Source organism: Coptis chinensis, chromosome 3 (genome assembly GCF_015680905.1).
Source record: "Coptis chinensis isolate HL-2020 chromosome 3, ASM1568090v1, whole genome shotgun sequence".
Classification (NCBI taxonomy): Eukaryota; Viridiplantae; Streptophyta; class Magnoliopsida; order Ranunculales; family Ranunculaceae; genus Coptis; species Coptis chinensis.
In genome coordinates, this window is record NC_141458.1 from 33218391 (window position 1) to 33290479 (window position 72089).

General features: G+C 37.2%; 3 protein-coding genes and 2 pseudogenes across 3 annotated transcripts; 1 reads left to right on the forward strand and 4 right to left on the reverse strand.

Annotated features, from left to right (window-relative positions):
* The first annotated feature begins 364 nt into the window (after positions 1-364).
* Positions 365-3687, forward strand: LOC147509246 (uncharacterized; annotated as a pseudogene).
* Positions 3688-21980: 18293 nt separating this feature from the next.
* LOC147509247 (uncharacterized) lies at positions 21981-23706 on the reverse strand. Its single transcript, XM_086597748.1, has 5 exons — positions 23301-23706; positions 22971-23195; positions 22744-22881; positions 22138-22347; positions 21981-22036 (listed from the first exon to the last, which is right to left on the reverse strand). Exons 1-5 carry the CDS (start codon positions 23704-23706, stop codon positions 21981-21983), a joined length of 1035 nt encoding a protein of 344 aa, XP_086453874.1.
* An 18-nt stretch (positions 23707-23724) lies between these two features.
* Positions 23725-24363, reverse strand: LOC147509248 (uncharacterized). The gene has a single exon (XM_086597749.1). The coding sequence runs from the start codon at positions 24361-24363 to the stop codon at positions 23725-23727; it is 639 nt and encodes a 212-aa protein (XP_086453875.1).
* Positions 24364-47071: 22708 nt separating this feature from the next.
* On the reverse strand, positions 47072-47413 carry LOC147509249 (chalcone synthase-like). Its single transcript, XM_086597750.1, has one exon. It carries the CDS (start codon positions 47411-47413, stop codon positions 47072-47074), a length of 342 nt encoding a protein of 113 aa, XP_086453876.1.
* Positions 47414-54811: 7398 nt separating this feature from the next.
* On the reverse strand, positions 54812-54905 carry LOC147509250 (small nucleolar RNA R71; annotated as a pseudogene).
* Between the last annotated feature and the right edge of the window lie 17184 nt (positions 54906-72089).

Consider the following 72089-nt stretch of genomic DNA (forward strand, 5'->3'; position numbering starts at 1 on the left):
GATCTATCAATACCGAAAAGGAGTTGTAAAAAATGTGATTGTCAAGGTTAATGATTTTTACTACCTTGTTGATTTTATCATCCTCGACATTGAAGTAGCTCATGATGCCATACCCATCATTCTAAGGTACCCATTCTTGGCAACTGCCAACGCCCTCATAAATTGCCATAATGGATCTATGACCATATCTTTCGGGAACCTTTCAGTAGAAGTCAATGTTTTCAAGATGATGTAACAACAAATGGAAGAAGAGTTGGATGACGAAGTTACTATGATAGACAGTGTAGTGCAAGAGTACTATGACCGAACTTTCCCAGAAAATGAGGTGCATCAGTTCTTATCCTTCAGAGATTAAGAGTTTGATATGGATCAGTATAAAGAAGATACCTCGATAACTTTGGAATCAGTTCCCTTATGCACTTCAGATTTTGAGTTACTTGAACATAAAGAGACATCACCAGCGCAGGTGTTTTCAATGGAAGAACAGAATCCTGTAGAGACATTGTTACCCATAACACCTACACCTACTCCTGCTCTTAAGCCTCTCCCTCCTAACTTAAAATATATCTATCTTGATACCGATGGTACACATCCTATCATCATTTCATCCCAGTTGTCAAAAGAGGAAGAAGAGCACTTAATTAGAGTGATTTAAGAACACCGTTCTGCCATTGGTTGGTCTCTTGATGATATAAAAGGAATTGATCCAAAGATTTGCACCCATCGGATTCACATGGAAGAGAATGTCAATACCTCTAGAGGGCCACAACGCCGGTTAAATCCAGCTATGAAAAAGGTAGTAAGGGCGGAGATCCTGAGATTACTGGATGCTGGGATCATTTACCCTATATCTGACAGCGAATGGGTCAGCCCTATTCATGTAGTGCCAAAGAAATCTGGGATTATAATAGCCCATAATGAGGAAGGAGAGCTGATACCAGCACACGTTCCCATCATGTGGAGGATTTGTATTGATTACCGAAAGCTAAATGTCGTCACAAGGAAAGATAATTTCCCCCTGCCATTTGTAGATCAGATGCTTGAACGCTTAGCAGGACATGCTTATTACTGTTTCTTGGATGGGTATTCAGGGTACTTTCAGATTTTAATTGATGACATAGATCAAGAAAAGACTACCTTCACTTGCCCTTTTGGAATATATGCTTATGCATGTATGCCCTTTCGTCTCTGCAATGCACCTGGCACATTTCAACGTTGCATGCTACGTATTTTTAGTGATATGGTGGAGAGATTCATGGAAGTGTTTAAGGATGATTTTTCCCTCTATGGAGATTCTTTCGATGATTGCTTATCCAACCTGTCCAAAGTATTGGTGCGTTGTCAGGAAAAGAATCTGGTCCTTAATTGGGAAAAGTGTCACTTCATGGTAAAAAATGGTATAGTGTTAGGTCACATTGTGTCTAAAAATGTTATAAAAGTTGATAAAGGTAAAATATACAAAATTTCTACTCTACCTATTCCACGGAACATCTGTGACATACGAACCTTCCTAGGCCATGCTGGATTTTATCGAAGATTTATCCAAAATTGCTAAACCTTTAACTAATCTTCTTATAAAAGATGCACCCTTTGAGTTTAACTCGGAATGCATGCATGCTTTTGAAAAGTTGAAAGTCGCCTTAATAATTGCACCTATAATTCAACCTCCTGATTGGTCAAAACCGTTTGAGCTCATGTGTGACGCCAGCGACTACGTTGTTGGCTCTGTTCTAGGTCAAAAAATGGGAAGGGACCTATAGTTTTTTACTATGCAAGTAAAACACTAAATGAGGCTCAGCGGAATTATACGACCACTGAAAAAGAATTCTTAGCCATTGTCTATGCTTTAGACAAATTTCATCCCTATTTAATAGGTTCAAAAACCTTAATATACACTGATCATGCAGTACTTAGGTACCTTCTAGCAAAAAAAGATGCTAAGTAGAGGTTGATCTGATGAATTCTCTTCCTGCAAGAATTCACCTTGGAGATAAAAGATAAAAAAGGAGTTGAAATCGCAGTGGCTGACCACCTATCTAGGTTAACTGATGATAGTGATAGTGATTCCGAGGCCATTTTAGATTTTTTTTCCTAATGAGCATCTTTACGTGATCCTCTCTGCACCCTGGTATACTGATATTGTGAATTATCTGGTGACTGAAGAGACTCCGCCATTGTGGAATAGAAATCAGAGGAAGAAGTTCTTGGCTCAAGTAATGTACTATCATTGGGATGGCCCATATCTTTTCAAATACTGCCCATACCAGATCATTCGATGTTGCATTCCAGAATGGGAACAATCTGCTGTTCTTTCCTTTTCCCATGAGAAGGCTTGTGGAGGGCATTTTAGTGCCAATAAAACCACTGCTAAGGTCTTACAATGTGGATTCTGCTGGTCAACACTCTTTCACGATGCATTTCTTCATTGCAAAGCATGTGCTCGTTGCCAACATCTCGGTCGTATTTCTGCACGTAACATGATGCCCTTAAATCCCATTCTCATAGTGAAGATTTTCGACGTCTGGGGCATCGATTTCATGGGACCTTTCCCAACTTCTAATGGTTTCATCTACATCCTATTAGCCGTAGACTATGTATCTAAATGGATTGAGGCCATGCCATGTCGTAACAATGATAACAAAACAGTCATCAGGTTCATAAAAAAAAAATTTTTTCAAGATTCTGTGTTCCAAAAGCTATCATAAGTGATGGTGGATCACATTTTTGCAATCGAATTTTTGAACATATTGATCAGCTCCCAAATGTGCATTTTATTACCCTTATATTGCTGCATTACAGTCCCTCTTACGCTTAACGAAAAGACAACTCATAGCTTTTACTGCCTTTTTCAGGTTAAGGAGTATTTCATACCACTTATCATAAAAGCTGCGTCTTAGCACCAAAAAGAGCATTAATCACGCTTATTATGAAGACCAGTAGCTGCTATGTAAAAGTGCTGAAAAAGTCAAGTCAATTGGTCAAACTTAACGGTCAAAGTCAACAATCAAAAGACTCAATTCAGAAGACCAAAGATGGAGGCCCTTATTTCAAATTATGAAAACTTATCCCTAAACCTACCTTGGTCAAGAAGACACCCATAAAGCAAAAACAAAAGCAAAAGTGAAAGGGGTGAGGTGTCTAGTTTATAATGGATGAGGGCAAATCTATAAATGGCAAAAGGAGGGGTATATAAACAAAAAGCAAAGGAGAGAGAACTCATCCATTGTCTTAGGATCCAAACTATTTGGTTTGTTTATTTTCTTGTCTTGTTTTTCAATTCATGTTTTTAATTTCTTGTTATTTCAATCAACTTGTTAGTTCATTTCCTTTATTTCAATCAAACTTGTTATTTGTTCTTTGTTTCAATCTTCATCTTGTTTGCTTGTTTCATTTCAATGTTTTAATCAATCTTCATTTCATGCTTTCAAGTCATTTTAATCAACAATCAAAGCTTTCAAGTTTATTAACTTAGAACCATTCTAATATTCAAGAGTCTACCTTTCTTCTTCTATCTCCCTCACTCAAACTCTAAACAATTTAGGATAAACCTCAACTTCTAAACTCTTTTGAAGTATACTTCCACCAATACTAAAGCTTCACATATCATGAAAAAAATATGGAGTAACCCACAAGGTTGCAACTCTATACCATCCTCAAACAAGTGGTCAAATAGAAGTCTCTAATTGAGAGATTAAACGTATCTTGGAGAAAACAGTTAATCCAAATAGAAAAGACTGGTCTCTCCGACTGAACGATGCACCATGGGAATACATAACTACTTTTAAAACACTTATAGGGATGTCCCCCCTATAGGTTTGTCTTTGGAAAACCTTGTCATCTACCAGTTGAACTAGAGCATCATGCCTTGTGGGGCAATAAAAACCCTTAATTATAATCTCGATGTGGCAAGTGAAAACTATAAACTACAAATAAACGAGCTCGAAGAGATTCGAAATGATGCTTATGACCTTTCAAAAGATTACAAAACCAACATGAAAAGGATTCATGACAAGCATATTTGATGATAACAATTCGAAGTTGGTGAAAACATTTTGCTTTATAACTCTAGCTTGCATCTTTTTCCAGAAAAACTGAATACTTGATGGACTAGTCCTTTTAATATAACTGAAGTCACCCTTTATGGGACTATTACTTTAAATAACCATAATGACAACAGTACCTTTAAAGTCAATGGTCAGCGCCACAAATATTTTCTTGAGGTATGGTCTATGGATGTCGAAGAAATCCTTCTTCAAGATCCCATCTACGAGGACTGACTCCTCTTTTCCGATGTATTCCTTTCCCATTCCATTCCATCGTTTGCTTTAAGGGGATACACCAATAAGATAACCGGACCTCTCCACTTGGAAGGTGTGGTTGTAAGTGCCGAAGCCTTATGTCCACAGTATATCTTACGCATTCCACGTTAGCACTTTTATTCGTCGTTTGAGTAGTGTACCCCTATGGAGCAAGTATACAATTTTTCTTTTCTTTATTTTACACTTCTTTTTAGAATAGCTTTTCTATTCCTGTCATTTACAATTCCTGTCTTTATTTTCATTTCCCTGCTTTCTATTTTTACATTTTCTATTTTTACATAAGCATTTTTCTTTCAATCTCATCTTTGACGCTGAGTAGTCCTTCCTCTATAAAGAAGAGATGTGAAACAAAGCAGAGGGCAATGGAGATTGAGTAAAGGTGTCTTACGGTTGTCTCTCATAGTTGTTTAGCATGTCTCATCTTCCATAGGAATGCCATACCGTGGTCGTGGGATGGTTAGCAGGTGGAGCCCTTGATTTCAAAAACTTTTTCCTTCTATGGGTGATTTCTAATTGTTTTGAGCTTCATCTTTATCTCTAGTTGGAATGGCATTAACTAGGGCTAACTAGAGAGTAGGAGAGGAGAGACTAGATTATCTAGAAATAGAGCTAGTCCTCTTCACTAGATTTTTCTACTTGCAAAACAAGAGGTGGAAGATCTAGGGAGGCCAAACCATGGGATGGTTTGCAATTAGAATCACTTAATTTCAAGCACCTTCTATTGGGAGGACCACTTTCGTTATAGTGATTTTTCTTTGTAGTTTTATAGTTTATATTTTTCTGTCATAGCAATTTAGGAACATAAAAACCAAAAAATCAAATACAAATGTTTCTTTCTTTCTTTAATAAAATTATTTGTTTTCACCGCACTTGTAATAGATGATTCTCGATACATCAATAGTTAAGTGATTTTTCAAAATGGGCAATGGATTTTACACAGACCAACCCCTAGAACAATGCAATCTAGGGGCAGTTTGAGATCAGCTTTGCTTACTAAGGATCGCCTATATCACCAAGCTATTCGCCCTGGTCAGGACATTCAATGTCTTGCACAGTAAATCCCCCAACTCGTGTAGCTGAAGCTCTGTCTGTCTAGATTGGGTTTGCTACAGAGCCGACACGAAAGTTGCCTAAGATTATCTGTTATGATTTGTTTCAAGTAGTAACATCTAGAATCACAGCTTTTGAGTACGAGTTTCTTAAAACATCTCTCTATAGTTTTCAAAACCAGAGGATATAAAAATGAAAGTTATACGCCCGGAGTAACCAAAATGATACCGGATTAATGTATAATTTTATCTTCTTGGCAAAACCTCTATATGGATAGAGATATATTTTGAATGAGAAAACCAACTAAAAAAAAAAAAACGGTTGCCTTCCAAACGAGAATTAAACAAATAGAGTAACCCAATGTGATACTATTCTCTGTTTAATTCTATCTTTTGTCTCCACCTGTCTATTTTGTCTCGAGAATCTGATGTTAAAAGACTCAATTTTTTTTCAAATTTTCAAAATTTTCCTTTCTTAAAAATCTTTCCCCTATCGTTTAAATCTTTTCTCCTTCTAAATCTCTCTCGTTTCTAAAAAACTTTTCAAAAATGTCTTCTGTAGCAAACAAAAACCCTCAACCTAGCAAGACTAGACGGATCAATTTCAATGATCGTGTGCAAGCACTTCCTAGAGAACTGCAACTTAAGATATGGACACATATACCGAAAATCATTCCTAGTTTAGGTAAGAGTTCATACACACGTAAGAGACGAGCTATGAGAGAAGGCTGGTGCTCGAACTGTTAAACACCAACATACCCCGGTCTTCAACCTCATAATAATTCTATTTATAAAGTCTACATGTGTTATCCCCCAGTGCATTACGCTAGGTCTAAGAGAGTAATCCAGCCATCTATATTTCATCCACCGTTGGATGTGAGTGTACCCTATACTATTACGATGCATTTTCGATGCTAATCGTTTTAGTACCTCATGGGTCAAGATCGGACAAGTAACGAAGTGTGGATTGGCTCTTGAAGTTGGCAAGGCAATGAGGACAAGATCAGAATTTCCTGATTTCATTTGGGCTTGGGCCAAAATTTCAAATTCATTAAAGAGGCATGTGCAAGGCACGTGCCATCAAACTATTTAGCCGACGTGGAAGCCCACATTCCATCTTCTCCATCACAAAAATTCCCAACCCTAGCCACCCACACCAGCTCATGATCACCCTTATCCAACTCACGACCGCGACCTCACCTCAACACACCTCCACCCAATTATTTTACATCCTGCTCTATTTTCAACCCCCATTCCAACTAAAAACCCCAATTTTATCAATCCCTACTCTAAATGGATCGAGTTCTTAAAATCGTGTCGGAGCAAAATTTTCAAGACCTCTTCTATTTCGATCTGTTTGAAGTGCACTTCAAGGCTGAGATTAGAAGAAGAGGATGGGAACCTTTGGTTTTGTTGGAAGGTGCGGCTTATTCTCCCTCTCTTCCTCTTTCATTTTATAACTGCATGCTTAGAGGGAAGGATGACTGCATCGCAGTTGTCAAGGATGGAGGCTCGCTAGAGCTCACTAAGGAGGTGGTGAGTGGAGTTCTAGGGATTCCTATGAAGGCTTATGTTTAGGCGGAACAGTCCCTATATGGTAAGACCATTGACGTGATGATGGTAGAGACACTTCTCGAAGGGTTTAAAAACCCCAAGTCTAACTGCGTGTTTCAGAGTTCGCTACAAAAGAACCAGCTGGCAGTATCTCAGTGGACAGCCTACAACCTGCTAGGCTCAACCAAGCCTATGGATATAAGTAATGCGATGCTTCATCTTTTATGGATTCTTCAAGACCAGAAGAACAGCTTTTTCATCGTCTCCTTTATCTTTGAGCAACTCTACAAACCGAAGAAGTTAACTGCCCCTCTACCAGTGCTGGTCACCAGGATCATGCAGTACTGGGGGTTTCAAGTCACAGACGCCCTAGTGGAGGTGAAGGACGCTACCACATGTCCTATCTATGCCCACTATGTCTAGAAGTTATGGCTTCCACCTGAAGCTAGAGCCGCTGAGCAAGCACGACCGACCCAGAAGGTGGATTATGATAAGAGCCCAAAACTGTAGTTTTAACCCCTTAATAATCATACTGTTAGACCAATTATGTGAATAATAAGTAAGAGTTAATACTGATTACGTGTTTTTATACATTTCAGGCTTCAAAGTCCATTATGTGCAGAAATGTGCCACTTTAGCGAGATAAAGGAGCAAAAGTCATTAGAACTTCCGAATGCCATATCTTTGGACTCAGACCTCGGAATTGGGCCTACCTTATGTCAAAACGACCGGCTCGAAAAGAGCTTTCCAATGGTTGAAGCCTTGGCCCAATCAGAGGAGCAGAAGTGGATAAACCATCTGTCGAAGCCAACTGCAGCTGAAGAGCCCATTTTGGACTAAAGAAATTGGGTTTTGGGCCCGATTTTCCGGCCCAAAATATGGCTCCAAGCCCATGCACGATTTTTGGATCTGGAAGTATAAAAACAAAAGCTTGACTCTTTGTTAATGGCAGTTAGGTTAGGAAGCTAATGTTAATGGAGTTTAGGGTTAGAAAAAGATAGATCTAGATTAGTTTTTAGATCTAGATCTAGTTTTGAATCTCCATTTTTATTAGTTTTCATTTCCTTTGTTTTAATTTAAAGTATTAAAATATTGTTAATGCTTCATTAGATAAATCAAGTAGTTTATTATTGATCAAATTCGATTTTGTCATTTATCTATTGCTTAGATCTAATTTCATTTCTTGGTTGTTAGTCATTTCGTAGTTATTGATGTTAGATTTTAATTATTGTTTGTTAAATTTCATAAAGTTAGAATCTTTAGATTTAGTTGTCTTAAATTTATAATTAGTTTTAGTTTAAACACCAAACACATCACTCTCACCATTGTTCCTTGTGTTGGATCAATTGAATTTGTTTAAGTCTTGAGAATTAAGAGTGGAACGAATTCCTTACTCATTATATTGCATGATTATGTTTTGAGAGTAAGAGATTTTGATTTAAACGTAAGAACGGTAGGATTTCGTATTAGTGTTCTTGTAGCATTAATATTTAGGATTTTACTGTTTTTTCGTGTTATCAAATTGTGCCGCTGCCATCTTAATCTCGTTCAAGACAAGAATTCAATTGCTTGAATCCAAGGGGCAATCCCCCATTCTCTACCCACCCACCCTTTTAATTTTTCATTCTTGTTTCTTGAATTTTCGAACTGCTTCAATGTTTTCGGGCATAGGGGCTGCGGATTCACAGAGAAAAACACTGCGGTGAAGGTATTTCTAAATTTTCGAAAATTCTGAAAATTTTCATACATATTATTTAATGTGTTGTTGATTTACTGGAATATTTTCAGATTTTTCAAAGTTGTTTTACCTTGTGAAAAAAATACGATCTTTACAGTGCTGCATTTCAGTTTTCACACCGTATGTTCTTGAAAAACAGACGAGTAAGGTTACTTAGGGAGTTCTAAAAATTCTATAATTTTTACAGGAGTATATATCCTAAGTCATGAGTTTGTAATAAAAATTTGATGAGTTTTGGATTTGTTTTGACCTCCTAAATAGTAGAGTGTTTCCAGTGTGTTTCTGCAGTGTTGCAAACACTTAATATCTGGAACACCAGCCAATAAGGAGAGGTTGTAGAACTCCAATTGCTCTAAATTTTTTACAGGAACAATTAGGATCTGTCAGGAGTCTCCAGTAAAACTTTGGCAATTTTTGGATTTGTTTTGATGGGTTAACCATTCGGTTGTTTGTATTGTGTCCGAAAACCGTTTCACAAACTTTGAAGGGCTGTAGAGGGACTTTCACAGCTCCGATTGATCTGAAATTTTACAGGCTACTTGATAGACGTCTTAGAAAATTACTGTAAAAATTTCAAATTTTTTGGAGTACGATAAAAGGCCTAAAACTTGAAAACCCTGGAGCGCGACTCGCGCCCAAACTGAGCGCGACCGCGCCCAAAACACTGGACATCCGAAAACTGGTCCGCAAACTTTGCAGGGCAGTAGAGGGACTTTTACAGCTCCAATTGATCTGAAAATTTACAGGCTACTTGATAGACGTCTTAGAAAATTACTGTAAAAATTTCAGATTTTTTGGAGTAGAATAAAAGGCCTAAAACTTAAAAACTCTGGAGCGCGACCCGCGCCCAAAACACTGGACATTCGAAAACCTTGAGCGCGCCCGCGCCCAAACCGAGCGCGACCCGCACTCAAACACTGGACATTCATAAAAACCTTGAGCGCGACCTCGCCCAAAGAGAGCACACCAGCGCCCTCAGCTGAATTTGCCGGATTTTCACAGTTTCGATTCAAATTTTCAATTTTCAAGTTTTTCAGTGTTATAACTTGTTAAATACACTGAACACGCGTATACAAGACGCTATTCAAACGCGTAGCAAGGAGGCATTCAGGTACTCCTTCTTCCACTCCTCGCCTCTTCTGTTAGAGGAGTTTTAATTCTAGTATAATCAGGCTTGTTTTTCATAGAAATAAATACAACACGCCTATCTAGAATTTCACACACTACACTTGCATCAATGGCTAAAGAACAAGAGACTCCTCTCTCGATTTTTATAAAGCCCTAAACGATGGCCCTAAGTCGCATCGTTCTTGCAGACCTAGTGGGGATTTTCAATCCCCCTAATATATTTAACTTGTTACCGGTTTTCATGGTTTAGACCACGAGAAAGCCTTTACCAAAGACACGCGTAGGATAGACCAAGTTCTCACTACATTCCATCATCCTAAGCGTAAGTCCGGATCAAGTTAAACTTAGGGTGTTTCCTTTCACCCTAGCCGACAAAGCGGCGCCTTTGTTAACGCCCAAACGCCAAACTCGTGGACTCATGGGCTCAACTTGTTCAATTGTTCATGGAACAATTTTATCCACCACTAAAGACATTGATGAAATGCTTCACAAGATTCATTTCTTCAGCCAAATCCTCATGAATCCTTTTCAGAGGCCTGGAATCGTTTCAATCGATCTTCTCATTGAATGCCCAAGATCATAATCTTGCGAAAGACACGCTTTGTTCGCTTTCTTCAAGCGGGCTTTCACATTATCATAAGGAGGTTCTAGATATCATGTCCGGGGGTAGTTTTCTTAGTAAAGGAGCCTTGGAGGCTTATACATTCTTAGAAGATCAATCTAAGAGGAACAACAATTGGGGAGGTAACGATTCCTCCCGCCTCCTCCTCCTTCTTCTCGTGAGGTTAAACATGATCTCGAGCTTAAAACTCTTATCGATGCCCTCACTAAAAAGTAGATGCCATCCCCTGCTCAACAACAACCCACTCCAGTCATGAACATTAACTCTACTCGTTGTAATGTCTGTTGTAGTCTTGAGCATTCCGACTTCTATTGTCCTCTTGTCTATGCACAAACACCACCACAACCATCACACTTCAACCAGTTAACTCAACATCAAGGACAAGGGAACTTAGGTGACCCGAGAATAGAGCTTTTGTACCCATAACCCGGAACTATCAACATCAAGACATGAACGCTCAACAAGCTTTAATTCCAATACAACCATCTACAGACAAAGTAGTAGTGACCTTGTTGGAGAAACAAAATCAAATTATGCAACAAAACTCCAACTTAATGAAAGATCAGCATGATCAAAACTCTAATATGATGAAACAAACAATGCAAATGATGCGTCTTTGTGCCAAAAGATTATTGACATGTCTTCTAACCAAAATAATAACCAAACCCGGTGTTTCCAAGTCAAGCAATGCCTAATCCTAAGTCAACAAACACCGCCTTCGAAATAAAAAGTATTCATTAATAATGGTAATATAAACCCGAGGGGGACTCCATGCAAATCACTACCCTTTCGCTCAGGCAAGTAGTTGATAACCAAGTGACTATGCCTAAAGATTACCCACAAACTAAAAATGATACCATACCACATACTATAATAGAAACCAAGACCCTACAACCGTAGAAGTACCGGTTAAACCACAACCAAAAGGGAAAACATTACAAGATCCAATAATAGAAAGTGAAGACCACACCTGTAGGGGTTCCAATATGGATACCTAGATGGAAAACGGATAGAGATAAAGCAAAGCCTAATAATACTTTTATCCCTTCAAGTAAAATAGCGATAAAAGCACCATATCCCCAAAGACTAGTTGTGTTTTTAAAAATGACGAGAATTTTGATGAGATTAGGGAAGTGTTTAAAAATTTGACTATAAACCTACCTTTTCTAGAAGCTATAAAAAGTCTACCCGGACACGCTAAGTTTCTAAAAGAGTTGTGCACCAAGAAGAGGAAACCAACATACCCCATGAAGCATTCTTAACTGAACAATATCCCTCTTTATCCTGAACATAACGGAATTGTTAAGTACAAGGACCCCCGGTCGCCCCATCAGACAATGCACCTTAGGTGATACCTTCATAACAACCGCTTTATTAGACACGGGGCTTAGTGTTAACTTACTCCCTTTTTATTTATATAAACAATTAGGTCTAACAAAACTTTAACCAACCAAAATGACTTTGCAGTTAGCCGATCGTTCTATTAAGTATCCCAAGGGTGTAGTTGAAAATATTCTCGTTAAAGTTCAGGATTTTTACTATCCAAAATTTACTTTGTTATTCTTGACACAGAAGTTGCTCATGATTTCATTCCCATCATCTTAGGGCGTCCTTTCTTGGCAACCGCCAATGCCCAAATCAATTGTCGGGATGGCTCAATGACTCTTTCTTTTGGAAATCTTTCTGTAGAAGTTAACATGTTTAGACAAAAACAGGGACAACTAGGTTTGCCTATAGAAGGAGAAGTGAAGTCCATTGAGAGTTTTGTACCTCACATTAGTAGCGGTGACACTTTAGTCCCCACACTAGTAGATACCCTCTTATGGAAGAAGACAAGGATCACAATTTCTACTCCCTAGACGTAGATAACATCAAGGAGGATTTCCTTCGACTCTTTTTTGCAACCCTTCTTTGTCACTCATGAAGTTCTCTCCTATTGACATCCATTCATCTCTTGACGCCATGACGGAAGAAGAATTTTTTGCCCTTTATCCCAGTGATTCTTCTTACCCACCTATTGAGGAATGTCTTGCATATCTCAAGGCCTCTGATGATATAGACCTAAGAACACTAGTTGAACACCATTCACCCACCTCACATCCTCATGTCACTCATTCACCTTCCATCACGAATGTTCCTCGCCCTCTACCTTTTCAAAGAACCATTGAGTTTGTACTTGACCTTGGTGTTTCTCCTATGCTTCATAACTATCTAAAACCAACTAGTGAAGAAGTAACACCCAAGGACAAGCCACCGGACACTTTTTCATTTTTTCCATTTTTCCCTTCTCAAAATTATCCACATCCTACGTATCTTCCACAACCATCAATTTTCTCATGTTCATTTACTTGGCATTCCCTTCGTAGGAGGACAAAGAAGAAACTGTATGCTCGATTAGGTTTTAGATCTATAAGGCTTTACTCTCATTCCACTAAGCTACATCATAGGAAATCTTGGTGCTTAATTCTGTTTGATGGTGCATTCCATGTTAATTATTTGTGGAAAGACCCACAACTTTTTAGATTATTGATATATGGGAAACTGCATGTAAATACATATATATCACTTTAAGTCTAGGGAATCTGACTTTAAAAGACCCACGTTTTAAAACAAATTTTTACAAACCTGTTTTCAAAAATTTGTTTGGGGGTGGGGTGTTTGGTTTTTCCATTCTTGATCACTCAAATTCCTATTCTTACCCCCACCTCACTCCCTTGAAGAGTAGTTAGATTTCTTCTTGTTTGTCGTTTTGATGTTGTTTTTTATTATTTTTAGTAGATAGGATGTTACGTTGTTAAATTCCGTAGTTAACTTTGAATTTGGTAGTTAAATGTTGTTTGAATTTCAATTTTAATATAATGTGGTTCTTTTCAAATTGTGCATAGATTTTATTGTTAATCCTACCTTTTCGAATTGTTTGGGGGTGGTATTATTTATTCTATCATGATTTGTAGAAGATCCTCCATTTTAGAGTTTGTTTTGGAGTGAAGGTTGAGAATATTGTCGTAATTGGCATACCTATAATTAGATGTGGTGGTAGGATGAAATATAAGAGAGTTTAGAAGTTACTAGTCTAAATCCAAAGATAAAAAAGATACTAGGGTTGTTTTAGAATCAAGAATATGAGTTGTTTCCGTTTTCGGGTTTGGAAATTTTATTGTTTCCTGAAATTGCCTTAAAACTTTTTGGCAACTTACCGATTCGTTTTAACAATTAAAAACCTATAAAAACTCCCTTCTTTCTACACTAACAAACCACAATATATTCCACCATCATCCCGCACCATCCACTCCAAGTTTTAATTTCTTTTTCATCTAAACTCCGGTTTCAAATTTCTTCAGAGCGCTCACGCTTCATCGAGCGCTGCGCCTTTCACATTTTTGGAAAATTTATTCAGAGCGACCGCCCTCATACCGAAGCGACCATCTCATCTATCGACCTAGAGCTACCAAGCCCAAGCTTTGAAGCGAAACACCAGCTCAAACACCGGAATTCTAAAACTTCGAGAGCCATTCATGCTCTATCGAGAGCTTATTTCGCTCTGACTTCCGTGGACCAAAAAAATTCCAGTTTTCTACGGGTAGTTTCCGGATCATTCACAGCTATTCCAGAGCGTAATTTTGAGATGACATCTCCTACATTGATACCGAATAATCTTTCAAGATTTGTTTCAAAGCACTACTTATGGTGCTTGGTTTCATTTGAGGTGATCACACACGTAGTCGGGACTGCTTATGGTTCTTGCAAGCATTTGTTCTTGGACTTGCCATGCCCGCTGAAATACAAGACCCATGATGCTATTGGGTAGATAATATGCATGTCTACACTTATGACTTTTGCATGAGGCTTATGGGTCCGGCATTTTCCGTGTAGAGGACCAAGGGACATATAACGTAGCCCTTGGTAGCTTGTCCCTTAATGTGATACGGTAATGTTCTTTATCATGCTAAACATATTAGGGGAGTGGCATTTTTCTTCTCCGCGAATGATGCCACTTGCGATGTTTTCCTTTGCTTTAGCTGAGGAACGCTGCTATATGACCTTCCTAAGACCTTAATGTCTAGTTTAGCACGAGCCCATAGCATGAGGCATAAGTATCTTCTTATGCCTATATTAGTTTCCCCGTATTATGCTATGTTTCTTTCCTGTTTTTTTGTGCCCGCTTCACGGATTGGGTTGGGGCGACATTTGTGAGACCCACCAATTATATTATCGATCTTTCCGTGCAATGACTTGGCAAGGATGGAGGATACAACCTCATCAGTTGCACCTTACACCCCATCCCACCAAGTGGCTTTTACAAAGGTTAGCATCCGTAGATGATAAATGGCGGCAAGCTTGGCAAATTATAATGGCATGGCAGAGATCGCGAAGGAACCTCACTTCTTTATAGAAGAGGAGGATGACGAAAACGCTGGAGTGGAGGTAAGTTTTTAGTTTCAGTTAGTGTCCGCTTATGTCCCAAGCAATTTAATTCCTTAACCCCATAATGGGTGGAACTCTTATAGAGTTAAGTTCGTCGGTTTTTATTTCCTATATTAGTATATTCTAACCTTGTTTTGCAGATGTTCCAGAATTTCACGCATTTCCATGGTATTTTTCTACCCTCTTTATTTAAATGCTTTGAGGACAAAGCATGTTTCTTGTTTGGGGGGCATAGAAACACGTGTAATTAAGGCATCTGTTAGGATATAGATATGTATAATATGCATTTGTTTTCAAGTTAAAAATTTCAAAAATATAAATAAATAAGTTTATGCTATACACTTAGGAATATTAGTATTGTTTTTTTCTCTATGCTCTTAACAATCTAGAAGTCTCACACGTAGCTTTTGCATCGAAATAATTGTTAGAAACTTAGGTTAATATGTAGGTAATAATCTTTGCATCTATCTATAAATATATTACATGAGTATCTATGATTGTTAGTAGTAAGTTTCTGAAATCTAGGCTAGAGTACTTATTCTACAAATCCTGTGAGAATATAGCCTAAAGCCTTATATGAGAGAAAATATTTGAGAAATGACACAAGGGGAGAAGTAAAATCCGGATAGAGAAATCACACGTCCACTTGCTTGATCACTATGCCATATCCTAAAAAGTAGAATTTAGGCCCTCTTTGGATCGATATAGCCAAAAATTCAAACCTATGAATTATTTTCCGCTAGTCTCCCTCCGAGCCTTTCTTTAGCCTTCCATAAACCACAATTCCTTTACCCCGTTACAAAAACAAAACAAAATAAAAAATTCAACTTACCCAATCTAGAATAAGTCCGAGAATAGAATGAGTGAAGAAAGAAGAAGAGAAAACCTCGTAAAACAAAAAATTAGTCAGTTTCTTCCTTAAAAAAGAAAAGAAGTTTCCATCCAAAGAAAAGAAAAGAAAAAGAAAAATAGAAATAAATAAAAACTCCAAAAATAGAATAAAAGGGAGTCAAAAGCCAAAGAAAAGAAAAAGAAAAAAATATGGCTAATGATGGAAACAAAGTATAGAAGCAAAAAGAAAATAACAAGGTTTTCTCTAATTTATATAATATGAAGACTCTATTATCTCGGACTTGTCCGCTTGTATATCCATTTCCTTCCTTCTTAAACCATCTCCTAATCCCCGCAACACCTAATAAAGACCTCTAGCTCAATTAGGAATAGGTTAGTGTGATAGTAAGTGGCAGTTGTGTTTGATCGACTCCGGCTTCCTTGTGTGTCATTGAGATTGTAAGGTAAAGTGTGCCCACTGCACAATGGAGTAGCGAAACTTGAGCGGAAAAATCGAGTGATTTTTGTCTTGACTTTTATGTGAGGACCTACTTAAGGACGCTTATTCGAAGTTTTCGTAAACGGACCTGCTAAGCATTTCATAGCATTACTCATTGTATATATGTTTATTCGTAGATGATTGATTATTATGCATATATTAGCTTAGGTTTCGACATGATTATTCTATATTCAATTGCTAGTGAGATGTATAGATAGTTGAGACATGAATGAGAAAACAATAGTTTTATTTCTTAGTCGTTGTAGTATAGATGAAGTTTGTGAGTACCTTCACTAGAAAACTCTCACGAGGCTATAACTCGTCCACTAGGGAATTCCTAGTGGTTTAAGGCCTTGTTGCATATGGTCAATGCAATCGCACTCAGCGAAACGAGAGTAGTTAGAACTCCATTTTTGGTCACTTATTCTAATTTCTCATCTTTGCTTGAGGACAAGCAAAATGCTGTTTGGGGGTGGTTTGATAAGAGCCCAAAACTGTAGTTTTAACCCCTTAATAATCATACTGTTAGACCAATTATGTGAATAATAAGTAAGAGTTAATACTGATTACGTGTTTTTATACATTTCAGGCTTCAAAGTCCATTATGTGCAGAAATGTGCCACTTTAGCGAGATAAAGGAGCAAAAGTCAGCAGAACTTCCGAATGCCATATCTTTGGACTCAGACCTCGGAATTGGGCCTACCTTATGTCAAAACGACCGGCTCGAAAAGAGCTTTCCAATGGTTGAAGCCTTGGCCCAATCAGAGGAGCAGAAGTGGACGAAACATCTGTCGAAGCCAACTGCAGCTGAAGAGCCCATTTTGGACTAAAGAAATTGGGTTTTGGGCCCGATTTTCCGGCCCAAAATATGGCTCCAAGCCCATGCACGATTTTGGATCTGGAAGTATAAAAAAAAAGCTTGACTCTTTGTTAATGGCAGTTAGGTTAGGAAGCTAATGTTAATGGAGTTTAGGGTTAGAAAAAGATAGATCTAGATTAGTTTTTAGATCTAGATCTAGTTTTGAATCTCCATTTTTATTAGTTTTCATTTCCCTTGTTTTAATTTAAAGTATTAAAATATTGTTAATGCTTCATTAGATAAATCAAGTAGTTTATTATTGATCAAATTCGATTTTGTCATTTATCTATTGCTTAGATCTAATTTCATTTCTTGGTTGTTAGTCATTTCGTAGTTATTGATGTTAGATTTTAATTATTGTTTGTTAAATTTCATAAAGTTAGAATCTTTAGATTTAGTTGTCTTAAATTTATAATTAGTTTTAGTTTAAACACCAAACACATCACTCTCACCATTGTTCCTTGTGTTGGATCAATTGAATTTGTTTAAGTCTTGAGAATTAAGAGTGGAACGAATTCCTTACTCATTATATTGCATGATTATGTTTTGAGAGTAAGAGATTTTGATTTAAACGTAAGAACGGTAAGATTTCGTATTAGTGTTCTTGTAGCATTAATATTTAGGATTCTATTATTTTTACGATTATCAGATTACTTCGCTGAAGATGCCACTCGATAGTTCACTCAGCCCATGGATGGAATTCACTTCCTCCATGGAGGCCAGAGGATTCTGCATTCGTATCTCCACCAACTCAGGGAAACTCAAGGAAACAGCACAGTGTCACTAGAACACTGTAGAGCATCAGAGACGTGCTCCTGCGTATTGATAGACATGCTAGGTTCCGACGTCCGCAAGGAGAAGGATCTTCTAGACGTCGAGACGAGTCATGCACGGATTCTGACTAGGATTCTCCCTAGTGTCCGTATAGTTGGATTTATTTATTTTTAATTTTCTTTCTTACGTGTATGATGTAGTATAAGTTAAATTATATGCTTAATATTATATGCTTGTTTTATTTTGCTTTTCTTGTGGAATTTGGTATATGAGTAGAAGGTAAAACAGATACATCATGCCAAAATTTTCCATTTTTCTTTCATGCATGTTTTCAAAAATACAAAAACTCAAAAATATTTTATAGTAGAATAAATATCCCTAGTATAATAAACCATGTATTTCTCGTTCTATATCAAACAAGCCACGCCCCGAACTTATTTGGGGGTGGCGTATTTTCATCATGAAGAACATAATACAGGTGTATCGCCGTTTTTGCTCATCTTTCTATGGTAATCTCTTTCCTTATCTCTTCATACTTTGAGGACGAAGCATAGTTCTATTTGGGGGTGGTATAGTAACATTTTGCAAAAAATAGGTATTTTCTATATAATAGATATAACAGTATATTTCTTCCATTCTAATTTTTTTTTTCGAAAAAGACCAAAAATATTTTTCCGTTTAGTATTAAAAAGCCTTATTTCCTTTTTCTATGATGAATAAAAAGTTTAGAAGTCTCATTATAGCAATAGAGTAAGGATTCGTTCTTCATACTTAGACTAATATACGTATAATAGTTATTTTCTATATAATAGATATAACAGTATATTTCTTCCCTTCTAATTTTTTTTTTCGAAAAAGACCAAAAATATTTTTCCGTTTAGTATTAAAAAGCCTTATTTCCTTTTTCTATGATGAATAAAAAGTTTAGAAGTCTCATTATAGCAATAGAGTAAGGATTCGTTCTTCATACTTAGACTAATATACGTATAATAGTTTCTGCATCTTTTCATGAATGATGACATATATCAGCATTTGTTTGTATATAACAGTGAGTTTCCGAAGCCAATGTTAGAACAACTAAGTTCCACATCTTATGAGAATCTAGCCAAAAGCCTCATCTGAATGATTATTAAGTGATAACACAAAAGATGTCTGGATAGAAAGACCACACGTCCACTTGCTTGATCACCACGCCATATCCTAATAGAGAATTTAGGCCCTTTTTGGATCGATATAGCCCAATAAACATTAAAAACCCAAAAAAATAGTTTTTCTCTAGTTACCCCTCTTGAGCCTTCACTTTTTTCTAAAAGCCTTTTTATTCTTCACCAAAAATTCATAATATGTTACAACACACAATAAATAGCTTACCCAGCTGACAAATTGAGAACTGGATGGATATCAGAAAAAGAGAAGAGAAGACCTTGTACCAAAACATAACAGTTACTTGCTTTGAAAAGAAAAGAAAGACCCATCAAAAACCAAAACTCCAAAAATATCAAAGGAGTCAAAAAAATTGAATCTCCTAAAAGTTTAAAATCAAAAGGAGATGATATCAGAAACAAAAAGAAACAAAAGCAAAGTCAGAACTCTCAAAAATTCAAAATCATATGGAGTCACAAAGCCAAAGGGCTAAAATAATATATCACAATTCGGAAGCAAAAGAACAAAACAAGTTTATTCTCAGGTTACAAGTATCTTGAAGACCCAGTTTCTTGACTTATCAGATTTTGTTTTTCCATTCCGTTTTTCTTTCTAAACTATCACCCTAGCCCCGTAACTCCTAATAAAAAAACCTCTAGCTCGATTAGGAATAGGATGGTGTGATAGTAACTGGCAAGCATGATCAATCGACCCCGGTTTCTTTGGACGTCATTTGAGTATGCGAGGAATATAAGGGTCCACTGCACTTGAGATAATGAACATTGAGTGAATCTATCAAAGAGTTGTGATTGCAACATACCTCTGTGAGAACCCACCCTAAGGAAGCTCTCCAAAAGCTTCAGAAACGACTCTGCTTTTGCATTTCATTGCTCATGTTTTGCACATTTATCTTTAGATGATTAAATTACTGTATATATGTTATTCTAAGTTCAAAGGAGCTTGTCCTTATTCACCGCTAATAAGATGTATGAATTTCTGAGAATAAATAAGGAAACAAGACCTTTTGTACTAAATAGAAGAAGTTTGTGAGTACCTTCACTAGAAAACTCTCACGAGGCTTAAAGCTCGTCCACTAGGGAATTCCTAGTGGTTTAAGGCCTTGTTGCGTATGGTAAATGCAATCACACTCTGCGAAATGAGATTAGTATAACTTACAATAAATCACTCATTTGTGATTTTAGTTTTTTCTCTCATCCTTGCTTGAGTACAAGCAAGATGCTATTTGGGGGTGGTGATCAGCTCCCAAATGTGCATTTTATTACCCGTATATTGTCGCATTATAGCCTATCTTACCCTTAACGAAAAGACAACTCATAGCTTTTATTTCCTTTTTTAGGTTATGGAGTATTTCAGACCACTTATCCTAAAAGCCGCGTCCTAACACCAAAAGGAGCCTTAATCATGCTTATTATGAAGACCAGAAGCTGCTATAGAAAAGTGCTGAAAAAGTAAAAGTCAACGGTCAAAGTCAAAAGTCAAGGTCAAAAGTCAAAGCCCTCAAATCAGAAGACCATAGATGGAGGCCCTTATCTCAAAATATGACATTATCCCAAAACCTACCTTGGTTAAGAAGAAATCAAAAAGCAAAAACAAAAACAAAAGCAAAAGCAAAAGCAAAAGTGAAGTGTGAGGTGTCTCATTTATAATGGAGAAGGGCAAATTTGTAAAAGGTAAAAGTAAGGGTATATAATCCAAAAGTAAGGGAGAGAGAAAGTATCCATTGTCTTTGGATCCAAACCATTTGGTTTGTTTAATTTCTTATCTAGTTTTTCAATTCAAGTTTTTACTTTGTTGTTCTTCATTTCCTTTTAATTAAAACTTGTTATTTTCATTTGTTCTTATTTCAATCTTCAATCAATCTTTGTTGTTCTTGTTTCAATCATCATCAATCTTTCTTTCAATGTTTTCAAGTTATTTCAATACTAACAACTAAAGCTTTCTTGTTTTCATTAGCTTAAAACCAATCTAATCTATACAAAGAGTCTACCTTTCTTCTTCATAACTCCCAAACTAAACCTCTAAACAATTTAGGATGAACCTCACTTCTAAACAAACTTTTTGAAGTAACACACCACAATACACAAGCCTTTAGCTACTCACACTTTAGTTTAGCTGTAATTAGGGTTCTCTCTCTCTCTCTCTCTCTCTCTCTCTCTCTCTCTCTCTAGTTTAATTTAGGTTTAATTAATTAGTCTGTAGTGTAGCCTCCATTAAACCCTATTCAATAAAAGCTTTTAGTTAATTTCAATTCTTGTCTTTACATTATTGTCTTAGTTTAATTAATCCAATGACAGAAGGCTAAAACCTCCATTAGAGGGGGGGGGGGGGGGTTAATGAAACCACGTGAGGATGGTTAGAAATTAGTTTAATTATTGTTTTGCATAAGAACTTCAAGTTCTTTGTTGTGAGTGTCTAGAGATAGAGCTCATAATGGAGGACTAGAGATTAGAAACCCCATCAAAGAGATTTGTGGGGGTGCTAATCTCTCATGCTAGTCAAACAATGACAATAGAGATGTAGGTTGTTTACTTGGGATCAAAGAAAAACGATTCGATGACTAAACTAATAGCCAATTGAATCACGTGGTTGATTACCTATCTAATTATCTTTCTTTCATTTAAATCTACTGTTTCGTATCTTTTATCTACTGTTTTCATATTATAAATTGCTCTCTCATTATTGAATAGTTGTTTAGTCTAAATTCGTGTCAAGTACGTGCAAACAAAAGTGGATCGAAAATGATTTCTCCCATATATCAACATGTATTGAGAGTATTATTATATATTGATTAGCATGTTTTAGTATGTAGAAATACTATTTTTACACTATCAAAATTTAGTTATCACTAGCAATTCTAAAAATGAGCCCACAGTAAGTTGCCACATTCCATATTCTTTCATCTATGATATTTAGACCACCCTCAATCTTACCAAGCTTGAGAGTTGCATGATTGGCTTTATGTAGTCTTCTTTCCATAAACGGCCCTGACCACAAGAACTTATTCGTTATCTAGAGATCTTATTCACCACACCAATGGGTAACATAAAAGTCCTTGCCCTGTAGCCTAGGAAAGACTGCAAAATTGATTGGATCAGTTGTACCCTTCCTACAAAGGGCAATAATCTATTCTTCCAGTTAGTTATTCTAGAGGAGAACATCTCTATCAGTGGCAAACAATCTTTAAGACCCAATCTAGAAGCTGTGAGAGGGAGGCCTAAGTATTTAACATGAGGTTGGATAAGAGAAACTTCCATTGTACCAACCAAGTCCTTACTTCCATTCTCAGAAATGCTGCCAGTAACCATTGTGGTCTTGTTAGCATTGAGCTTTAGACCAGTTAGGTTGGAGAAACATTCTAACACCTCCTTTACTCCTTCAATAGAAGCTGCATTACTTTTACAAAACAACAAAACATCTTCTGCAAAGCATAAGTGAGTGATATGCAATCTTTTACACTTGGAATGATAATCAATTATTTTTCTACTCATGGCCTATTTCATAAGACCACCTAAGACCTCCATGACCAGAACAAATAAGTAAGGAGATAAGGGGTCCCTATGTCTTAGCCCTTTTGTTCCTTCAAAATAGCCCTGTGGAACTCCATTAATAAGGATGGAGCAGGAGGGAGAGGTATAACACACAGTAATCCATTTAATGAAAGGAAATGGAAATCTAAATCTCTTTAGGATCTTCTCCATAGAATCCCAACACATTGAATCATAGGCCTTTTGTACATCTATTTTCATAGAACACCTGTGACGACCATGACTTATATTATAACCTCTAATGAGTTCATAAGCTAAGAGTAAGTTGTCTTGGATGCTTCTCCCAGGGACAAAAGCAGATTGGTTGAGATCAATCACATGAGTCATAATAGGTTTCATCGTATTACTAATCACTTTGGAGATGCACTTATATACTACATTACAGCAAGCAATAGGTCTAAATTCATCTAACCTTGAAGGTTTATGTTTTTTGGGATAAGACACAAAAAAGTAGAGTTGATACCTCTATGCAAATAGTTGTGCCCAAAAACATACTTAACTGCCTTAATGAAAACCTCTCCAATGATTGACCAAGCTCTTTTGTAGAAAACCACATTGAACTCATTTGGTCTAGGAGATTTACTGTCCTGCATATCAAAAAGGGCCTCTTGAATTTCCTCTGAAGAAATGCTCTCCATAAGAGTAGTCGTTTCCTCTTGACTAACTTCTCTTCTGATAGCCAACTCTTCTAAAACATTTTCATTTCATTCGATGCCATCTTCAACTCCCAAAATGCCTTCATAATATTATAGGAAAGATCGAGAGACCTTTTGTTGTCCTTGCACCCTGTTACCATTGAGGTCCTCCACATACCATATAAGATTTATAGTCTTTTTCTCTTTTATTGCAGCAAAAATGAAAGCATTACATTTGTCACCACAACTCATCCAATCACATTCTAGTCTTTGACTTAAATCTACCTGTTCCATCTCTACAAGCTTGACAAGTTTGCTTCTGCTTTCTTTCTCCTTATTGCTTAGAAAATTATTTAAAGGTCGAAGTTGTTGATATCTCTGTATCTGCTTTAGCTCCTCCCTAGCTACTTCCACTCTCTTTTGTAAGTTAGATAGATGCATGCGAGCCCAGCCTTTAAGTCCAGCCTTCACCAGCTTCAACTTCTGTGTAAAAACATACAACCAACTACCATACACCTCTGTCTCCCAGCAGGCTTGAACAATTGGTAGAAAATTAGAGTGCATTGCCCCAAAGTTGCAAAATCAGAAAGGAAGCTTCCTCTTTTCCTTATTGAATATACTGATGACCATTGGAGAGTGGTCAGAAACACTAGGAGTGTGGAACTCTACAACAGAATTGGTGAACTGATTTAACCAAAGAGAGTTAACCAACACTCTATCAATCTTAGACCATTTCCTTACAACTTCACCACAATTTGTCCATGTAAAAAAGTTACCATAAGATTTAAGGTCTGTCAATCCAGTGTGCGATACTAGATTAGCAAAAGGGATGGTTTCCCTGGGTGTAACAGTCTCACCTCCTATCCTTTCATGGGAGTATAAAACATTATTGAAATCTCCCACTACCACCCATGCTTCTTGAATGGTAGTATATAAATTCTTTATATCTTGCCATAGCAGTAATCTTTCTCTCCTACTATTCGGGGCATGAACTACTGTCAACAAAAAACTAGAACCATCATGTAAGAAGGATACCTTGCAATGAATAAATTGGCCTATCTCCTTAAGCTTTAGAACAACTACTTTACTAACATCCCATGCCAACAATATTCTACTTGACGCATCACTGGCATAGTTATGCACAAACTCCCAAGATGGACAACATATCCTATGAATGAGCTCACTATTAGCTTCTCTAACTTTAGTTTCTAATAACCCCATCAGAAATACACCATTCTTTGTTCTAAAATGGCCTATTTCTTTTTCCTTATTTACGTGATTTAACCCCCTTACATTCCATACACTACAATTCACTTTCGTTGAGAGTTTTTCTTCCCACTAGATCCTTTATTTTTATTTCTACCCTTTTTACCATTGTTAGGGGAGTTGATTTCTTCAAAATTTCTCCTCTGAGCTCCAGTTTTAGCTTTCGCAGAAGCACTATTTTGTGAATTCTCTGTGCTATAAGGGTTACTTCTTGTTTCACCACTCCTAAGAGCCAATAATTGTTCTTGAGGCTTCTCAACCTCATGATTAGAAAATAGATACTATTCTGCATCTGAAATATCATCCTCAAGTTCTGAAGTAGACTAGTGGTTAGTATCTCAAAGTTGTTTCAATGAGGTTCACCATAAATTGTTTGGAGCTTGAATGAATGGGAGTTTGAAGGGAGGAAGGTAGGTTTCGTAGATTTTAGGACTTGTTTTCTTAACTTTAGTTGTATTGAAGAACATTAGAAAGACTTGTTGATTTGAATGATTTAAAATACTAACTTGAAAGGAATAAGTTGATTGAAAGGAAGAACACAACTTGAAGGAAATAACTTGATTGAAATAAAGAATAAACTTGAAAGAAATAACTTGATTGAATTGAAAAACAAAAAGTAAACAACTTGAATGCAAATGACTTGAAAAATAAAATCCTACACTACTCCTACATGACACTAGAATAAGTCTAGGTGCATTCTCTCATCCTACTTTAGAGTTCTCATGCTCTTACTTTTACAAAATACTGATTTGCCTTCTCCATTTACAGTCAAGACACTTCACCAAGTTTGCTTTATGCTTTTCCTTTTTCCTTTTTCCTTTTGCTTTTTCATTTCTTCTTGATCATGCAAGCTAGGTTTTAGAGAAAGCCTAGCTTCTTTTGTATCAAGGACATCTATCTCCGGTCTTCTGAGTTAAGGACTTGACTTTCAGCTTTCTGGTTTGGAGTCCTTGACCGTTGACCTTTGATTTTGACTTTGACTTTGACTTTTTCAGCACTTTTTCATAGCAGCTTTGAGTCTTCATAATAATCGTAAATAAGGCTCATTTTGGTGCTAAGACGCAGTTTTTATGATAAGTGGTCTGAATTACTCTGTAACCTGAAAAAGGCAATAAAATCTATTGAGTTGTTTTTTCATTATGCGTAGGAAGGGCTGTAATGCAGTAATGTAAGGGTAATAAAACGCACAATTTGGGAGCTGATCACCACCCCCAAATAGCATTTTGATTGTCCTCAAGCAAAGATGAGATAAAAAGCTAAGATCACAAATGAGTGATTTATTATTAATTATACAAATCTCGTTTCGTAAAGTGCGATTGCATTGACCATATGCAATAAGGCCTTAAACCACTAGGAATTCCCTAGTGGACGAGCTTTAAGCCTCGTGAGAGTTTTCTAGAGAAGGTACTCACAAAGTTCTTCTATCTAGTACAAAGGGTCTTGTCTCCTTATTTATTCTCAGAAGTCTATACATCTCATTAGCGGGGAATAAGGACAAGCTCCTTTGAACTTAGAATAACATATGTACAGTAATTTAATCATCTAAAGATAAATGCACAAACATGAGCAATGAAGCACAAAAGCAGAGTCATTTCCGAAACTTTTGGAGAGTGTCCTTACGGTGGGTTTTCACAGGGATGTGCTAAAACATAAACTCTCTGATAGATTCACTCAAGTTTCGTTCAATCAAATGCAGTGGGCATTTATATTCCTCACATACATGAATGACGAACAAAAGAAACTGGGGTCGATCGATCACACTTGCTGCTTACTATCACACTATCTTATTCCTAATTGAGCTAGAAGCCTTTTATTAGGAGTTACGGGGCTAGGGTGATGGTTTAGAAAGAAAAAGGAAGGGAAAACAAAAATCTGAAAAGTTAAGAAATTGGGTCTTCAAGATACTTGTAACTAGAGAAGAACCTTGTTTTGTTCTTTGCTTCCGAATTGTGCTTCTTTAGCCCTTTGGCTTTGTGACTCCATAAGATTTTGAATTTGGGAGTTCTAACTTTGCTTTTGTTTCTTTTTGTTTTTGTTTATGATATAATCTCCTTTTGATTTTGAAATTTTAGGAGATTTGATTTTTGACTCCTTTGATTTTTTTGGAGTTTTGGTTTTTGATGGGTCTTTCTTTTCTTTTCGAAACAACTAACTGATCTATTTTTGTACAAGGTCTTCTCTTCTCTTTTTTTGATATCTATCCAATTCTCAACTCGTTATTTGGGTAAGCTTTTTATTGTGTGTTGTAACGGGTTAGGGATTTATGGTGAAGAATAAAAAGCTTTTAGAAATTGGTGATCCAAAAAGCTTAAATTCTCTCTTAGATATGGGGTAACTAGAGGAAAACATCTATCTTTTTAGTTTTAGATTCGCTTATTTGGCTATATTGATCCAAAAAGGGCCTAAATTCTCTCTTTTTCCATATTTTAAAGCGTTTGTTTATCCAATCAAAATGGAAATGGCTTTTCCATATGGAAACAAATGGAAAAGGTTTTGGTCTTTTTATCCGGACATCCCGAAATAGATAAATAGGAACTTATCACTAATAATCATTTAGATGATTCTTTTGGCTAGATTCAAACAAACATGATATGGAACTTAATTGTTCTTAACCTTAGTCCATTCCAAAACTCACCCATTTTATTTCTATATACAATCAAAAGCTTTATCCATTCCATTCCAATTATTCCATTTGGATACATATTATTCATGAAAAAATGCAGAAACTATTGTACGTATATGATAGGGTTATATACTAAAAGTATTACTTTTGTATTAACTCTAATTCTTTATATTTTGAATGAGAATCATATGGGCAAATGTTATGCATATTATATATGTTATTAGTTATATGCATGTGTCTAATACTTTATGTTGTAGATGATATAGTGTGAACACACAGAAGATCATATCATCAGTACTTTATAAAGTATAAGTAATCGTTCACAACCTAGATGGATTAGGACAAACCACTGGTACGGTTGTAGTATAATCTGGTATTAGTCTATCTTGACTATAGGATTACACTAGTACACTTTGTGTGTATTGAACAATACCAAGTGAGGTTGTTTCTCCTTATACTGACTATATAAGAGAACAAACGCCTCTGTTATTATGGATGCTTGTCCTCATAATCCGGATATAATAATGGGTACTTACATGTATTGTACATTGCTTTAAATCATCAATGAGTGAGATTCATATGTGAATCAACAAACTCGATGGATTGGGTAATGACATTGTATGTAAGGTGTGAAGTTGATTATAGAAGGAATCCGTGTCCCGTAAGAAGTCGGGTTGATGATGTCCCCTTAGGAGCTCAAAAAGATTGTCATGTAAACCCTGCAGGTGGATTTATTCCGACATGACAATGAGGTTGAGTGGTACTACTCAAGGACATAAGAAGTTGATTAATGTAGTTGTCAGTAACTTGGACTTAATCAAGGAACATTCGATATCTTAAACACGGGAGATCAACGAGCATATAATATGGAGCCCGTAAATGCCGACATCGCAATTTGGGATTAGAGGCGTTGGTCAACAATGACCTTTAGTGGAATAAGCCATTTGTTGGACGGACTTGGGCCGTGTGTTCTGGGCTAACATGGGAATCCCAAGCCCGTTAGGAGGCCCAACCCTAATTTCTCCTCATGGTCCCTGTTATAGCCTATAAATAGAATACTCTTTCTTTCTGGCTGAAATTCACTATTCATTATTCACTACACCGCATTGGTGAAAAACGACACTAGCTTAGGACCGGCCATGACCGCCTTTAATTTAGGACTTTGCAAAACCGCCGATATGGCATAAGGTCGTCAGATATCGATCTAACCTAAAATAGGGGACGGATTTTGGTGTAGTAAATACACGACGGTAAAGGTAGTTCCGAACTCGCCGCTTAGGTGGTGGGCTGGCTTTTCATTCATTCTCGTTCACCGCTTTTCACTATTAAGCTCATTTTTTTTCATTCTCGCTCATTATTTTCACTAACACAAGTATGAGAGACTCTAGTGGAAAGTGAGAGAGAAACACTAAAAAAAAAGGTGACTTCTAACAAACCGCTTCGTGAGCTTCGCAAGGAACACAAGGAGCACAAAGCAAGAGCTTGTGAGCTTCAAAGGAAATTGTAAAAGCTCTCTCTCTCTTCAAAACATAAAATTTAATTAGTTAATGATTTTAAAGCTTCAAGTTTGTTTATTTTCGTCTGATTTTTGTTTGTTAAATTGATGTATTGTTCACTAAACTGAAATGGGTATCTGCAACTTGGATCAAATCAAAGTTCCTTCTCCAAATTGAGGTAAAGTTCTTTCCTTTTTTCATTCTTTTTCATTTCTTATTGTTTTATTACTATGGATTCAATGGGGTTCGCTGAATCTATCATGGGTATTTGTTATTTCAATTTTTTTTTGATGTGTATGAAATATTCATCTACTTTTTGGTATTTGGGTTATGTTAATTTGATTGATATTAAATTATTTGGTGCTGGTTGTTTTAGGGTTGTTAGATCTTAGTTGTTACTGGTGACAAATGTTATTATTAATTAATCTTGTTCAGTTTTTAGTTGTAAACTAGTTCTGTTGTAGAAATTATTTTCTTTTGTTAAAATTTGGTTTGGGTATTTGCTAAAAAGCTATCTTTGTGTGATTCTTGTATTGTTAATGTTTTTGTATATGTTGAAACTTACATGAAGTGTTCATTACATTCCATGGCTTAGAGAACAAGTTCGTATGAGTCATATATTCTTCTTTAGTAATTTATATAGCTTTCTCGTATTTTCTGTCATTTAGGTTCTACAAGAATTCTAACATTATGCATTTTCATCCCACCAGTTAGAAAAGGACGAGATGTCCACTTTGAAAAGGCTTGCCGAAGGCCCGTCTTTCAAAGCTATGTCATATAATCAGTATAGCGTAAATGGGTATACATTTTGCACAGCAAAGTCTGAAATTTCTAAGACAACACAAAACAACGGGGTTATTATGAATGCTATGACAAGCTTTAGAACAAGTGCAAAAGATAAGAACTATGTTGATGGGGACATGACCTATTATGGTGTTGTAAACTTGATTCTTGAGTTGGATTATACTGAAGCAAACAGTAATTTGTTGTGATTGGGTATGAACAAGAGATAGAATAAATGGATGTTCGAAAGGGCAACATCATTTTTGTTATGGTCCATTTGTTTGTTTGTACTTCATGTGTCGCATTCCTTGTTTGAATGCAGCTCCTCTTTGTATGTACTAGTTTGTACTTGTTCTTTTTGTGTGGACTTGTTTTTCTGGGTGCAACTTCATGTTTGTATGGAATGGTTGAAGGTTTAGTAGATGAAAGTGTATATGTTATGAGTATTTTTAAGCATATTTTTATCATCTATTTTTCCCCCCTTTGTCATTGATGTTTTGCATAAGATTTCAGCATAATGTACGTCTTCCAAGTCTCAACATTCAGAGGGTGGGGATGGATCCGGACAAAGTGAGCATGGTGATGATGGTAATTAATGTATTGTTAACTTAATGGAAATTATATGATGTGTATTTTTTTTTTCTAAGGTATCTTTTTCTTTGTTATAGCAATTGTTGAAAAGAAGTGTGTTCTATTTGATGAAGATGGAAGACCCGTTGGAGGCAAATCTGCAGAATTCTCTAGTTCCTTGGTGAAATCGATCGTGACCATGCTTCAATTGTATTCCGTGACGTGGAAAGTGGTACCCGACTAAAAGAAAAACCTCATATTGTGTATATAACATAGATTTTTTCTTCTAATATTTCAGAAAGAAAAGAATCCTAACACTCCGGCCTGTTACTAGAACAGTCTTGTATGTGGCTTTACATACCAATGACAACGGCACTTGCCCCATTGAAGAGCATTGCGTTGAAGTGGTAAGAATCTTAATAAATGGTAAATTTTTTATGTTAATAAAAAGTTGTTTTCTATTAGAATGAATGTTTTCCATAGCTCTGTTTCACCCTTACGCTAGTATTAACTGTATGCATTGTATTTTTTGTCTGCACTACTTGGTACAACTTGCTTCTGACGTAATAATGTAAACTTGTATCTTTGCTTCATTTGCAGGTCTAAGTGAACGAGTAGCAGATATTAAAACGCGCATTCATACGATGAAGTGTCTTACCTCCTTTTCTGAGGCTGTCGGCCCAGGCTTCATTTTTTAGAGTGCGTATATTTGACTCGTCGTGTTTTTACTTGTTTTTTTTTTTATTAATAGTCATTTGTGGAAGTTGTCTTATGTTATGTTTTCCTCAACAAGTTATGTACGTCATCCTCATGTGCAGTTTTCATTGTCCTTCACTGTTTTTTCTCCCAAATAATTACGACATGCTTTATATACACCGTTATAGCTGTATAAAATCATGAAAGAACACAAGAATCGAAGGTTCTTAGTGAGGGGATTACCTCGATATACGGTTTCGCAAAATTGAAAACTTTGGTATTTCACTTATAAAGCTTAAGGTGGTTGTAATTTCTTTCCTACCACATTTTAGTGACATTCATTTTTGGTCGTGTGTCTTTATGTTGTCATGTTAATCAAGCTTTTCTCGATTTTCTCTGCAGGATTTAATTGAGTTCTCAAAGAAAGACACCGGATTGCAATCCAAAGAATGCTACCATCGAATGAATCACGACTATCAAGCTTATTGGGGTAGTACACAAGTTTATTGGTCCGGGTGAGTTTTCGGTTTATTAATTGTTTTAATTTGTTTTGTGTGAGTTTGATGATCTAAAGTAGTGGTAGGACTTCCAATATATTTTCTGCAGATATTAAAGGATTTCTTCGATGTTAAGCCCGCACTTCTCGGTGCACTTGATCTTGAGTATGAGAAAAATCCTTTTGAGGTATGCCGCTCTATCCACACATTTTTTCTCAAGAGCACCGCTTCTAGTATTTAATATCATTTGCAATAGGGTACATCTGCAAAGCACCAAGGAAAACTGTGAAAGCATCGGAATCCACCTTGTCTATGTCCGCCGGTGGATTGGATGGCCTTCCACGTGAAGATATTAGTGGGAAGATAACACCTACTTTTTCTCAAGAACTTGTCTAGCCCCGATTGGAAGGTGTGTTGGGGTTTTGTTCATTCGCATTAACTTAATTATTTGGATATTGTTAAGCACCCAATGATCGGGTCTTTGGTGGTGGTGTTCAATCACCGCTTTCACTACTTTGTAGTACTAAGCTTGCTTGTTTTTCGATGTTCAAGATCCGTTTGGAGTCTATCATCGATTCAGTGAATAAAATTTTAGAAGAAGCTAACAAAGCATTCAACGGAACTGGTATGGTTTTCATTTATTTCCTCGAGATATCAATTATGCACATATTTAACTTTATTCATGCATTTGACTGCTATTATCTAATTTTGATTGCTTATTAATAGCTTATCTTTTCACTTGGCCTCCCAGTTGAGTTATTTGGTGATCTTAGAGGTCGTCTTTATGACACTAACAAAAATTTGGTTATGGCAACTTTGGTTGTTGTTGGTGGAGTTGCATCTGCAATGGGACCGATGGTTGAAAAGTCTAGCAAGGTTTACAAGTTTGCTTTTAATTTAAATGTGTCTACTCATTTATCTATTTGTGACTTAGAGGAGCGAGTAATTTGAGGATTGGTTTCTTGCAGGGAATATTATCAGATGTCTTGAAATGCCTTAGTGACAATAAAAAGCACATGAGATAATGCACTATAAATACCTTAGATTCCTCGTGGTAATGCTCAAGATCTTGTTTGTGATCCACGAGGCTTTATTCAATATCAAGGATTCAAACAAGGTATTATGTTAATGTGTTATAAATCTTTATAATGTTCGTTTAGCGGTACCCTTCAAAACTGTATTGGTCAACCAAATCATGATCTTAATTGCACAGACGATAGAGGGAGGCGTAGAATGGTTGTTAGGAGGTTTAAATTTGAAGAACCAAGGGGTGAGCAGATTCAAGATCTGTAGGTTTATTTTCATTGTTTGTCAGAATAACTTATTTATTTTGTAGTTTGTTTCAGTCTTGTGGTATGAGCTTGCTCTCCGAAATTCTTAATATTGTTTAATTATTGTTAATGGTGTTATATCAAACCAAAATTTCCAAAAACTGTAGTTGATTGCATAGCAGAAGTTCCATGAGGCGCAAAGAATGTATAATGTATTTCCCTACCAAATAGGGTACCTAGATAAGAATGTTTATTATTGGGAGGTGATCATTAGAACTTTTTGGAGAACTTATCCAAAAAAATATATAATTTTTTGGAGAGAGATATTATGTGTTTGGAGCATCATAATTATGTGAAAATCACCCAAGCAAATATTCTTATCTTTGTTGGGGCAGACCTTTTAGCTCCTTTTTATAAATCTGCCTTTGAAGCCGTTAATTTAATTGAATTTGGAGTCATTCTTGTTTTGATGTAATATTTTCATACGATTTTTTGTAGATTTCTCTGCCAACGCTTTGTTTACAAAATTTTGCATGTCGATTTCAGGTTGGGAAAGCTTATTTTGAGTTTGTAGATTATTTAGAAGTTTGATCATGCTTTTTATTCTTGCACTGTTTGCATCCCCTTATAGTTTAGATGGAATGGATATATACCCGACAGTTCTTTATGTAAGCTTCTCTTTTGTTTAACTTTGTTTAGCAGTGCAAAATATATCTTAATCTTATATTCAAGAGGTATGTTCTGTTCAAATAATAGGTTAAGATCCTTCCTAATGGACTTTTCTAATTTAGTTTGCTAAGATGGTTAGTTTGTGTTACCAGTTGGAGGTTCTGGAGTCTGGACCTGCTTTATTAATGTCTATGTTTTTTTTTTGGTTTCAGTTTTGGCTTTCTTTTTTCTTTTCAACCTTACAACCTTACTTGCCTAAGCCCTTAAATCCCCATATTCCGGCTGATTTTATTTGACTATCATACATACTAATTATGTTGTCAATAATGGTCATTTTATTTTGCTTTATGGTATCTGGTTTTTATTCCGTCATGTAATTACCTATTCTTCTTTACTGAAACCCTCCTTATTGTTTGGCAGCATTTAAAGGAAGAGATGAAGTTGAGCTACTTGGCTCAGGAGTTGATTTCAACTGATCGCTTGGCTCCTCAATCTTGGTATTAACCTTAATCTATGTTGTTTTCTTCACTTTCATAACCTGACACTGGATATCCAAGTCATAGCTAGCTTGATTAGTGGGCTGGGAATGTCTGTTCATCCACTTATGGCTTTTATATCTTTTGTGATTGCACCTTTTCGTTGGACCCTAGCGATTTCTATTTCTAAATGTTGCATCCTTCCATGAATTAAAATGCTTGAAATGAACTAAAGCTTTTGGACTCTAATTTTCTGCTTTCTTATTTTAACTCCACATGCATTTCGTGGTCCTTATGAATTGGTCATACATGTGTGCTATAGGAAACTGTTATAGTTTGCAGAAGGACCACGAAACTGCTTTGAAAAACTTCCAACGTGCTGTGCAACTGAATTCAAGATTTTCATATGCCACACCCTTTGTGGCCACACAGTCCTTTGTTTTCCATTTATTTTTTTTGGGTACTATATTTTTTTTCCTTTTCATGACTTTTGACTATTTCTTATCCTGAGAGTGCAAATGCTAAAAGAGTCACATGATTGATGGTTGACAGTTGACACTCTCAAGGTTCAGTTAGGGTTTATATAATGGCCTAAAGGTGAACATTATTATTATACATGTAAGTGTAATTAGGAGTGGTGGTCCTTTTAATTGAAATAATGGAAATATATGCTTGAAGATTTCATTTGGAATCTTGAGAAGTATTAGATTTTGCTTCTACACTGGAGTCAGGGAGGTGTGTGTCTCCCCCTCCCCCCTCCCCCCCTTTCACAGTCATCAGATTACATATTGTATCTAGCTATACCTGCTGCTGCAGCACATCTAAAATTCTAAATAAGCTTTATTTGTGACAGGGACCTTTACCATTTACACATTTGTGAGTGCTTTTAATGTTGTGTTTGTGGCGCTGTGGGTACTCGAGACTAAGGGTAGAACTCTGGAGGAGATTCAATGGTCCTTTAGATAAGTTTCGCCTAGGAAGATTTTGAATCTCAATATTTATTCTACATTCCGCTTGCGAATGCCCGTCCAAAAGCAAATTGTAACATTATCAATCTGGTGGAATCATGTTTTCATAACTTGTAGAAGAGTTGGCTTTACCCTCATGAAAGGTTGTGGCGTTGTGCGACTCAATGAAAGACCAAATTGCACAAAGGTGATGAAGATAGGAATTTCAAAGCAGAAATTGTTTTTTTTTTTTTTCCATTATGTAGAAATTGTTTTTTTTTTCCATTATGTTCTTATTATGCCTTGTGTACTTTAAAATCTTAGTTATTTATTGGCAATCAACAACTTGGAAAGATTGTAAATTTTGGAAAACCAATGTATAATATATCAAATTTTGAAATGTGTTGTTTTAGTATGTTTGTGTAATTGATTTTATGATATGAGAATCATGTAGTATTAGTAGCTGTGTTAGGAAAAAATAGGTTCTACCAAAAAATTTAATTATTTAAAAAAAATTACTTTAAACAAATACGACGGAGAATACTATCGTTATTTGACTTCCCTAAGAAATTTAAGACAAAAATTTACGACGGTTCGATACATTCTAGATTTGAAAAGATACAGTCCCAGCAAAAAGGCAATTTGCGACGGTTTTGAATGTCCTATTATTAACGACGGCTTTAAGTGTCCTACACCCGTCGCATTTCTAATTCGCTTTATCACGCATTTTACTGTCGTTAATATTAACGACAGGGCTATTCGCGACGAACTCTAGGACAATATTTTCCGTCGCAAATCTCGATTTAGGACGGCAATTGCCGTCGTTTTTGGCCTTTTCTGGTGTAGTGTATTCTGAAAAAGAGGCAAGAAAAGTAGATCTGAATTCGTTTATGATCTTGAGAGAAAGAAGGGGATTGGTAGATCGTTGCCCACACAACGTCCAATCTGTTCTAAAAGAATACAACAGAAGATCAAGGGGTTGATTTCGGATTTGATAAAGCTTGGATTCTAAGAGTTATCTAAATTGGATTTAAAGGTATGTTTTCTATTCAAAATCGTGAGAACTCCATTGATTCTGCTACGCGTGGGTTCTCGCGGTTTGTAGAAATATTCGTTCTGAAATAACGGTTCCTATAGTATATTAGTCTAAGTTCGAAGAACAAATCCTTACGCTATTACTATCATGAGACTTCTAAACTTTTTATTCATCATAGAAAATGGAAACAAGACTTTTAATATTAAACAGAAAAATATATTTTGTCTTTGTCGATTTTTTTTTTTTTTTTTTTTTTTAGAAAGGAAGAAATATACTACTATAGAAAATGTCTACTTTTTGCAAAATATTACTATACTACCCCCAAATAGAAATATGTTTTGTCATCAAAATATGAAGAGATAAGGAAAGAGATTACCATAGAAATATGAGCAAAAACGGCGATACACCTGTATTCTGTTCTTCATGACGAAAATATGCCACCCCCAAATAAGTTTTGGGCTAGGGTTGTTTGATATAGAATGAGAAATACATGGTTTATTGTACTAGGGATAATTATATTATTCTACTATGAAATTTTTAGGTTTTTGTATTTTTGAAAATATATGAAATGTATAAAAGAAAAATGGAAAATTTTGGCATGATGCATTTCTATTATCTTCTACTCATATACCAAATTCCACAAGAAAACAAATAAAACAAGCTAGCAAATAAAATTACACTAATAGTTATAATTATACATAAGTGTTGAAAAGAAAATAAACTAAAAATAAAACATAAACTATAAACTATAAACTATCTATACGGACACTAGGGAGCTGCCTTGTCAGAATCTGTGCGTGACTCGTCATGATGTCGAGAAGATCCTTCTCCTGGCTGACGTCGGGTACTAGCGTGTTTATCGTTGTGCGGGAGTGCATCTCTAATACTATGTAGTGTCCTTGTGACACTGTGCTGAAATCATCACTGCTCCTGCTGGAAAGACTGCTGCTCCTCTATGAGGTTCTGCTGAGCCATTCTAATAACTTGCTGACCTTGCCTAAGGTAGTGGATGTGCTGGTGCAGAATCCTCTAGCCCTCATGGAAGAAGTGAATTCTGTCCATGGGCTGAGTGAACTATTGAGTGGCACCTTCAACGAAGTAATCCACAAGCTCGGTAGGTGGATGCCAGAGTTTCTAAATGCAGTGGGCATAGAGAAGACCTATAGAAGCGTCTCTTACCTCCACTAAAGCGTTTGTAGTATCAAACCCCCAGTGCTGCATGATCCTAGTGACCAAAACTGGTAGAGGGGCGGTGGACCTCCTGGGTTTGCTGAGTTACTCCCAAATGAAGGTGATGATGTAGAAGCTGTTCTTCTGCTCCTGAAGAATCCACAGGATGTGGAGCATCACCTTACCGATATCAGAAGGCTTGGCTGAGCCTATCAAGTTGAAGGCTATCCATTGCGATACTGCCAACTAATTCATTCGTAGCGAGTTTTGAAATGTGTAGTGTGACGTGGGGTTTTTTCTACCCTTGAGAAGCGTTTCTGCCATCATCACATCGATGGTCTTGTTGTTTGGGGACTATTTCGTCTGAATATAGGCCTTCAGAGGAATCCCTAGAACCTTACTCACCACATCCTTAGTGAGCTCAAACGCGTGGCCATCCATGACAACCATGATGCGGTCATCCTCCTCTTGTTGCATACGGTTATAAAATGAAAGAGTGAGAGAATGAGAATAACTCGCACCTTCCAACAACACCAAAGATTCCTATCCTCTTATTCTAATTTCAGCCTTGAAGTGCACTTCAAATAGATCAGAATTGAAGTGGTTTAGAAAATTTTGCTCCGGATCGATTTTTAGAACTCGAGCCATTTAGAGTAGAGATTGATGAAATCGGGGTTTTTAGTTGGAATAAAGGTTTTTTTTTCCAAAAATAAGCTAGGGTTAGGCAAACCCTCACATGTATTAAAAAAGTATTATAGTCTAGAGTACATCTGACCAGAGGCATCTTCCTCCACTATTACAGTCAACTGATGGCTAGTGGAGGGGTTAAGAAATTACAAAAATTACAATTCTTCTCACAAAGACCCGCAAGGTAATCAGCTGCCCTATTACATTCCCTGAATACATGGGGTGAAAGATGATAGGGTTATATACTAAAAGCATTACTTTTGTATTAACTCTAATTCTTTATATTTTGAATGAGAATCATATGGACAAATATTATGCATATTATATATGTTATTAGTTATATGCATGTGTCTAATACTTTATGTTGTAGATGATATGGTGTGTGGTGACACACAGAAGATCATATCATCAGTATCTTATAAAGTATAAGTAAACGTTCATAACCTAGATGGATTTGGACAAACCATTTGTAAGGTTGTAGTATAATATGGTATTAGTCTATCTTGACTACAAGATTACACTTGTACACTTTGTGTGTATTGAACATGACCAAGTGAGGTTGTTTCTCTATATATTGACTATATAAGAGAACAAACACCTCTGTTATTATGGATGCTTGTCCTCTTAATCCGGATATAATAATAGGCACTTACGTGCATTGTACATTACTTTAAATCATCAATGAGTGAGATTCATTTGTGAATCAACAAACTCGATGGATTGGGTAATGACATTGTATATAAGGTGTGCTGTTGATTATAGAAGGAATCCGTGACCCGCAGGAAGTCGGGCTGATGATGTCCCCTTCAGGAGCTCATAATGATTGTCATGTAAACCCTGCAGGTAGATTTAATCCGACATGACAATGAGGTTGAGTGGTACTACTCAAGGACATAAGAAGTTGATTAATGTAGTTGTCAGTAACTTGACTTAATCAATGGGCATTAAATATCTTAAACACGGGGAGATCAACAAGCATATAATATGGAGTCCATAAATGTAACACATAATTTGGGATTTGGGTGGTAGTGCAACAATGACCTTTAGTAGAATAAGCCATTTGTTGACAGACTTGGGCCGTGTGTTCTGGGCAAACATGGGAAGGGGAGGCCCAACCCTAATTTCTCCTCATGGTCCCTGTTTAGCCTATAAATAGAAACCCTTCTGTCCTGGTCGAATTGACATTTTCACTTGATTAGAAAAAAAGAGGCAAGGAAAGAGAGAAAGATAGGGTTCGTATATCGTTGCCCACACAACGTCCATTCTAAGGATAGGAATACAACAGAAAATCAAGAGGTTGCTGATTCATCGATCTTGGATTCTCAGAGTTATTTAGCCGATCTAAAGGTATTATTTCTAACCAAACCGTGAACACCTTTATTCCACTGCGCATGGTGTTTCGCGGTTCGTAAATCATTCAGTGAAACCATAACGGTTCCTTCAAAAAACACATACTCAAATGCCCTCTTAAGATTTTGTATGGCCTGAACCAGGTCCTCACAAAACTAGGGAGGTTTTTCAAGCTTATTAATAGCTTGGATGGCGCTTTTAGAGTCTGACTCGATTTTTTATTTTTTTTAAATAAGCTGGGGTTTATTACTCATTAACCATTTCGTACATAAATTTGTCCACTCTCATCATCATTTACAATACATTGTAATCTCTGATCTAATGGGGGAACAAATTGCAATACAAAATCAGTTGCATCATGAAGGGACGCTAGGTAGTCTGCAGCTCGATTAACTTCTTTAAATGTGTGAGAGAAGGATATGAAATTGAAGTCGCTCCGCTTCATATCGATAACTTTGAGTATATCCCGGTAGTACCACGGAGGTTTTTCCACTTTGTTGATTGCATTCACCGCTCTCAAAGAGTCAGATTCCAGCTCCACCTCCTTGTAATCCTCCGCTATACATCGATGTAAGCATATGCCTATAGCCTTAAGCTCCTGGAATAGAACCGAAGCCAAACCTCCACTCCCATTAAAGCCAGCAAGCACCTGTCCATCCTTGTTTCGTATTACCCCACCATGGCCAGCACCATTACTACTCACAACACCGTCAGCATTAGCTTTTACTCTTTCTCCTATTGGTGGATTCCAAACAATGCCAGTTTGCTTTGGAATTTTATACCTTGTGCCAATGTGAAGTCTATGAAACAGATTTCTGGCCTTGACCATATCCTTCACCTCAGGTCTGAGAACTTGCAGGTAATTTTTAGTATCCCTGACCATCTTCTCAAAAATGCTTTTTGCGGTCTTGCTAGTATTCTGAAACCTTCGAGCATTTCTCTCCTTCCAAATATAATCTACTAATGCATAGAAGAATACTCTATATATATCTCTTACGTCTGACTCTTTGCAAATCTGAAGAATCGATGGCCATTCTCTATTCCCTGAGCGATTATCAGTGACAATGCTGAGCATGTGCTTGAGTCTTGTGATGATTTCCTTAGAGAATTGGCACTCGAAAAATAGGTGTCCAGAAAATTCTTGACTGTTGTTGCATAAGCAACACGCAGAAGAGGAGAATTTTTCTTTGCACTAACCTGTCTTGTGTCGGTATGCTCTGTGAGAACAATTGCCATGTCATGAAGGAATGTCTTGGTAAGACCCACTTTCCCCAAACCAAGTGAAGCCATTTCTTCCTTTCCTTTGCCTCGTCGAGCCTCATACGCGACCGGGGCGTAAACCGCCCACTCAAAAGCGGAGTCCAAACAATTTGGTCTCTAGAGAGGTGTCGGTTAATCTCCACTGCTCTAATAACCTCTTTCAATAATTGTGGTAGCATCAGGAGTATATCATCATTCCATTCACCATTCGAAATGATGGCGTTAACTTTTGAATTCAGTGGAAAGTCCCATGCTGCTCTTGCTTCTACATCCTCAATCAGTGGAGATCGTGAACACTAGATGTCATGCCACAGTAGTGTCTCTTCTCCATTAGCAATGGAGTATTTTATAAACTTTTTGGCCATGCTTCTAGTGTTCAGGATACTTCTCCATGTCCAGGAACAGTCATTTGGTACCTTCATACTCCAGAAATAATTAGACTTGATATACTGCTTCCACATCCAGTCAACCTAAATGGTATCTTCTCGAGTCACCAGCTTATAAATCAACCCACAATATGCGCCAAGGTTCCATATATGAACATTTATGATTCCCAAGCCTCCTTCCTCCTTTGGTTGGCATACAATATTCCAACTTGCTTGGTGCATCCCCTTCCTCATAGTTATACCATTCCATAGGAATTGAGCACACATGCTTTCTACTTGTTCGAGCACCGTTTTGGGCAGAATGAATGTTCTTGCCCAGTATATGTGGAAAGAAAGAAGGACTGAGTTGATTACTTGAAGTCTACCTGCATGAGAGAGCACTCGTGCTTTCCAGTTCGTGATCTTGTGAGTTATCTTTTCTACCAAAGGTTAACATTCCTTAATTCCTAACCGAGCAGAGATGAGAGGAAGTCCAAGATATTTCACTGGAGGTTTAACCAACTCTACATTTAAAATGTTGGCCAGAGCAAAAATATCTTGATCATTGAGTCCCCCCATCTAGGAGAGATGTTTTGTGGTTATTAATCTACAAACCAGTTGCATTCCCAAATATATCGAGACCTTTCTTAATTGCTTGTATAGATGCCACTTCCCTTTTGCAGAATATAAGAACATTGTCACCAAAAGCGAGATAAGATAACTTCACCTTCTTGCATTTGGAGTGGTAAAGGATGGATCTATCATAGAGTTTTTGCTTGAGCACACAACTGAGTATCTCCATTACAAACACAAAGAGATATGGAGATAAGGGATCGCCCTGTCTGACACCACGACCTCCGTAGAAATATCCTTCCGGGGCTCCATTGATCATAACAAAATACGAAGGAGAGGAGATACACATATCAATCCACTGGGCCATTTAATCCGGAAAACCACAGGTCCTGATCATTGTCATGATAGACTCCCAACTGACCATGTCATATGCCTTCTTTATGTCCAGCTTGATAGTACATCTAGGAGTTCCATGCTTCCTGTCATATCCACGAAGAAGCTCATGAGATAGCAGGATGTTATCTTGAATAGATCTGCCAGGAATGAAAGCTGATTGATTAGTCTACACTAAATCATCAATCACTAACTTAATCCTATTTGCAATAATCTTAGATATACATTTGTAGATGGTGTTACATAATGCTATAGGCCTAAATTCCTCCACCTTTGTGGGATTGTTGATTTTCGGAATAAGACATAAAAATGTAGCATTAACACCTCTAGGGAATTTGCAAAATTTAAAAGCATTAAGTATAACAGAAGTGAAATCATGACCAACTAGATCCCATCATTTCTTGAAGAAAATGGGAGTGAAACCATCTGGCCATGGAGCTGTGTTCTCTTTCATCTCAAATAGAGTAGTTTTGACTTCCTCAGTAGAAACGTCCGTTTCAAGCAAAGGCTTCATATGTTCCGAGATAATGTTTCTTACTTGAAGGTTAGCAAAAAACTCCTCTCCGCATAATTCACCCGCTTTAGTTCCCAGCATATCCGAGTAGTAGTCAATGATAGCTCTGTTTACTTCCGCTTGTCCTGTGATAGTGTTCCCTTGGCTATTATGGAGAGTCCATATTCCTATTTTGGCCTTCTTTTCCTCCAGAGTTTTGAAAAAGAATGTCGTACACTTGTCACCTTCTAGCATCCACTCCCCATCTTGCTTACTTTTGATTTTAGACATTTCAATTCTTGCCAGTTCACTATATCTCTGTAATGCTTCATGCTCCCTTTGTCCTAGGAAAGGGTCTGTAGGATTAGCTTGTAGCTGCCTTTGTATATCATATAGCTCCTCTCTGGCTTGTTGCACTCTCCCATGTATGTATGACTCGACTTGTACTTGCTTGATCAACATGTTTTCACAAAGTATCAGTCTGACTTTAATGGCCTTAAGCTCTTGATAAATAACAGACTCTTGGCCTCCACTCCTATTAAATCCAGCAATCACACCACCTTGCTCATCTCGAATAATTCCACCATGCTCAGACCCTTTAGGTGCCACTGAACCGTTTGCATTTAATTTTACCTTGCTTGCCTCAGGCTTATTCCAAGATGCTTGCTTTTGAACTGGTGTGTTCAGACGAATCTGCAAGCCAATGGATGAGAGCAGCGCCCTCATGTTAGAATAATCAATTAACTCAGGTAGAATCGTCTGCATATAGCCTTAAGGTCCCTACACAACCTGGGAAAAACCACTACCACTGGTTTGGATTGATTTTGGAACCTCCATGCATTTCTCTCCTTCCAAATTGCATCGACCCCAGCACAAATATAAACTTTATACACTTCATAGATAGGACCACGTCTTCTACATAGCTTGAGGATTGACGACCATTCTCGGTTTTCATTGCGAAAATCAGTCGATATATTAAACAAGTGCTTGATGTTTAAAACCAACTCCTTGGAATACGCACACTCGAAAAATAGATGATTGGAAAATTCCTTGCTACTTCTGCAAAGGCAGCACGAAGACTGGTTGAGGATTTTCTTCTGAACTAGCCTATCTTGTGTAGGTAGGCTGTTAGACCAAAGTTACCAGCACGAGGACGAGTGCTTGGGTATCACCCATTTATGCCACACTACCCTGCTTCATCTTACTTTTGTCCCAGTCGATCTCAATGCCATGTAGGCACTTTTGGATGTAAATTGTCCTGATTGGTGTGGCAACCAAATGACTCAGTCACTCTCCAAGTTTCTGTTTATCCAAACCCCAAGAATAAGCTTCTTCAAGTTAGAATTTTGGGTATTATGCACTACAGATGACCATTCTCCATTGTTGATGATGTGGCTAACTTTGGTGTTGAGGGGAAATTGTCATTTTACTATTGCTAGTGAATTTTCGAGGAGAGGGAATGAACCACACCAAATGTCATGCCAAAATAGAGTACTATCTCCATCTGCTATGCTATATCTTATCAACTTCTTGGCCTCTGTCCTTGCTTGAAGCACATTTCTCCACGTCCAGGAGCAATCTCTCGAAACTGGCATAGTCCAAAAACATTTGTCCTTAATATGTTGCTTCCAAGTCCACTGCACCCACAGACTATTTTCCTTCGATGCAATTTTGTGTACTAGACCATAGTATGCTCCTTTGCTCCAACATTGCAAGTTCATGATACTGAGTATGCCTTCTTCTTTGAGTTTGCTGATGGTGCTAAAACTATCATGGTGTACTTCTCTTTTCATATCTGCACCACTCTACATAAATCTAGCACAAATCTTTTCAATACTCTCCAAGCAAGTTTTGGGCAGAATGAAGGTTCCAGACCAATAGGAGTGCAAAGACATAAGCACTGAATGAATAAGTTGCAGTCTCTCGGCATGTGACAAAAATCTTGACTTCCAATTAGTGATTCTGGACGTGACTTTCTCAATGAGAGGTTGGCATTCCCGAATGCCCTGTCTAGCCGAAATGAGTGGTAGACCCAGATATCTCACTGGTGGTTTCACAAGATGCAGTCCAAGAATCTGAATTAGAGAACTACCTTCTTGTTGATTTAAGGCCCCTGTCAACAAAGATATTTTAAGAGTATTCATATGTAAACCAGTGGCATTGCTAAACTCATCTAAAGCTTCCTTAAGAACTATAATGGAGTCAATGTCACCCTTACAGAAGATCAAGACATCATCTGCAAAAGCTAGGTGTGACAATTGACTTTTTTGCATTTGGAATGGTATTTGATCATCTTGGAAGCTAATCTATCCTTCAGAATACAAGACAAAATCTCCATAACCAGAACAAATAAGTAAGGAGAAATTGGGTGATAAGCAACCAACAATGTAGTTTAAAACCCTTAATAGTATTACATTTAGGCCAATTATGTTTATAATAATTAAGAGTTAGTATAGTTTAAGTGTTTTTGTGTATTTCAAGTCTTGAAGCTGTTTATGGTCATTTTGCGTGGAAAACGAGTCAAGATGATTGCTAGAAAAGTTCTATGTTTAAAGACCAAGAATCAAGAAGAAAAAACCTTTTCAAGCCTAGTCAAAGCTGGGAAGTCAAAGTCAATTCGGATAGAAAAAGAACAGAAAAGTCAACAGAACTTCAAATGGGCGTATCTTTGGACTCGGGCTTCGGAATTGGGCCTACTTTATGTCAAAACGACTGACTCGGAATAAGATTTCCAATGGACCTAGTATTGGCCCAATAAAAGCTATAAAAGTGGATGAAAAGGGTACTGAAGTAATGTCAAATAGTTATGGCCTCTTTAGACTTAACCTAATGGACTTTGGGCTCATATTAGATGCCCAAAGTCCCCCTTTTTGGCCTATGCACGAAAATATAACCCTACCCTTCTTCTATATAAAGAGGATTAATGCTAAACCTAACTTGGCTACTCCCATTTTAGTTTAGTTATAATTAGGGTTCTTTCTCTCTCTCCCTCTTTAGTTTAGTTAAGTAATTAGTTGTAGTGTAGCCTCCATTAGAACCTATCAATAAAAAGATTTAGTGTTATATTCAATTCTTGTCTTTACATTATTGTCTTAGTTTAATTATTCCAATGGTATTAGGCTAATCCCCCCATTAGAGGGAGTGATGAAGTCTAATGAAGAATAGATTGTTAAGTAGAATTATTTAATTGTGTATGTATTTTAATGAGTTTAGTTTATTGTATGACTTCCAAAATAAGCATATAGTAAATTAAACTAGGGATTGTTATGATTAAGTTGAGAGCATTGGTTATAATAATTCTACATACTAGTAATAATCACTATAGAGATGTAGGTTGTTACTAGGGATGATAAAGTTTGAGGCTTTAGGTTAGATAATTGCGTGAAAACCTAAAGATAATCTCTTTTCAATGAATAATTCGATTCTTGCATGAAACTAATCATTAGGTGGATCTATTACTTTTCTCTAATATATTTTCTCATTATTAATTCTACTATTTCTTCATCTTCTCATTACTGTTTTGGTAGTATACTTTTCTTCAGTTGTCAAATGCACTGTTGCCATCTTGCTTTGTTTACGTATTGCGTGTTTAGATTATAAAAACTGTTTTCACTATTCACTAACCAAAATATTGTTTTCATTGTTCATGATTTTCCGATTTATTTCTGCTACTGTTTGAGTGAATACGTTGGGAAACCAACTCCCTACAACTTTGTGACCTAACCCTAGAAAAATCACACTCTACTTTTTACTTACAAGCGCGCATGCGCCCTAAATTTTCCTGTCTAGAGCGTGCCCCGTGCTCCTTTAAATTTACAAAAATAAAATAAAATACCAAAGCGCGACCTATTTGAAGAAGAATAGATTTTTTTTTATAGTAACTGCAATATTGCATAAAAAAATTTCATACTTTACAGTGTCTAGAAAACTCAAAGAATTGAGGTTATCAAATAAAGGAACATGCACGCATGGACAACCTCCCTCAATTCTGAAGTGGCATGGCCGTTAGTTTGAAAAGTTTTTAGTAGATGTGCTTCAAGGCTGTTGAAGGCGCTATTTATACACGTAGCAAGGACGCTCCAGGTAACCACTCTATACATCCTCGAATCTACTGTCAGAGGATTCTATTTCTAGTAATAATCAGACTAATTTTTGCATGCTCATTAGAAATTGCCTATTAGACTGAAAACTTGCATGAGATTAAGATCTAGTACACATAAATATGCCATATTAGTTTCTCATAGCTGCAGAAATAATTGCCTATCTAGAAATTTATAGTTAGAGTTTTTGTATATTAATTAACATAGAATATATCTTTACAACCAATATGGCCTACCAATACCAACAATCATGTGGTTATTATGTAAACCCTTCACCATGTTCATGCTGTGGTAGTCCTTACCATTGGGCTTCTCAGTGCCCATCATACCAAGAGTTTGGGCCTATTATAGGATATAATTATAATTATGAGCCTCAATTCACTAGTACAAAAAAGGGCTTTTGTGATTGTTTTAAAATGCTATTTGTGATTGTTCGGTTCAAAACGGTCACAAATGGCAGAAAAGGGTTTTTGTGACTGTTTTAAAAAGTTTTTTCTACCGTGCGTTTTCGAAACGGTCACAAATGGTTTTTTTTTAAAGAAGGTGTATATGTGTCGAGAACTATTTGTGACTATTTCACTAAAATAGTTACATGTTCCCGGACTTTGTGACAGTCATAGAAGACCAAATTCAAATTTTTTAGTCCCGCCCCACAACTAGACTAAAAAACTACTTCGAAGCCCACGTTCAGTCTCCCGGCCCACTTTCTTCAAACACTTGCAGGTTTGTGCCTCTAAGAAATGGTTCACAAAAAAAGGAAAAAATAGAAGAAAAAAAAGAGTAATATTCGTCACACCCCGATTGTATCTCTCCACACCCCGTGCAAGAAATTGTCTCCACACCCCATTTTAAGTTGGTCACACACCCTGTCACGACGGGGTGTGTTAACTGTTCACACACAAGTTTTCGGTTTCTCACTAGATGATACATACTATGTAGCATACCATTTTCTAGATGATACATACTATAGAGCATCCTGTTGAGCCCCATTATCACTTGGTTCTCACCATTCTTATTGGAAGTTTTGGTCTGTCAAAGTAAGGATGATACATACTATGTAGCATACCATTTTTTGGATGATACATACTATATAGCATCCTGTTGAGCCCCATTATCACTTGGTTCTCACCATTCTTACTGGAAGTTTTGGTCTGCCAAAGTAAGGATGATACATACTATGCAGCATACCATTTTATGGATGATACATACTATATAGCATCCTGTTGAGCCTCATTATTTTTGGAGAGATCTTTGGCAAGATGAAGGATAGTTCCACCAGCATGGCATCCTTGGTGATACAACATGAACTGTTTTATAATGAGTGGAAGACCGAGCTGTTTAGTGAGTTGGTAATCTAGACCAGGTATGTCGATTCCACTTATTGTGTGGACCACCGAAAGTGTGATTTTAGATTTGGGTTGACCCCATTCTTTGAGTGCAGTGTCTACTGCATCTTCGCTTAGTTTTTGGACCCCAATTACCGCAATGTCTTGCCTGACGTTAAGAGAAGGAGCCATGTAAGCACACAAGTTGGGATTCTCTTCAAGCATCGATTCTGTGAGGTGCAAGGAACGTTCCGAACCATTGATTTTTCACCTGTAATCCATCACCAGAGATGTTACTCGATAATTATTACAGCACCTGATTTTTTTTAAAAAATTATCTTTTAAGATTGTTGTGGATCAAATGTTAGTTTTACAAGAAAAGCTTGGAGTCGTCCAAGAATAGCAACGGATCAAAGCTCAGTTATGTTAAGTGGAGACAAATTGACAATCAAACCAGATAACAAGACTGGATCCTAATTATGTTGACTTTCTCATACAAAAACTCTTAAGGGGTGTGGAGAAAGTTATTTAAGGGTATAATGGTCATATTAACAAAAAATGGGGTGTGGAGAGAGCACTAGTTTTTTTCGGAAAAAAATTACCATGTGTAGAAAGACTATCGGGGTGTGACGAGTATACTAAAAAAAAAAAAAAAAACAAGATGAATCACATGATCTCTCACGACTCTTTATTCACTTCTGCTGATTCATCGATTCTCTCTCAATTCTGTTTCCATCTCCCTCAAATTAATCTCTTTCAAATCTCTTTATTCTCTTTCATTCTCTCTCTTTGATGTTTGCTGCCGCCGCCATAAGTACCCTTTCCCCTTCCTTTCAATTACCTAGGGTTTGCCAATTGTTTAGTAGCACTAACTTCTCTCTTGCTTTGTACTCCATTATGATGCAGGGGTTTGTTCGGTTTGATTTAGTCCGAGTTTGGTTCAAGTTGCTGCAAAATAAGGTACGATTTTTACTTTTGGTTTGTGTTTGTTCTTCGAGTGAAACTACTATGTTGTAGTTTTTTTACAAAGGGGCACTGATATTAGGGTTCTAATTATGCACACGTTTTTTTAGTTTTGTCAATTTTTTTACTTTTATAATTTTAACTTTTGTAGTTCGTCGATCAACTAACTACTGTCTCGCAACTGAGACTTCTGTGTATCTTTATGTATTAACTACTTATTCTAATTCAATTTCCAATAATGATTTAAACGCCTTTCCCGCCTTACAAAAGGCGCCTTCCTAAGCGGCATCACTGCTGCTAGGCAAGTCATGGGTGGACTTTGTAGCAGGCGAGGCCCACCCAGGCGTTGGCGTTTGCAGTATCTTATTCATTGTAATTTCAATTTGTGTTCTCTTGAAGCCTTTCCTTCTCATGTATGTTACTGATAAAATTGACTTGACTGGGTTTTAACTGTTTTAACTAATCATCAACCTTCATTTACTTGGGCCGTCGTTGATAGCCTTATTTGCGATGGCAAATGCAAATAAATGACACTATTCATTTGTTTGCCACTGTTTGATGTGTTTTTTGACCCATTGTAAATATTTTTTGGATTTCCCACAAGTTGTAATTTGCCATGATTTTGATGGCAAAATTTACTCTTGGGGGAGCTATGTAAATTTTGCCACAACAGTTAACACACAAATTTGCCATGGATTTGCCACCAACCAAAAAACCAAAACAAAAGCCCGAGAATATTTCACCGTCTCTCCTTTCACTTTTTTCATATCTTGATGAAGAACAACAATGGAGTTGCCTCCAACTTGGTTTGCCGGTCTCTCTCCTTCTCTTCATCTCATTCTCCTACACCGTTAACGCAAAAGTAATCCTTGTACTACATATATTAGCTTTAAATAGAAAGTGCACCTTCTACTCTAGAAAAGGATCTAGGAGTTCTAATAGAGAAGAAAAAAATGGACGCCATCCTAACCAGGACTTGTCCTATACTTACCTTAGATTTACCATATTGCCACACTCATTCTTTTATCACTCTCGTCATTTCCTTCTATTAGAGGGAAATAGTTAATATGAAAATGAAGGTGGGAAAAGAGGTGACGTATAGAGAGAAATTGAGGGAGAGAAACTCTCTATTAAAATTTTCCAGCAAGCACCTCACCCAGATCAACTAATTAGAAGCAATTATCATGTGTGGGGAGACGTCCAAGAGAGAGAGAGAGATCTGGGATTTGTTGGTGTTAATTTGCACGGGATATTTTCGAAACCGAAGTTCAATTCCCGTGGGAATTCCGGATTTGCTTTCAACTAGTGAGTAATCATTTACCCAAGGTTTAATTCTATATATGCCTGACTAATATTTAATGAATTATGTTATTTGATGGAGAGCAGTCTTTCTGTTTTTAACACCAATTTCTGATAGACTTTTGATTGGAGTTTTGGCATGATATTTACCATTAGAAACTTTGTATAACTTGTTAGTAAATCATAACAGAGGTGGAGAGGAATATTCAAACCAATTGATATTCACATTTGATTTAATTGTTTGGGTCCATACGTATATAGATGGTGTCTGCACTTTAATTATATGTCTTTGCTAATTGTTGTTTCGGAGTCTTCGCTAGAGATGATGAGTGAACGATTATCACTCATCTATTGAACTTTCTTTTATACTGTAATGATAATCTCATTAGCTGGTTTGCTTAGTAATTAGGTTATATTGTTGATCTTTCACCTCATTCTATTCTTCATTGAAATTTTGGTGTGTTTGCCTTGTTGTTAAGGTGGTGTTCATTAGGTGTAAGTTGGTTGAGAAGTTAACCCATCAGAAATCAGGTTCTGCCCCAGTTTTGAAACTGCCTTTTAACATAGTTAGGCTGTGATTCAAACCCTTGTCAAAACATGAAAAAATAAGTTTTGTGTGTCTACTTTCCAGCCCAATTTGCCTCATTGCGTTCCGAGGCTTGTTGAAAATGATTTTGTGTTTAGAAGTTTGGTCGGCAGAGAACAGTGCGTCAAAAATAAGTTTCTGCACACTGTGTTCGAGCCCAGTTTTCACATATTTAGAATGAGATTGAGAATTTTTGTAAAGCGTAAGAAAGTAAGTTCTGTGTTATCTTTACAATTCAAAAAGCCTCGTTACTTTTGGATAACTATGGAAAGAGTTGTGCTATCTCGAAGATAGTCCATCAGAATTCTTGTTTGCTGAAAATTAAGATTTTTACCATGTTTGCACTATAATTACTCCTCGTTAGGCTGGCATTGGAACTTCAAGTTCTACATGAAAAAGTAAGTATATATATCCTAGTTTTCAAATAATCAAGTGGTGTATTATTTGGATGACTGTAGGAAACATTATTGTATTGGTAAGTTGGCTAGAAAACCTACCGTGTTCTCTTTTTATGTGCAAGAACTTATTTTGGGAAATATTTCTGGTACTCAACAAAGAGTTTCTTAAGCTTTTCTTGGGTGTTTTGTATAGTGTTTGTAGCCTATGTTTTGATGGTGGTTTTGTTTGGAACTGACATGAATCTTCAGATAGTTTTGGAGACCCGAAAGTATAATAAAAATCCGTTTTTGAGCAATTTTGACTTATAGGTTTATTGTGCATCAGTAGGGCTGAAACTTTATATATGATGTTTTAAATATGAACGTTATCTAAAGTGAGAATAATGATTATTTTGAGCAAGGTTATGTATGGCAATTATGTTTTTGGTTAAGAGCTATGTAAGGCTTGATTCTAATCTTGAAAGATTAGATATTTATGTGTTATATTATAATGATTTTAGACTATAGTTTTTGAATTAATATATATGTTAGCTAGTTTTACTCGTTTAAAATATGCTTTGCAGGATGGTATTATAATATAATGATGTAGGTAAACATACTAACATCCTTACAGGTGTGGATTATCATATAGCAATTTTGAACAAGGTAAATTTATTTTATTTGTTGGTTAACTTTGATAAAAGGACGTCTCACACTGCATAGAGGAACTAACAGTCATGATGTAAATTTTACAATATTTTGAGTAGATATTAGACGCGCTAGAGAAACTAATGCCTTCTAAGGGAAGGAACTAAATCGTCTCGAGGAGTAAGGGTTACTTAACTGTTCTGACATTCGTCGAGGCGGTTAAGTAATTGGGTTGAGCAATGAGATATATATTGTCATGATTTTTAGGTTATGACATGATTAAAATTTATGAAATATTGAAAATACAGAGGGAGCTCTGCCGAAATTTTTGTAGGATTTTCCTGTCTTTGTATAGTTTGGGTTTTGCTTGGTTGGTCTGTATCACGTCCCGAGTTTTGTAATGATTGTATATGCCACGTGCCTTTGGTATTCAGTCATTATGAAATTTGGGGTATGTCAATAACATAATGATGTCTCCTCCATTTATCATTTCCCTGAAAGAGGTAAGACATTATGGTGGAACTTTTATAACTATGATTTTAAAGATCAAAATAGTTTACTTCTTATTTATATGCATTTACATATGATGCTATTTATGCCCAAAAGAATTTGCAATGTAGTTTTAGACTCAACTTGTAATTTTGCATTGTTTAGTTGTTGATAATCATCAATTTCATATTTTTGTAGGGCCCTAGGCAACCAGATGGTAAACAATGTAGTATTCATGCAATGCGCTCCATGCGAGACATAATGAGCGATCCTTCTCCTTTGCCATTGAAAGTAAATACCATATCTCTCACATTTCAACTTAATTTATGCTTGATATCTTTAGCAACTGTGTTTTTAACTTTTTTTTTCTCTATTTTGAAAAATACTAACCTTGTTGTTTCTTATATTCCAACTAAAAAAATCTTAGCCATAAAAAGGCCTTCACGGACAAGGAGATAAATGAAGTTCAAATGGGTTTTGTTATGTTCATCCAAGAATGTATTATGAACTATCTTAAAGATGAAGATGAACCATAAGGCTGAAGACATATATGAGTGATCGACTTTGACGAGATTAGGTTATTTTTTAATTTAGATTTGGATTAGGCTGATTATATTTATATGAATTAGATTGGAAATGTATTATTTACTTCATTACGTTTTACAATTAAGTACAAATATATATTGGTTATTGATAAGAGCCCAAAACTGTAGTTTTAACCCTGTAAGAGACATACTTTTAGACCAATTATGTGAGTAATAATTAAGAGTTAACACTGATTATGTGTTTTTATGCATTTTAGGCTTCAAAGTCCATTATGTGCAGAAATGTGCCACTTTAGCGAGATAAAAGAGAAAAGGTCGGTTACTAAGGAGTTCCGTGATTAAAGGCCAAGATTCAAGAAGACAAAGTCTTTCTAAAGCCCGGTCAAAAGCTGAAAAGTCGACGCGGGCAGAAAAAGCACACAAAGTCAGCAGAACTTCCGAAGGCCATATCTTTGGACTCAGAACTCGAAATGGGGCCTACCTTATGTCAAAACGACCGGCTCGGAAAGAGCTTTCCAATGGTCTAATACTTGATCCAATGGCTCGCAAAAGTGGACAAAAAGTCTGTTGAAGCCAACTGCAGCTGAAGAGGCCTTTTTGGACTGAAAGAATTGGGTTTTGGGCCTGATTCTCTGGCCTAAAACATGGCTCCAAGCCCATGCACGATTTTTGGATTTGAAAGTATAAAAACCAAAGCTTAACTCCTTGTTAATAGTAGATTTTTAGGTTAGAAAATAAAGGAGCTTAGAATAGAAAGTAGCCATTAGAATAGCTTCTAGATCTAGATTTAATTGTTTTAATTAAGTTTAATTTCAAATCCAATTCTTGTTTTAGATTAAACTCTTAGAATCATTACTCTTAATTAGTTTGATTAATAAAATAGCTAGTTGTTAATTTCGATTCTTGTCATTTACATTTGTGTTAGATCTGATTCATTTATTACTTGTTATTCAATTCTTAGTTATTAATTAGATTTTAATTATTGTTTAATTTAGATTAGTAAATTTCAATTCTTTATATCATGTTTAGTTTAAATTTAATCGGAAATGATTGCGTAATGATTCTCGGCTAAACCTCCATTAGAGGGGGTTGAGAAGCCTTGATGAAAGCTCGATTCCGATTATCGTAGAGTCGTCGTAATTTCCTTTCCACTCTAGAAACGATTAGTTCACCATGAGAATGGGTTTAATCGTTCACATGCTAGTTATGAATTGGTAGGAATGCCATGTGTAATTAGGGATTAGGAAGAATCAATTGTTCTGCGAAGCAGTTCAATTTGGATTACGACGATTCGTCGTTAATAGGATTAAGTCGAGTTAAGGTGGAATCAATCCCCCTCTAACTCCTTATCATAGAATTAACGTAGCATTCCCTTAGTTGTTCTAATAGTTGACTAGTGCATCTTGTGGGTAGTTGCATCGTAGTCCAGTAGCCACTTCGTAAATCTCTCATTAGACTTTAAGAAGAATACTTATACTTAGAAAACACAACATGCGGAAGGACTAGGAGTGGAACGAATCACTCTACTCCACTATATCTCATAGGATTGAGAGTAGAATTCTTTGATAAAATATAGGCACTTAAAATATCATTTAGTTTTACTTACGTTTAGAGTTTCATCGCTTTATTTCGTAGGTAAACTATTCAATTTTATGTTTTATCAAATGGCGCCGCTGCCATCTTAGTTTCACTTTTGCATTGTTTTCATAGTGTAAGTACTTTTCTTAAAGTCCCATTAAACCCACCCACCCTTGTTTGATTCATATTGTGGTTTTCTGATTGAGCGTTGAAAAGTTCCGAAAAAATACAATCGAAGGCGACCACGCTTATATGGAGCGCACTACTATAGCTGGAACTTCGAGCGCAGCGACCCGCCCCCATGTGGAGCGCGACCTGCCCTAAAAACACTGTAATTTGAAAATTACACGAAGCGCGACCGCGCCCTATGAGAGCGCACCCGCGTCCTTTGTTAATTTTTCCGGAATTCTACAGTTTTGACTCGAACTTTGATTTTTCAAATTTTTCAGTGTCCTAACTTGTTATACACACCGAACACGCCAGAAACAAGACGCTATTCATAAAAGCGAAAGCAAGGACTTGTCAGGTATTCCTTTCTTCCGCACCTCGCATCTCCTGTTAGAGGTTTATACTAGTATATCAGAATTGTTTGGAGTGTTGATGTGCTTAGCTAAATTTGGTTTTAGCCTTGTATGAGATTAAGGTTTGGCCGAACAAAAACACCGAACTTAATTACACAACAACGTCAACAAACAAGTCTATCTAGTATACCACCCACTACACCTCTAGCTACTATTTCACACACATCACCTGACACAATGCCTGAAGAAGAAGAGACTCCTCTATCTGACTTCTACAAAGCCTTGAGCGATAGCCTCAAATCTTGCATCGTTCTAGCAGACCCGATTAGGATTTCGAATCCCCCAATATTTTAATTTGTTACCCGTTTTTCATGGATTAGACCATGAAAAACCTTATCAGCACATGCGTAGGATTGAACAAGTCCTAACAATATTCCACCATCCTATGGTTGGTGCGGAACAAATTAAACTCAGGGTATTCCCTTTCACCTTAGCCGATAAGGTGGCGTCTTGGTTAACTGCCCAAATGCCTAATTTTGTGGACTCGTGGGCTAAACTTGTTCAGCTGTTTATGGAACATTTTTACCCACCCCTAAAGACGGATGAGATGCTTTCCAAGATTCATTTCTTTCGACAAAATCCTCATGAAACATTTTCAGAGGCTTGGAATCGTTTCACCGATCTCCTTATAGAGTGTCCACATCATAACTTAGCGAAAGACACGTTAGTTCGTGCCTTTTTCAAAGGACTTCTACACCACCATAAAGAAGTCCTAGACATAATGAATGGGGGTAGTTTCTTAAGCAAAGGAGCCTCGGAGGCTTATAAATTTTTTAGAGGATCAAACTAAAGCTTAAATAACAACCGGGGTAGTGATGATATCCACCGCTCGCTAGTTCATCAAATACTGATTAAGGCCGCGGTATGTTTGAAATTAAACACGATCCCGAGCTTAAAACTCTAATCGAATCACTCACTAAAAGGTAGAGGCCATTTTCGTTCAACAAAAAGCCTATCCCCGCCATGAATGTAAATTCAAATCCATGTAGTTTCTTTGGAGCCTTGAGCATCCCGACTCCAATCGTCCTATAGCCTATGAACAGGCTTGTTCCATTAATAGTGAACCTAACGCCCCTTGGAGACAAAATCCCAACTTCGGTTGGAGAAATAACCAACACGTCACACCTCCAGGGTACAATAATCAATATGTTAGGCCAACACAAAGTTTTAACCAAGCTCCACCACGACAAGGACAGGGTCAGGGTAATTTTAATAATTATAACAACCAAGTGCAACCTCGACAAGGTCAAGCACAAAGTCAAGGTAGTTATAATAATTATAATGTTAATAGAGGTATCGTGCCGGTAAATAATAACTATCAAAATCCACCCATAAATAATTCACGTGAAATAGTTCCAGTCACACCACCCGTGACTACTACACGCACACAATCGGATCGTCTTGACACCTTCATACAAGTGAGCCAAAAACTTTTCCAAACCATGGCTCAATCTAACCAACAAATTCTACAATCCGTTAATAATTTAAACCAACAGTTGGCTCAAGATAAAGCCCAACCCAAAGGTGTGTTTCCAGGTCATGAAATACCTAATTCTAAAACAACAAATACAGCCTTTGAGGTAACCGATAATACTAGTAATGAATATGAAAATGTAGGTGAGCTAAAGGCCATCACCACTCTCCGTTCTGGCAGAGTGGTTGATAACAAAGTAACTACGCCTATAGTTACCCCACCAGTCGCCCCTACACCTGCTATTTTACTAGATACCGAAATAGAAACTGAAGAGCCTACCACTGTAGAGGTACCAGTTACAACACAACCTAAGAAATAGAAAGCCACGGTTAAACATCCAGGTGATACCATTGCTAAATATAAACAGAAACCGCCGTTTCCACAAAAATTAGCCGTGTTAACTAGGGATACAAATTATGAGGAGATTAGGGATGTTTTCAAGAATCTAACTATAAACCTTCCCTTCCTCGAAGCTATAAAAAAGCTACCACACCATGCTAAGTTTCTTAAGGAATTGTGTACTACTAGGCGTAAGACCAATATACTAAAAGACGCCTTTTTAACAGAACAATTCCCAACTCTATCCGAACATAATGGAATTGTTAAGTACAAGGACCCCCGGTCGCCCCATCGCATAAATGCACCTTAGGAGATTCCTATACGGCGGACGGCTTTTTAGGCTTTGGGGCTAGTGTTAACTTACTCCCATTTTATTTGTATAGACAAATAGGTCTAGACGAGATGCAACCCACTAAAATGACGTTGCAATTAGGCGATCGGGTCTATTAAGTATCCTAAGGGTGTCGTCGAAAATGTGTTTGGTAAAATTCGGGATTTCTACTATCCGGCCGATTTTGTCATCCTCGATACAGAAGTCGTTAACGACTCTGTCCCGATCATCTTACGACGTCCTTTCCTGGCAACTTCCAATGCGCTCATTAATTGCCGCGATGGTTCAATGTCCATGTCTTTTGGCCATCTTGCTGTTGAAGTCAATGTTTTTAAAACAAAGACACGCTATTACCCGATTCGTCTATGGATGGAGAGGTTAGCATGATCGAGAGCTTTGCTCGAGATTATTTCAACAACACGTTCCCTGATAATCATATGCCCAAATTTCTTTCCTTTGGAAGTTCAGACTCCAACATTTCCATCCCTACACTAGTCGATACACATATTACGGATGAGGATGAGATAGATGACTTTCTCAAAGATGTAGAGGATTATCATAGTAATGGGGATATGACAAATCTAGATGAGCAATTCGATGAGTTTCTTAGAGTAGGTGATGATTCACCCTATCAAGAACTACTTTGCACAACATCCACCTCGACTCCCCTCCTTCCACCCTTTCAAAGGAATCCCGAGTTTGCACTCGATCCTGTTGTTTCTTATGTGCTTCATAATTTTTTAAATTCACCTAGTAAACAAATACTTCAGAAGACAAAAGCGTTTGACACATTCATTTTCAGACTTGAGACAGTCCCTAACTACACCATGAATGAGTTTTGTGCTAAACCCACATCCTCATTGTTTACATGCTTTCCTTTTACAACTTACCCATATCCACCATATTCTCCACAACCATTCACTCTTCCACACTTATTCACTAGGACACCCTCTCGTTCAAAAATGAAAAAGAAGGTGCATGCTACGTTATGTACTAGGGTTATCCGACTTCGCTTTCATTTCACTAGGTTGCGTTATAGGAAATCTTGGTGCGTGATTGTGTTTGGATATATTTTCTGTGATATTTATTTATGGAATGATCCACAATTATTTCGGTTGTTGATATATGATAAACTGCATGTTCATACATATGTTTAGATAAAGTCTCGAGTATCTGACTATAAACGACTCAACTTTTGTGTTTGGTGCATTTCCTTTCATTTTCATATATTGGTGAGTGCACCATTAAGGTAACCGGGCCCTCCCTATGGAGTGTGTGGCTGTAAGTACCGGATCCTAAGTCCACGTTTAAACATAATTCACGTTTTCCACTCTTGCATGTTTTTCTCGGATTTTTTAGTCATGTTTCTCTATGGGGTGAATTATGTCTTTCTTGCTCATTGTTTTTCCTTATAAAAGTAAAAAATATATTAAAGAATAAACATAGTAATATAGGAAGTCTCGGGAATCTGACTTTAAAAGACCCACTGCTAAAAACAAATTTTCTAAGCTTCGTTGTAAAAAATTTGTTTGGGGGTGGGGTGTTCGTGTTTCCGTCCTAGAATGTTTATGTACCATTACAGTTGCTTAGGCCGTTTAATTGTATTATGATTTGGGTTGACATATTCCATGAATTTAGAGTTCAATCGTTCGCATAACGTACGTCATGCACGCACTTTGAGGCATTTTCCACTATCTTATATGTCATCCATGGTCGGAATAGAGTGTTTTATGGATCATTGGGTTGGAAATTCTCTCCTGATCATTTCCATATCTCATTCGCAAAAATCGGACCTTTAACGAAGCGGCAATTTTGATTTGAAGTTTCGCGAAAAAATCGAAAAATTCACAAATTTCGAATTGGGCTTGGGCCCAACTCATACCAATCCCATCCACGAGGAAGCTTTTCGCCACCTACCTTAGCCCAACAGTCGCGATCATCTTCTCAAAACCGCCATTAACGCCACCAAAGCTCCAAAAACCTAAAACAAAACAAAATTAAAAAGGAAACTAAATTTACCCACTTCACAATCAAGACCCAACCCAAATCGACTCCAACCGCATTTCGCCCCCACAACCTCCACCGATTTACATCAACAAAACCACTGAAAAATCAAAATAAAATAAAAAATTTGGTGTTGTCGCGCCACCGTCGCGCCACCACCATTGTTTGCTTCAGTCGGTCGATACAAATTCAACCACCACATCCCATTTAAACCCCCACTACATTCCAAACACTAAAATGGCTCAACAACGCCGAATTTTGCCGAGACAAGCTTTTATCGGCGACCACTTCGCCCGCTTTTACGGTGACGAAAATGATCGGTCCGAGACTAGAATAGCTTGTGGTACTCGACCGAAGCCTATTACCACGAGGACTTAGTCCGACGGTTCTACAATACGAGGGAGTTGGAAGGGACTAGGATTTTTGTTGTGGTGGCGAAGAGGAGGAAGGAAGTGACGACGGGGTTGTTGGCTGAGATTCTAGGCATTCCGCCTAGAATCCATCTGGATGTCACGTTGCAGGAGTCCCAATATAATGGGGTAGAGCCATTGATGAACGTAACGGTTACAGAAGGGAACTACAATGCGAGATCGCATTGTGTTCGCCAGGCATCCCTTAGGACCAACCAGCTGGCTGCAGCTCAGTGGATTGGTCGAAACGTCCTGGGGAAGGAGAAGGTCAGCGACATCGGCTTGAACTGCCTCCACATCTTATGGATACTCCAGGAGCAGAAGTACGAGTTCTGTATTTTAGAGTTCTTGCTTAGCATGATTAGGGGAGTAGGGAAGTCTGTTGCATCTCTCCCTGTGTTGATAACCAAGATCATGCTAAAGTTGAGAGCAGCTCAGGCGTTTGATAGGACGTACATCACCCTACACCGAAACCCTCGCATCTATAAGGAGTGTGTCCAACGGGTTTGGAGGTTGGTTGAGGATAGAGAAGAAGACGAGGAGGACGGTGGAAATGAGAATGCTGAGGAGGTTGGGGGAAACGAGAATGCCTCGGAGGATGAGGAGGACTTGACTTGTTTTGACGCGGATGCCTTGGAAAGGTGCTGGTCAGATGCATAACGCATGGCTGTGATTCATCGTGGCATGCGTTCGCTCAACACTATCTGCGAAGACCTCCGGACTCGACAGGCAACGATGCATCATAACTTCGAGATCCGTACACAGAGAGAGGATGAGAGGTGGGAACAGATGCGGGCCAAGCTAGAAGCTCAGCGCCAGTTCCGGGAAGAGATGCTTACACAATTCCCACCTCATGGGGACTCTCCTTCTGAGGACACACCATCGAGGCACGGGCGTTGTCGCCGAAGGACGAATGGTGCTGACCCATCAGGAGCCCAGGAGCCATCTCCGGACCGTGTACCCTCCGCTACCAGTACCGGAGTTGTTAGGGATAGCATCGTTTGATGTTCTATATTTATTTGTAGTTTCATTACTGTCATTTATTTTAATGTAAGTTTTATTTCCGTAATTTGAATTTTGTAGTGAAATGTACTTCGAATGAAATTTTTAATATAATGCGGTTATTTTCATTATGGTGGTTGTTTAATATTGATCCCACCTTCCCAAATTATTTGGGGGTGGTTTTATCTATTCCAGCATGATTTTTATATGACCATCGTCTTAGAATTTATTGCGGAGTCAAGGTGAAAATATGGCCGTTTAGGCATATCTATGAATAAGTATCATGGTAGGATGATATATCAATTAAATAGGTAGATTCTATCACAAATTTAACCTAAAAGATACTAGGTTTGATTTAGAATCAAGAAAATGATTTGTTTCCGTTTTCGGGTTTGGAAATTTTAGGATTTCCGGAAACTGCCGTAAATACTTTTTGGCAACTTCCCGATCCATTTTAGCAACTTATAAACCTATATAAACTTCATAGATTCTACACTCACAACTTACAACTCACACTACACCTAACCTCCATCACTCACCTTTCACTCCCGCGATTCCCTCGTTTCGGCTTATTTTCCGAAGTTTCAAGAACTCCGAAAGACTTCAAGGGCCAAGACTCATTCTGCAACTTTTTTCTGAATTTTTGTCAGAGCGCACTCACGCCCAAGCTGAGCGCGACCCACGCTCAAACACTGGATTTCCAAAACTTCGAGCGCTTCAAGGCCTAAGAGAGCGACTCGGCCCTACGACTTCCTCGACCAGAAAAATTCCAGTTTTCTGCGGGTAGTTTCCGGATCATTAGCAGCTATTCCAGAGCGTACTTTTGAGATGACATCTCCAACATTGATACCGGAACAGTCTTTCGAAGATTTGTTCCAAAGCACTACTTATGGTGCTTGGTTTCGCGAGGCGATCACTTACGTTGGCTGGGAGCCGCTTATGGTAAGACCTGATGCACTTTATTCTCCAACACTAGCATCTTATTTTTACGATAATTGCATTTTTTTTGAAAGACCAGATGAGAACAAGTGTTCTCCATCAACATTGATAATGAACCAATGGAAATTACTAGGTTCTTGCTAGCATTTGTTCTTGGACTTGCTATGCCCGCTGAAATACAAGACCCATGGTGCTATTGGGTAGATAATATGTATGTCTACACTTACGAGTTTTTGCATGAGTCGTATGGCGCAGGCATTTTCCGTATAGAGGACCAAGGGGAATATAACGTCGCCTTTGGTAGCCTGTCCATGAACATAGGAACTGTTATGTTTTGGATCATGCTAAATATTTTAGGGGAATGGCATTTTTCTTCTGTGAATGATGCCACTTGCGGTGTCTTCCTTGCTTTAGCCACGGGACGTATGTGTCATGACCTTCCCCGCACCTTGATGTCTAGTTTAGCTCGATCCCATAGCATGAGGCATAAGTACCTTCTTATGCCTGCTCCAATTTCCGTATTATGCTATGTTTCTTTCCCGTTTTTGTACACGCTTCACGGATTGGATTACGGCCCATTAATCGCATCGACCCACCAATAGTATTATTCGATCTTTCCGTCGTAATGACTTGGAAAGGGTGGAGGATACAACCTCATCGTTGCACCCTACACCCCATCGACCAAGTGGCTCTTAATAGGTTAGCAATAATAGATGATAAATGGCGGGAGCCCGGCAAATTATCATGGCATGGCAGACGCCAAGGAACCCTCACTTCTTTATGGAAGAAGAGAATGAGGAAGATAATGAGTAATCACGGAGATAAGGTAAGTTTCATTCTAGTTAGTGTCCGCTTATATCCCAAGCAATTTCATTCTTGTTAACCCCATAATGGGTAGAACTCATTATAGAGTTAAGTCGGTTTTATTACCTATATTAGTACGCGTTCTAACCTTGTTTTGCGGATATCCCTGAATTTCACGCTGCTTTCAATGGTATTTTTCCTACACTCTTTATTTAAATGCTTTGAGGACAAAGCATGCTTCTTGTTTGGGGGGCATAGAAACACGGTAATTAAAACAACTGATAGGATATAGATATGTATAATATGCATTTGTTTTCTAGTTAAAATTTCAAAATTCAAAAATATAAATAAATAAGTTATGCTATACACTTAGGAATAGTGGTATTGTTTTCTTTCTCTATGCTCTTAGCAATCTAGAAGTCTCAATGAGCTTTTGCATTAGAATAATTGTTAGAAACTTAGGTTAATATGTAGGTAATAATCTTTGCATCTATCTATAAATATATTACATGAGTATCTATGATTGTTAGCAGAAGTTTTCAAATCTAGGCTAGAGTACTTATTCTATAAATCCTGTGAGAATATAGCCTAAAGCCTTATATGAGCGAAACATTTGAGAAATGACACAAGGGAGAAGTAAAATCCGGATAGAGAAATCACACGTCCACTTGCTTGATCACTAAACCATATCCTAAGCAAGAATTTAGGCCCTCTTTGGATCGATATAGCCAGAAATTCAACCCTATAAATTAATTTCCGCTAGTCGCCCCTCTGAGCCTTTATTTAGCCTTCCATAAACCACAAATCCTTTACCTTGTTACAAAACAAAAAAAAAAAAAAAATTCAACCTACCCAATTTAGATAAGTCTGAAAATAGAATGAGGAAGAAAGAAGAAGAGAAAAACTTGTGTAAACAAAAGTTAGTTAATGGCTTCAGAAAATAAAGAAAAGAAGTTTCCATCCAAAGAAAAGAAAAATAAAAATAGAAATAAAATAAAAACTCCAAAAATAGAATAAAAGGGAGTCAAAAGCCAAGGAAAAGAAAAAGAAAAAGAAAAAATGGCTAAGGATGGAAACAAAGTGTAGAAGCAAAAGTAAATAACAAGGTTTTCTCTAGTTACATAATCTGAAGACTCTATTATCTCAGACTTGTCCTTTTTGAATATCCATTTCCTTCCTTCTTAAACCATCTCTTAATCCCCATGAACACCTAATAAAGACCTCTAGCTCAATTAGGAATAGGTTAGTGTGATAGTAAGTGGCAGATGTGTTTGATCGACTCCGGCTTCCTTGTTGTTATTGAGATTGTAAGGTAAAGTGTGCCCACTGCACACTAGAGTGGCGGAATTTGAGTGGGAAAATCAGAGTGTTGTATCTTGACTATTATTGTGAGAACCTACTTAAGGACGCTATCCCGAGTTCAGAAATGAACCTGCTAGGCATTTCATTATATTACTCATTCTATATATGTTTATTGTAGATGATTGATTATTATGTATATATTAGCTTAGGTTTCGACTTGATTACTCTATATGCATTACTAGTGAGAGGTATAGTTAATTTAGAGCATGAATAAGGAAACAATAGTTTTATTTCTTAGTCGTTGTCGATAGATGAAGTTTGTGAGTACCTTCACGAAAACTCTCACGAGGGCTATAACTCGTCCACTAGGGAATTCCTAGTGGTTTAAGGCCTTGTTGCATATGGTCAATGCAATCGCACTCACTCAAATAAACGCTTAGGCGTAGTTAAAACTCCATTTTTGGTCACTTATTCTAATTTCTCATCTCTGCTTGAGGACAAGCAAAATGCTGTTTGGGGCGGTTTGATAAGAGCCCAAAACTGTAGTTTTAACCCTCAGAATGCATATAATTTTAGACCAATTATGTGAGTAATAATTAAGAGTTAACACCGACATTTGTTTTATGCATTTCGGGCTTCAAAGTCCATTATGTGCAGAAATGTGCCACTTTAGCGAGATAAAGGAGCAAAGGTCGGTTACTAAGGAGTTTCGTGATTAAAGGCCAAGATTCAAGAAGACAAAGCCTTTCTAAAGCCAGGTCAAAAGCTGAAAAGTCGACGCGGGCAGAAACAGCACACAAAGTCAGCAGAACTTCCGAATGCCATATCTTTGGACTCAGACCTCGGAATGGGGCCTACCTTATGTCAAAACGACCGGCTCGGAAAGAGCTTTCCAATAGTCTAAGCCTTGATCCAATCAGAGTAGCAAAAGTGGACAAAAAGTCTGTTGAAGCCAACTGCAGCTGAGGAGGCCTTTTTGTACTGAAAGAATTGGGTTTTGGGCCTGATTCTCTGGCCTAAAACATGGCTCCAAGCCCATGCACGATTTTTGGATCTGAAAGTATAAAAACCAAAGCTTAACTCCTTGTTAATAGTAGATTTTTAGGTTAGAAAATAAAGGATCTTAGAATAGAAAGTAGCCATTAGAATAGCTTCTAGATCTAGATTTAATTGTTTTAATTAAGTTTAATTTCAAATCCAATTCTTGTTTTAGATTAAACTCTTAGAATCATTACTCTTAATTAGTTTGATTAATAAAATAGCTAGTTGTTAATTTCGATTCTTGTCATTTACATTTGTGTTAGATCTGATTCATTTATTACTTGTTATTCAATTCTTAGTTATTAATTAGATTTTAATTATTGTTTAATTTAGATTAGTAAATTTCAATTCTTTATATCATGTTTAGTTTAAATTTAATAAAAAATGATTGCGTAATGATTCTCGGCTAAACCTCCATTAGAGGGGGTTGAGAAGCCTTGATGAAAGCTTGATTCCGACTATTGTAGAGTCGTCGTAATTTCCTTTCCACTCTAGAAACGATTAGTTCACCATGAGAATGGGTTTAATCGTTCACATGCTAGTTATGAATTGGTAGGAATGCCATGTGTAATTAGGGATTAGGAAGAACCAATTGTTCTCAAGGGCAGTTCAATTCGATTACTTAATTATTTGTCGTTAATAGGATTAAGTAGAGTTAAGGTGGAATCAATCCCCCTCTAACTCCTTATCATAGAATCAACATAGCATTCCCTTAGTTGTTCTAATAGTTGACTAGTGCATCTTGTGGGTAGTTGCATCGTAGTCTAGTAGCCACTTCGTAAATCTCTCATTAGACTTTAAGAAGAATACTTATACTTAGAAAACACAACATGCGGAAGGACTAGGAGTGGAACGAATCACTCTACTCCACTATATCTCATAGGATTGAGAGTAGAATTCTTTGATAAAATATAGGCACTTAAAATATCATTTAGTTTTACTTACGTTTAGAGTTTCATCGCTTCCACGGGTTAGAACACGAGTTACCTTACAAGCATCTACCCCGGATACATTAAGTATGTAATATTTTTCATCATATAGGCGTCACCGACGATCAGGTTAAACTACGAGTGTTTTCTTTCACTCTAGCTGGTAATAGTCATGCTTGGCTTCTTTCACAAAAGGCCGACTTTTTTGATACATGGGAAAAGGTAGTGTTTTCCTTCATGAAAAAGTACTTTTCGCCAAAGAAAATAGAAGAGATAAGAAGCAAGATACAATTCTTCAGACAGAGTTCGAGTGAGATGTTTTTCGAAGGATAAATTCTCTAACCTACTCCATTCATGTCCTCACCACAAACTAGAAAAATCTACTGTTGTCCAATGTATCTTCAAGGGTCTTCTCCCAGAACACAAAGTAAACCTCGACATCCTGAGTAATGGTAATTTTTTGGAAAGAGGTGCAACTGAAGCCTTAACCTTTTTTGAAAACCAAGCTGAAAAGAGTACCCATTGGGGCGACATAAACAATTCTAAAACAGCCCAACCCAATACCTCTAAAGCTAGTGGGATATTTGAGGTGAAATCAAATCCAAAAATTAAAACCTTAATCGAAACCCTCACAAGAAAGATAGATGCCCTCACAACCAAACAAAAAGACCAAAACCCTCATTCTCTCATGAACATAAATACCTCACCATGCAATTTCTATCTAAGCTTAAATCATATAGATGCCACATGTCCCTTGATCACAAACCTATCATCACTTCAGCCAGAAGAAGTATGTGCTTTCAATGTACCAAATGCACCATGAAAACAACACCCAAACTTCGTATGGACCAACATTCCACAAAGCCAACCACCTCCAGGTTTCAAAAAACCACCAAATACATTTAGACAAGGACTAGGACAAGGTATATATAACAATCAGAACAAAGTATTGGTTCCATCCCAGTTTAACCAGAACTACCAAAACCCACCTATCAACAACCAAAGAGACCTAGTTCTAATTACACCATCAACTAGTGTTCAAAAAGATAAGTCCACCGACATAATGCTATTTGTCATGCAACAACAAACCCAAATCCTAGCATCCATGCAACAATCTCTGAACTTGTTAGCCCATGATAAAACCCAGAAATGTGTGTTCCCAGGATAAGCTATTCTAAACCCTAAACCGACAAACACAGCCTTTGAAGCAACAAGTGACGTGAACGAAGCTGGAGCGCTAAAAACTCTTTCTTAATCATCCATCTACGAGGATTAATTCCTCTTTTCCGATGTATTCCTTTCCCAATCCATTTCATCCTTTGCTTTAAGGGAATACATCAATAAAGTAACCGGACCTCTCCACTTGGAGGGTGTGGTTGTAATTGCCGGAGTCTTAAGTCCACAGTATATCTTGAGCATTCCACATTAGCACTTTTACTCGTCGTTTGAGTAGTGTATCCCTATAGCGCAAGTATACAATTTTTCTTTTCTTTATTTTACACTTCTTTTTAGAATAGCTTTTCTATTCCTGTCATTTACAATTCTTGTATTTATTTTCATTTATCTGTTTTCTATTTTACATTTTCTGTTTTTACATAAGCATTTTTCTTTCAATCTTTACTTTTAACGCTTGAGTAGTCTTTCCTCTATAAAGAAGAGATGTGAAACAAAGCATAGGTGAGATAGTGATTGAGTGGAGGTGACTTATGGTTATTTTTCATGGTTGTTTAGCATGCTTCATCTTATATAAGCATGCTAAACCATGGGATGGTTGACAACTTGAGCCCTTTTATTTCAAAAGTTTTTTCCTTCTGTGGGCGATTTCTAGTTGTTTCGAGTTTCGTCTTATAATATAGTTGGAATGGCTTTAACTAGGGCTAACTAGAGAGTAGGAGAGGAGAGACTAGATTATCTAGAAATAGAGCTAGTCCTCTTCACTAGATTTGCCTACTTGCAAAATAAGAGGTGGAGGATCTAGGGAAACCAAACCATGGGATGGTTCACAATTAGAATCACTTAATTTTAAGCACCGTCTATTGGGAGGATTACTTTCATCATAGTGATTTTTCTTAGTAAATTTATAGTTTATATTTTTCTGTCATAGTATTTAGGAACATAAAAACCAAAAAGCCAAAAACAAATGGTTCTTTCTTTCTTTAATAAAATTGTTTGTTTAAACTGCGCTTATAATAGATGATTCTCAATACATCAATAGTTATGTGATTTTTCCAAAAACAAAATGGGCAATGGATTTACAGAGACCAACCCATAGAACAACGCAATCTAGGGGCGGTTTGAGATCAGCTTTGCTTACTAAGGGTCGCCTATATCACTGAGCTATTTGCCCGGGTCAGGACATTCCATGTCTTGCTCAGTAAATCCCCCAACTCGCGTAGTTGAATCTCTTTCTGTCTAGATTGGGTTCACCACAGAGCCAACACGAAAGTTGCCTAAAATTATCTGTTATGGTTTGTTTTCAAGTAGTAGCATCTAGAGTGACAACTTTTGAGTACGAGTTTCTTAAAATATCTCTCCATAGTTTTCAAAACCAAAAGATATAAAAATGAAAAATATACGCCCCGGAGTAACCAAGATGATACCGGATTAACGTATAATTTTATCTTCTTGTCAAAACCTCTATATGGTTAGAGATATATTTTAATTAAGAAAACCAACTAAGGAAAAAAAAAAAAAAAAAAAGACGGGGCGTCTCCAAATGAAAATTAAACAAATAGAGTAACCCAAAGTGATACTATTCTCTGTTTAATTCTATCTTTTGCCTCCACCTCTCTATTTGTCTCAAGAATCTAACGTTAAAAGACTCAACTTGTACAAAATTTTCAAAATTTTTCTATCTTAAAAATCTTTTCCCTACTCAATCTCTCTCTTTCAGAAAAACTTTTCAAAAATGTTTTTTGTAACAAATAAAAACCCTCCACCTAGCAAGACTAGATGGATCAGTTTCAATGATCGTGTGCAAGCACTTCCTAGAGAACTGCAGCTTAAGATATGGACACATATACCGAAAATCATTCCTAGTTTAGGGAAGAGTTCATACGCAAGTAAGAGACGAGCTATGAGAGAAGGCTGGTGCTTAAATTGTCAAACATCAACTTGCCCCGGTCTTCAACCTCATAGTGAGAATTCTATTTTTAAGGTTTTCATGTGCCGGCCACCTGCTTATCGAGCACAACTGAGGAGAGTAATCTAACCATCTGGTTAGGATTGACTCAAGTTTTCAAAAACTTCCAAGTCTTGGGGATCTGACTTAAAATGACCAACCTTTTTAAAATTTCAGTCAATCTTATTCAAAACCCAAAAAAATTAATTAATTTTTTCCTTCTGTTATCTGGACATATTTCCCTACAGTTCTTTTTCATTTCTTTCCATAATCTGTTTTCCATCCACCGTTGGATGTGAGTATACTCTATACCGTTACTCTGTATTTTCGATGCTGATCGTTTTGGTACCTCACGAGTGAAGATCGGACAAGTAATAAAGCGCGTATCAGCTCTTGAAGTTGGCAAGGCATTAAGGACATTACTGGAATTCTTTGATTTCATTTGGGCTTGGGCCAACATTTTGATATAACTTAAAAAAGGCACGTGCCATCATTTTGTATATATAACTCACGATTGCCTGGCCAAATTCATCTTCCCCAATTTTCCAATTCAACTCGTGTCCGCGCTCTTCTAGTTCGCGACCGCGACCTCACCCCAAAACACCACCATTCCACTTTTTTACAGCCTACTCCATTTTCAACCCCCATTCCAACAAGAAACCCCAATTTTATCAATTCCTACTCCAAATGGCTCGAGTTCTTAAAATCGCGTTGGAGCAAAATTTTGAACCCATCTTCAATTCTAATCTGTTTGAAGTGCACTTCAAGGCTGATATTAGGAGAAGAGGATGGAAAGCTTTGGTTTTGTTGGGAGGTGCGGCTTATTCTCCCTCTCCAACTCTTTCATTCTACAATGGTATGCTTAGAGGGGAGGATGACCGCTCGTTGGAGCTCACCGAAAGGTTGGTGAGTGGAGTTCTGGGGATTCCTTTGAAAGTTAATGATCAGATGGAACAGTCCCCAGATGGTAAAACCATCGACGTGATGATGGTTGAGACACTTCTTGAGGGGGTGAAAAACCCCAAGTCTCACTGCACGTTTCAAAGTTCGTTACGAAGGAACCACCTCGCAGTATCTCAGTGGACAACCTACAACCTACTAAGCCTTCTGATATAGGTAAGGCGATGCTTCATATTTTATGGATTCTTCAAGAATAGAAGAATAACTTTTGCGTCGTCTCCTTTAACTTTGAGTAACTCTGTAGACTGAAGAAGTCAACCGCCCCTCTACTAGTGTTGGTCACTAGGATCATGCAACACTGGGGGTTCGATGCCACAGACGCCCTAGTGGAGGTCAGGGACACTACCACAGGTCCTATCTATGCCTACTACATCTAAATGTTTTGGTATCCACCTACCGCCAAAGCTGCCGAGCAAGCACGCTCGATTGAGAAAGTGGATTACTTTGTTGAAAATGTCACTCGATAGTTCACTCAGCCCATGGATGGAATTCACTTCCTCCATGGAGGGTAGATGATTCTGCATTCGTATCTCCACCAGCTCAGGAAAACTCAGGGGAACATTATAGCGGAATAGCAGACCATCAGAGAGGAACAGTGGTCATTCCAGCAGGAGAAGCGACGTTTTCCGCGCAGTGTCACTAGAACACTACAGAGCATCAGAGATGTGCTCCCGCGTAGTGACAGACATGCTAGGACCCAATGTCAGCAAGGAGAAGGGTCTTCTAGACGTCGAGATGAGTCACGCACGGATTCTGCCTAGGCATTTCCCTAGTGTCCGTATAGTTGGATATATTTATTTTTCTATTTCTTTCTTACGTGTATGACGTTTAGTATAAGTTTAATTATATGTTTAATATTATCTGCTTGTTTTATTTTGTTTTCTTGTGGGAATTTGGTATATGAGTAAAAGGTAAAACAGATACATCATGCCAAAATTTTCCATTTTTTCTTTCATGCATTTATATATGTTTTCAAAAATACAAAAACTCAAAAAGAATTCATAGTAGAATAATTATCCATAGTATAATAAACCATGTATTTCTCGTTCTATATCAAACAACCCACGCCCCAAACTTATTTGGGGTGGCGTATTTTCATCATGAAGAACAGCATATAGGTGCATCGCCGTTTTTGCTCATGTTTCTATGGTAATATATTTCCTTATCTCTTCATACTTTGATGACAAAACATAGTTCTATTTGGGGATGGTATAGTAACATTTTGCAAAAACTTGGCATTTTCTATATAGTAGATATAATAGTACATTTCAAAATTTCAAAATTTTTTTTTTCTAGAAAGACCAAAAATATTTTTCCGTTTAGTATTAAAAGGTCTTGTTTTGAAGCTATTTGAATGGGGACCATAAGTGGGGCGATTGGGTGTGAGATAACATAAGCTATTTGAATGATACAATACTCCCCCATTTTGCTGCTATTATTTAAAAACAAGTTTTGCCAAATAAACTTATCCTCTCAATCTTCATACTACCTTCCTTTTCGGGTAAATTCCTCCACCGATTAACAGTGCGAGTTCCGAAAAGTTGGTGTTCCTCCACTGCTTTTGGGTAAAATCTTCCACTCACAATAGTGTGAGTTTTAAAAGCTAGGATAATTCGGCATTGCTTCTCCACTCTCTCTATTCCCAGGCTCCATCGCTTTTCAGGTAAAATCCCACACTGATACACAGTGTGTGTTATGGAAAAGTTTCCAATCATGGACCTTTATGAGTTCGAGAAGCCCAAACAAACTTTGAGCGAGTCACAGCCATAACATAACCTTTCAACCCCAAACAAGAATGGCGCTGAAGAAGCTCAATCAGGAACTCTGAGAGTTGTAGGAACCATTATGGTTGCATCGAATGACTACGAACTGCGAAAACCCATGCGCAACGGAATAAAGGGTTCTCACAGTTTGGTTAGAAATGATACCTTTAGATCAGCTGTGATAACTCTGAGAATCTAAGCTTTACGAATCAGCAACCTCTTGATCTTCTGTTGTATTCCTATCCTTAGAATGGACGTTGTGTGGGCAACGATCTACCACCCTCTTCTTTCGCTTTTGGCCTCTCTCACTCACAAAATTGGAACCGATTTTTGGATCTACTTTTCTTGAGCAAAACCTTGAGAAAAAAACGGCCAGAGAAAGAGGTTTCTATTTATAGGCTATAACGGGGACCATGAGGATAAATTATGGTTGGGCCTCCTGATGGGCTTGGGCTTCCCATGTTCGCCCAGAACACACGGCCCAAGTCCATAAACAAATGGCTTATTCCACTAAAGGCCATTGTTGCACTACCGCCCTAATCCCAAATTACATGTTACGTTTATGGGCTCCATCTTATATGCTTGTTGATCTCCCCTTGTTTAAGATATCAAATGCCTGTTGATTAAGTCAAGTTACTAACAACTACATTAATCAACTTCTTATATCTTGAGTAGTACCACTCAACTTCACTGTCATGTCGGATTAAATCCACCTGCAGGGTTTACATGACAATCCTTATGAGCTCCTCAAGGGGACATCATCAGCCCGACTTCGTGCGGGTCACGGATTCCTTCTATAATTAACAGCACACCTTACATATAATGTCATTACCCAATTCATTGAGTTTGTTGATTCACAAATGAATCTCACTCATTGATGATTTAAAGCAATGTACAATGCACATAAGTGCCTGTTATTATATCCGGATTAAGTGGACAAGCATCCATAATAACAGAGGTATTTGTTCTATTATATAGTCAGTATAAAGAGAAACAACCTCACTTGGTCCTGTTCAATACACACAAAGTGTACTAGTGTAATCCTGTAGTCAAGATAGACTAATACCATATTATACTACAATCGTACCAATGGTTTGTCCAAATCCATATAGGTTGTGAACGTTTACTTATACTTTATAAGGTACTGATGATATGATCTTCTGTGTGTCACCACACACCATATCATCTACAACATAAAGTATTAGACATATGCATATAACTAATAACATATATAATATGCATAACATTTGCCCATATGATTCTCATTCAAAATATAAAGAATTAGAGTTAATGCAAAAGTAATGCTTTTAGTATATAACACATCAATCTCGCATTTATACTCAAAGCATTGCTTTTTAGTATACTACTAACAAATCTCCCACTTATAGTTAAAGCTATGCTGCCAAGCATATGATA

Coding starts and splice junctions, on each gene's coding strand:
- LOC147509247 (XM_086597748.1), bottom strand. CDS start 23,706: ATGCACTCTAATTTTCTACCAATTGTTCAAGCCTGCTGGGAGACAGAG. Junction 22,348..22,743: donor AGCTTATGAACTCATTAGAG/GTTATAATATAA, acceptor AAAGTAATGCAG/CTTCTATTGAAGGAGTAAAG. Junction 22,037..22,137: donor TAGATTGGGTCTTAAAGATT/GTTTGCCACTGA, acceptor TCAATTTTGCAG/TCTTTCCTAGGCTACAGGGC.
- LOC147509249 (XM_086597750.1), bottom strand. CDS start 47,413: ATGCTTGAAGAGAATCCCAACTTGTGTGCTTACATGGCTCCTTCTCTT.
- LOC147509248 (XM_086597749.1), bottom strand. CDS start 24,363: ATGGGGTTATTAGAAACTAAAGTTAGAGAAGCTAATAGTGAGCTCATT.